The sequence below is a fragment of the Columba livia genome, chromosome 7 (genome assembly GCF_036013475.1).
Source record: "Columba livia isolate bColLiv1 breed racing homer chromosome 7, bColLiv1.pat.W.v2, whole genome shotgun sequence".
Classification (NCBI taxonomy): domain Eukaryota; kingdom Metazoa; phylum Chordata; class Aves; order Columbiformes; family Columbidae; genus Columba; species Columba livia.
In genome coordinates this window covers 33,210,946-33,281,086 of record NC_088608.1, presented here as the reverse complement: position 1 = coordinate 33,281,086, position 70,141 = coordinate 33,210,946, and the positions used below count along the sequence as shown (strand labels likewise).

Sequence of the window (70,141 nt, the reverse complement as noted above, 5' to 3'; positions counted from 1 at the left end):
TCAGTCAAATGTATATTAAAAACTCATATCTCTGGAGTGTCTCAGTACCCAGCCAGAAATCTTGCAATGCATTAACAAGGTAAGTCTTCACAATGAAGTAATCTTACGGCATCTCAATCAAGTATAATAAATAGATTCTCCCACATGGTAGTTTCCTTCCCTGTGTCCCACAACACCTGCACAGACTGGGATAAAGACCCTCAATTTCCCAGGCATGTTAACAGTGGTGGGAAAAACTGAAGTTCTGGCAAAGTTAATAGTGAGGAAAGTGCTATAAATAAAACACTCAAAATAGCTTTAGCACATAACTTGGGAAGTTGACGACTGAGGAGACTTTTGCAAAAGGGAATATGTCTGAGCTCCAGTTTTCCTCCTGCTGCTTAAATTTATGTCTTCAAACTGTATTAACAGAGCAAGCATCCTTCCCACTTCAGTCTCAAGTTTCCTTATCGACAACCTGACTCTAATCTTAGCTTGCATTTGTATGGTATTTTGATGGCTAAAAGTGCTGTGAAAATACTAAACTAAAATTTTATCACTTTAGAAGAAAATGCAAGATAATTAGGACAGGCCACAAAGGATGTGCTTTTGATAGTAGCTCCCTGAATCGGCAGCACTGAAATATTCAGCCGTACTCACCGGCATTTGTCATTTTATGGAATGCAAAACACAAAACAGGCTCTTTATTAATTCCCTGAAGAATGGGACTCCAGAATAATCACACTAGCTCCAAACTACCTGTCCTGGTTTTGTTAAAAACAAGTATCTCTTTCAGTGAATTTGCCTGTCAGCTAAAGCCTTCACATTAACTGTATTTTCCTGGAGAACCAGACACATGTTTTGGTAAACCTAGCAATGGAATGCAAACTTATTGATAAGCACGGATGGACATCTCGCGAGAGGGGCGACGAGAAACAAGAGACCAAGAAACTGACCAACTGTGTATAACATTCCATTCACGTGAATACTTCATGTAAAAGTGGGAGATCACGAGGATCTCGTTTGCTTTTCCCTTTTTGCCTTTTCCCTTCTCCTTATGGCCGACATTAGGAGAGGACCTTGCTAGTCGTCCCTGCAAACTGAGGCCTAGTGAGAGACTGAATCCAGCTCCGGTTGGCTGCAGAGTCTAATCCAGGACTTTGGTTGCCGGCTCTGCAGTTGCTGAGACTTTCAAGATTGGTTTTGTATATTTTGTATTATTTTATCTATTCTTATTAGTAGCATTAGTAAAACATCTTTAATTTTGTCCAACTCTCTTCACTCTGTGCTTCTTTTCCTCCCAATCGCCTCTCCTTGGTGGAAAAGGGGGAAGAGGGAGGGGGAAGCAGCGGGGAGGGGGGGGGAAGAGGGGGTTAACAATACATCTGCCAGGGTTTTATTGTCACCCCGCAATCTTAACCCTCGACACTACCCCAGCTGTCTGGGAGTTGCAGAAAACTGCATAACCTCTACCTATTCCTCTAGTTTGTTTTTTTTTTTTCCAGGTCATTACCATATTTTAGCTTCAGCTTCCAATTTTGTGCTCCAAATATTGGTGCAGCATGCAGGACTCTGCCCATGTTACAACCATCTATCTCCTTATTTTTCCCAGCTTTTGATCCAAGAAGGTACTGGCACAAAAATAAGAACAGAGGCAAGTGATGGCATAAGGGCATTTTTCAATGACAGAACAACTGTTTCAGGTGACAAAAAGAAGCTTCAGATAACAGAGAAAGCCAGCAGCATCTGCCTTGGGAACACAGAGTTTGTCCACTGTGACAGTAAAATCTAAGTCTTATCCAATTTCTAGCATATGCTATTATATGTTCACTCATGGTGTACTGAAGAAAGCTATAACATAAAGGAATCAGAATTTGCGAGGACAAGTCACTTTTTATGTGAAAGCAGTTACCCTCTTAAAGATTTTCTACAATTTCATCTTAATTTAAAACTCACTGTCATCAGGATAATTTTGTGACACTAAAAACTTGTTAAGAAAGGTTATAGTGAGAAGTGGAGAGCAAAGGTGTGGCAATTGCACATCCCCCTGAAATCTGGAGCCCTCAATAGGGCAGCTGATGGGGCCTCTTGTGCTCCACTATGCCTGACCCACATACACACCTAGAGTGGCACCAAGGTGTTGACAGTCACATCCTCCCCTACCCCAGGGCAGGGGGACTTCACCTCCACCCAGCTCAGGGGGCAGGAAGGATGGGACCCTCAGTCAACTGACAGGGTCTTCAACAAGGGAGGTGCCCATAGAAGCTTCTGGACTATGTTTAATGCCCACAGCCAGATCTGACCAGGATATAAAATGAGGTCCCCACCGAAGACCCCCTTGGGGTGGTCTTCTTAGAGCAGCAGGTCTGTGAACTGGAGCCCTCCCCTTAGACTGGGACGCTGTCTAAGGAGACTTCTTGGGATTGAGAGCGCCTCGTCTCCTCCTGTGGTGCTGGGCTATTTACTGGATATATCCTTTCATGAGTCCTCACCTAACCCAGGAGAGTGATTATTTCTTGTGGGTACCCTTCAGTGAGAGACCACTGGTTCTGTTTCTCATGAGTGAATGCATAACCATAACCATAGTCCATTTATTGGCTACACTTTTCCAGCTAAAATAAAGTCTATTTTGGAACTTGCTGTCCACCAAAAATTGACTTTTGGGGTGCCTCCATGACAAAGGGAGCTGAAAGTATCTCTGTTTGACAGTAAAGTTTATTTTCATATTCAAATCAACTTTTTAGAGAGAACCTGAAGAAGCTTCTTTCACTGTCCTTCCAAGACCCGCCACACCTGAAATGACTGCATAAAACAAAGCATCCAAGAGCAAGCTTTGTCAGTAACATAAGGCTCGAATGTTAACTGCAAAAGGTCTTGCTAGTGTTAAAAACACAGTCAGTATCTTCATAGTACCCTGACAACCAGCTACTTTCTCACCAAGTAAACACGACTACATCTTTTGGTGTAAGATTCCTTTTAAATGTGGTTAAATAATTCAAGCTCTAATGTTAATCAGAATATAAAAGAACTTAAACATGAGTATAAAATAATTAGCACTTCTTACCAGATCTGTGATGAAGGATGCAATATCTAACTGCAAATTAGCAAACTGAGAACCTTAAGAAATGAGCCAGCAAGAACCTCTTTGCTGTGCAGACTACCAGCCATGGCTTACGCACACTTACTATGAAAGTCCAAACAGCGAGGAACTGCAAGGCAGCATTAGACATTCCCTGGCACCCGCAGCTGCGCTGAGCCCAGCTCTTGTTCCACAATTGGAAAGCCGCACAGATATTTGCAAAGCCTTCCATTAAGAGCCAGATGTATAAACAGAATTTCTAGAAGTTAACTCAGCTCCCCAATGCGAGAGGCAGTTCCAGGCAGGAGGAAGAAAACTGCCTCTTTCTCCTGACTCTCAAGATTCATGCAATGTTGTTTAGACACTACAAAAATAGTTGCCACAAGCAAATATTTTGGCCCATTTGAGCCAGAAAAGTCCTGTGAATCACTCAGTTGCCTCTTGGTTATCCCAGAAAAAAACTAAGACGTAGCATACTCTAAAGAAAAGCTACCAAGATTTCCTCAGTATGTGTTACATTCTGCCTTTAGAGAGCTGTACTAAGCTATAGCTGATCACAAGATTCTGTACCTGAATTATGCACAGCTGAAAATAGATGTTTACTTCGGTCAGACTGCAACTGCAGAGGCTTCAGCTGTGCAGCTATATTTAGAGTAACATAATGTTAATTAAGATCATCTCATTCCTAAGATCATTTCAGGAATGAAGCTAGCAAAAAAAACCAACAACAACAACAAAACATGCTCTGCACACAGCAACTGTCTCTGACTGCAACATCTTGCTGCACAGCAGTTAACAGACAAAAAAATGACTATGTATTTAGATGCAGAATTAGCATGAAGAAGCTATCATCGCTTCACATTCAAGATATCACTAACTTGCAGGGTGATGATCTTGTAAAATCAATTCATTTCTAAAATATAATAAAGCAGCATCATGTAAACTGCAGGACATTTGGTGCAAGCAGACTAATTCTCACCAAGTAAACGCAAATACATCTCCTACACAGAATGAGAAGTTCTATAATAGCATTTGCACTTATTTTTGATTACACTGATTGGGGCAGTCTTACTCATCTTTCCATCACAAAAAGGAGGCAAATGAATGGACATGTTAACAAAGACCACACAAGATTTCTACTGCTGAGGAAGAGCTAGTTGATTTCGGCTAATAAGCAGCAACAGTGACATCTAGAGCCCGTTCGACTACTAGATACTGGATTATCAGAAACTTTCCTATCACCCTGTTAAGGGTAAACCACTATTTCTACAGATAAGACATCAGGATGACCACCATACTGCATCGGAATTCTGCTGTCAATAAGCATCTACAGAAAATGTGCATCTACAAGGATTAGTTGGCAGGGAGACACTGATCCCAGCATATCTAACTCCAACAATTCAGTGTATTGCACATCAATGTTCTCACTTAAGTAGCTGCACAGTCTCAAAGGTAACACACAGCAAAAATAAGAAGTGCATGTGAGGTTTAAATCTTCCATGCAAATTAATCCATAAAACACAAATAACTTTTTCTTCTAAAATGGACGGCTACGTGAGCAAACTCTGTAATTTCACATGGCTATTAAAAAAGTTATGTGGAAATGATACATTCTGAAAATGTTTTCATTGAACAGCACACCAGAAGCAGCTTCACAGAACACTTAAGTTGTATTAATTTCCACATACTTGAATATTCAAAGACCAAGAGACTCCTACTTGGCTAAGTATCTTCAGACAGAGAGAGATGTGAAGTTTTCCAGTAGTGTTTTATGTGTCATCTCTCTCTTTACCTCTGCAGAATCAAGCAATAAGTAGAAGAGAATAAATCTGCAACATAGCAGGGCTGTAATGCAATATTTTCTCTAGATGTAGTCCAAAATTTTTTCTCGCCAAATAAAATAAAGTAGTTTGAAATTGGCTGAGAGAAAAAAAAGATGCTTTCAGAGTAAGCAAACAAAACCAGAATGCTTCCTAAACCTGCTCAATTTTGATGGTCTTCTTATTGGAACCTAGTTCTCAAAATCCAGCCCAGTCCCTCCATTGCCTCTATGAAATAAATCACTGTGAAAGTCAGTTTTTCTCTGACTAGAAAGGTTATTCTATTCTTGAGTAAACTCTTGGAATTATGTTTCCTAAACATTAACCCACCTAGAAACAAAAGTAACACGCTTAAAAAAATTACCTGGGATTACAGTTAGCTGAAAGTAATGAAGCTTGTTTGGGTCGGGAAAATTCACTTTACACGTACCTGTAAAGCAAAAGAATAATTTACATCAGACAATTGGTTTTCCACTGTTGGGAAAGCAAGTATATCATCTTTCATACTCCCCCAAATCACTCCCTGATTAATCCCTGCCACCACAGCCCTATGCTAACAAAGGATTATTTATACCTGTAAAGTATCATGAGATACAAGCTTTACTGAAAGCCTCATCCAAAAGTCTGTGAAGTCTCTGTTCAGCTGTCATGTCAAATAAGTTTCTTCTGTGCAAACAATTACATGCATTAACAACAAAGGTTGTGGAGTATCATTACAAACCCAACACCAGGTTTTTATTCTCAGACTAGATGAATTTAAGGAGAAGAGTGAGAAAAAAGAACGTGTGGAAAAAAAAAAAAAAAAGATAAAATATAAAACTGATGAAACTAGTCAGTGGTTTCAGTTCAACAGATGCAAGTCAACAGCATAAAAGCCCTTTGTTTGCATTTGATGACACAAACTAAGTTGCCTTCCCATGCACAAAACTGGCCTTTCTTGACTATGGCCGAGACAAGCTGTCAGGCTGGCACTAGATGATGTGCATATCCATGGACACATTATTATCCATATTATGCAGCTTTTAGCTTCTTAACCTACCAAGCTGGCTGTTTGCTTTCTGTTGTCAAGGACTTAAATAGCATCAGAGATGTAGACCCTGTTTGCCTGAAAAAGATAAATACAACTGTACACAAACCCTAGTATGCATTCACATTGTGGTAACTACAAACCCTGGTACACTTCCCAGGTGTTTGTTCTCCTGTAGAAGAGTCTACACAAAAAAGTTTTAAAAAAAGAGTTACAATTACTCTGCAAAATCTCCATAATTGCCTTTAAGAAGAGCATACAGAAAGTGCTCTCCCTTTTTGCTGCTTCTGGTCTGTATTTTGCCCCCTTGTGACATCTCCCATCAGGCAGTCTGCATACTGAAAAGTCTGATTTAAGATTGAGCACCGATATGGATATAGAATCATTAGCAAGTAGAAGATGCTCATCAGAAGCAACATCCAGAAGTTTAAGCCAGAGAGAAAAAAAATATGCTCAAAGCTTCCCTTAGATGGGGAAAGACTAGAAACACCATGAGCTACCTGCCAGCATAATCAGAGAGAACATTCCCTGATTTTCTTTACAAGAAAAGCATATGGACATGACAGTGTGAATGCACAGCATGGTAATAGCCTGCATGTACACTCTCAGTCTGCTGCAAGCAGCTCAGGCCTCTTTCCCTGCAGGGAAAACATCTTTGATTACTCTGAAATAGGAACATGCACCACAGGAAGGTATGCAGAGCGAGCAATGGGCTCTGAATGTACCTATGAGCTTACTGAGCAATAACTTGTTGTGCTGGCCTGTATTCCAAGAACTCATGGCAGAATGATGCTGCTCTGGTCAACACTTGAAGGGAAGGAGAGCCCAGCAAGAACTCACCTTCACTGTTAACATCCACCTTCCTTTGCAACACATACAGAGCAGTAGGAACTTTACTCCCATTTATAAAAGAGCTTTGTGTTTTGCTGTCCGTTATAGAACTAGGCTTTCTAAAGCCAAGGAACAGAAAACATACTTTATTTCTAACTAGCTATCCTCAGCGTTAGAAGCAATGAGCCATTTACCCTGTGCTCTTAAAACTCCATTTTGAAGTGGCCATTAATAATTTCAGCTTTTAGTACAATATACATTACAACTAAAATTCCAGGGCAAAAAACACACTATCTTGCTTTTTTTTAAGCAATATGGATCACTTTAAAAAAAATTATTAATTAGTATTTTCACTATTAACAAACACATTCATTTACAGCTTGTATGCAAAGTGAAAAAGCACTAGGTTGACTTAATGTTTCCCAAGAACTGAGCTATTTGTCCTGCTCCTAAATCAGAATCTCCTGCTTTGAAAATGAGAGAATGGAGGAAAAACAGGAGTGAAGCAATAAATGCAACTCTTCAGTTCCAGGTACCTTTTGAGGGTTTTATAAAAGCAAAGCTCCCATTCCATCAGCAATTAAATTAGAGAGTCAAATGATCAATACCACTTCCAAAGGACACTAATAAGTGGTCCATCTCTCTACAATCCCTTAAGAAGGAGCAACAAAGAAAATCTGTTCAAGCCTGAATGGCACAGTTTTGCAGAGCTTTCCCAAGATTTTAAAAATATCATTAGCATTCATACTTCAGACAAAACATTCAGTCCAATGGCCCTTTACCCCTTAAAATGCATGCCATTAAATGCTATACTTACAAGGTAAATTAGCTTCAAGTTCTGCAACCTCTGTTGAAAGAAAAAAAAATAAAAACATACTGTTACTTATGCAAGCATAAAGCCACCCTTGAAGTCCAAACTGGCAGATCTACTTTAAATCATGCTGGAAAGCAAATTTTACTTAAAAATATAATTAAGCTGCACTGGAGGTTTACCTTGAAAATTCTCTTTAAGCCACACTATTCATTACGAAAAATGCTCATCTGACCAACAGATAACACAAATGTATCTTACTGTGATTTGGAAGTTGAGCTCTGCCAAAACTGAAGCACCAGGGCTTCTGATACACAGAGCGCTTGCACTTCAAAAGGGGGCATTAACCAAACCTCCAAACTTGTCTACGTAAGACACTAAAATAAAGCGGGCCAGAACTCCACAGCCTGCAAACCAAAACACAAGAGCAGAAAAACCGCCAGAATCAAGGTGCCAGTCCAATGACAAAAACAAGCAGGGAAGGTTCACAGTCTGCATAAGTATCACCACCCTCCAGCTTTTAACTACGGATGCTCTTCCGCCATCAGCCACACGCTGCCTCGGGTAGGGGAGCCTCCCAGCATGGCACAATGTACTGCACCCTTGAAAACAGCTACTGAAACACTAATTCAAAAGCCCTGTCATACTAGATGTGGTCCTGCCCACAGAAACCAGCATTAAGAGCACTGAAAGAACAAGAGAAAGACACCTTCATTTCAAGCACCTGGTACAGCAACATGCACTCATCAGTGATAAAAACTGCATCCATTGCACAACTCCCCCCAAACCTCCACACTGTTGGACAAACTCAGGAGTGTTGAGTTCTTTTTTTTGCTCCTGTGTCTGTTGGATATTTCTCCCGAGAGCAGAGTTTGCTATAGATATGCACTTCTGTTAAAATGTCTTTTTATTCATTATATTTTCCATGCATAAAACTTGCAAGTTTTATTAATAAAAGAGATGAAGCAACCTGATGCAGTTCCATAGCTCCTAGGAAGAGAAGTTTACTCTTAAGCCCTTTTTCTGCTATGCTACTTTCTCTGGAAGACTCCCTCTTTTATATTTTTTTAGTGAAGTCTTACTTTCAACTACTTGTATTTCACACCAGTATGAATGAGATGCATCAAGATGCCTCCCCCTTTTGCTTCTAAAGTTCTAGGAAACATAATCAAATATATTTTTGCATTTCCTGTAGTATTTTTTTCCACTCGATTTCTAACTTTGCTTTCTGGTCTGCCATTTATTTGGGCTAACAATACGTAAGAGATTTCAACATCAACTATCAAAAAATACATCTAAAGAAAACTGTAATTCAGTTTAAGATATGGGGAGAGATTTCTTGGTACAAAATCTAAACCACTCTCATAACAATTAAGAGCTCATTAATTCCCCAGAGCTTATCTTGCATCCATGCTCACCAAACATGGCCAGTCTCTGCAGTGAGCACGATGCTTATTTGACTCTTGACTCTCACCTCCCACGTGCCTGGCAGAGTGCTGGTATCCCTGCACCTGCAGCCTACTACACCAAGAGAGAAAAGCCCACAAAAGCTGAAGGACTGTGTTTCACACTTACCTAAAAAGTTCATAACTGCACTCTTTAAAATCCCTCACTCTGCAGCACGTGAGCAGCCATAGCTGATTTAATCAAAGTTGTGCATGGAAAGACACACAACACTGATGGCATACTTCTGCCGAAAGTTTTCGAGAAGTACTGCTTTTATAACATACCAAAAATGTCATTTCAGCTATAATAAAGGACTGTTTTTTTTTTTTTTTAACTAGAAAGGGAAAGTAAAAATAGACAAGACACTACAACTACTGAAGGCTGCAGCTATACAGAATCCATCATAAGATTATTCCCCCACGCCTTTCTCTTTAAACACACCAGCCTTTCACAGTGGGAGGCACTGTCAACCTTCTCTAGAGGGCAGAGTTCAGGACCTGGCTCTTATTTTAAGGTGCTGACTACTTTCCTTATTGCTTTCTGTACTTATGTGCCATTCAGCTTAATTAATCCTGTCTGCCCTTTGTTTTGATTCTGAGAAAAGGACAGCAAGGAAAATGGAGAAGCCAAAGCACAGAGCATGTTCAAGCCCAGCAAAGGCTGGGCTGCAGCAGCTCTGCTGAGCTGGGCCCTCACTTCTGCCTCCTGCAAGGTGCAGCACAGTTTACTGATCACCACAGCTCCTTTGAAGTGTGAAAAATTTCCTGTAATGCATTCACACTTCTGAGCTTCCCTTTGTCTTGGCAAAAGAACAAGCAGGTTTTCTTGTGAAAACATGAAAATAAAGATGCTCACGCCCGTAGTACTGAACAGTGTGCTCTTTGACGGTGTGCAAGCACATGGGAAGACTATAATAACTAATCCACACAAAAGCTTTAGGAACAAAGACAAGTTCCCCAAAATTGAGGTTTCTAATTAACTCTGTAACATGCCACTGAAACTAAGAACAGAATAACTTTATCAAGATTAAAAAGGAAGACCTGCTTCAATAATCTAAACTTTTAAAGTAACATCAAGTAAGGAAACGTTACTTATTAGCTGTGACATATAAACATTGGTGACTAATAATAATTAGCACATTTAATGGGCCAAAGCTAGAGTGTGAGTTTTCTGAGTTCTTTTGGTAGTGACAGTCTTGACATTGAAATAACTTTTGTCTTTTGCTGCTCAGACAGCAAACATTTTGACCGCATCATTCAAGCTATCCCTTAATATTCTGATGGTTTAAGTTATGTATTTTCTACATAAAGCAATAGCACTGACAAGAATATTCTCCAAAAGAAAATGCCCCCCTGTGACTTATTTGCATGGTTTAACAGATCTATAAATAAGCAAAATGTAGAAGCAACAATTAAAACTCCAATGCACTGAACTTGCAAAAGCTCCAAAAGCCTCACTAAACTAAAAACCTAATCTCACAATTTTTGGAAGACAAGGTCAGAAAGAATGACTGTAACTACAGCTGAACAGTAAAGAAACAGGTACCTGCGTCTCAATCCACAGCGAGGCACCTTACTGTTCCTTAAGATTCCGAGACAAACAACTGCATAACTCAAGTCTCAGGAAATATTGTGTGAAAGTGCTCTATAACTTCCAAAGGAAAACAGGGCTCGTCAGTGCCCACTTAAGTTCTGTCTTAGCAGAGGTGCAAAAACACTGCGGAGCATCCAAACTTCTCTCACAGTCAAGAGGGCTTATTGCCAAGAAGCGGCAAACCCGGGAGTACTGCAAGGCCCCGCACCCGCCCTGATAAGCCATCCTGGGGAGATCTGAAAGGCCACAAGTGCAGACACACATCAGAACTTCTGCAGGGAATAAACTGAGGTACAATCAACCCAGACCAGCTCCCAACCAGCCAGTCTGGTGTTCCTGAAACCGTACATGCAAGGGGCAGGTACACTGGCAGTCCTTCTCTTGACCTAGTACACACTTGCTTGAACAGTTCCAAATGATATTTTGAACCATAAAGGGAATAAAAAGGCAAGGGTTAAACTTAAACTTACCACAGACTTTGGAAGAGTCAAATACAAACTGATTATGTCTCAGAAACAGCTTAGTAACTTCATGAAACAGAGGAAAGATAAGCCTACACAAGCACCCAGAGCTATTTATAAATGATTTCACGAACAATAACTCTCCCTGCCCATAACAATTCCCAGGACAGAAATAGGAACACACACTCCTGACATGTGTACAGGCATATGGTTTATGAGACCCACGTGAATGTTATATTCAGTAACGCACAGACTACAATCACGTTGTTCTGCTCCCTCCCCTTCCCCCACCCCAACTCAACAGTCAGAATATAGAAGTGCTTTGTTTACTAGCCTTGCCACAGTCAGGCCATATCCTTCCCACTGAAGTTTTGCATAAGTACACAAAATGAAAGCATCCTTTCCTCAACTGAAATTAACCTCATCCACAGTAATAGTTACTTCTCTCTGGTTTTCTTCAAAAAGCCCTCTCTCCTGTTTAGGTCCCTGTTTAATGTACATCTTTAAGACTGATACATATGAAGAGTTTTGTAATACCTTGACAATCTGATAAAACCTCAATTTTCTAAGTATTAATTCTAGCAGTATGCTTTTTGCCTCCTAATTTGTATCCATTTACCCTTATAGCTTACCCTACTTAGCTCCTATGAACAGTACCATGTCCCATATTGCTATTAGAAGTCAAACAAGCTGCGTAATACAGCCAGTTTTTCAATAGATTAAGAGATGTATATTTTACTTCCACTTCCAAATGTTTATTTTAATCAAGATACCATCAAATCACATGCTTCAGCTTCTATACACTCTTGCAAAACTTATTATCCTGACATCAATATCTAGTAAAGTCACCATGGTTGGAAATCTCTAACATAATATATAACTTCGTACTTCAGGTATACTGAAAATCAGGGGCGTAAGAAGTGAAGCAATACATGAAACTAGAGCTCCCTTTGTTCTAGAAAAAGTCTTAGTAATAATTTTTCAAATTAGCTTCAATTCTTGTGTATTTTTAGCTTTACAATATCTATCACAGTTACAGTGCAAACATCTCAGTGTAAACTACTAGTTCAGTCTTTGGTAAATATAAATCACTCATTTATAAAGAAGCTTTCCACCGTTTTTTCCAAAATAAGGAATTCCATTTTGGTGAGATGAAAAGCATAAATGAAAAGACTTAACAATAAGTTGTGCAACGTGCAGAAGTTAATGCAGCATTTTTAAAGCTACGCCTCACCTAATTTCAACGGTGTAAATGAAGAAAGGTGGGTTTTTTTAATTCTCAAAAGTATCTTCTACCCTCTCAACTTTCCTCACCTGTTATTGTAAAGGAATACTTCTGTATCTGAAGGCTTGAAGAAAGCAAACACATGGCTTCTCCTCATTTTTATTCGTAGCGCACATTTATCTCATTTTTACAATCAGTTTCCTACTTACTTCTGCAAATGCACACCTGAAACACTTTCTGGTTAATCAGGTTGTAAAACCCACAAATGTTTAAGACAACTGACGAATAAACCATCCTAACTCCTTTTCTTAGAGATTAAGTGTTTTTCAAGCTGTCACAATCAAACCAAACAGCACTAGTAACACAAAACTGGGTGATGTTTAGGTTTGCTATAAAAAAAAGCATTTCAAGGGATAACTTCTGTGATCAGTAAGCATGTACATTGCTGCTACTATTGACATCCTGGCATGTTCTTTATATCAATTTAGTAGTCGCATTCATTATAAAATATTAAACAGGACTTTAGCTTGTCCTGAGCCCCTTTCAAATTTTCAGAAAGGATCTGCCTTTTCAACTTCAGCACTGCATGGCTTAGAGCATCCTGCAGGACCTGTTATGTGGTCTCTATTCCTAACCTCATTATGTTCCCCCTCAGAGATGAATTTTAAGCTGGTTTGACATCAAAAATTGCCTCTGCAGCACAGAACAAATTGAAAGTTGCTAAAGTGTACTTCTTGCTCTATTTTAACTGGTGTACTAGGCCAATAGAACTAGGGCCCTACCTTCCAACTGAGCCTATATTGAAAAGCCAGTGAAATCACAGATGCAAGAATGAGTCATACCGAACTTTTTAACAAAGTTGTGCTTTATTAGAGCCCCTCTCCCTGCCAGAGGCAGCAGAGCCCCTTGAAGCATCATTTCTGTCTGCTCCTCCTCTCCACATCAGTATTTGCTTTTTACCTTCTCCAGGTATTCACATTTCCTTAGTTCTATTTCTCTTAATATGTGTTAGGCCCCACTTGATCTCTCCCCCATCAACTCCTCCTTGGCCAGAAAGCCTCTCTCCAAGAACTGTCAGCCCAAATTACTAGTCCTCACCCTTCCACACCCTCAGACACATTAGCCCTCAGTGATTTCCAAGTGGCAGATGTTTTCCTGTGACTTCCCAGGGTTTCAGATCAGAACTATCACCACGTTCCTCACCCCAGACACAAGTGCCCTGCTAACCTCCCAAGTGTGCTCCATTAGTTGCTGAGATAATCAGCAGGGGGACAAGCTGCTACCAAATCCTGTTTCGCTGCTATGACTAATACCCCAGAGGACAAACAGCTGGAAGAACAATTCCAGCTGTCTCAGATTTATTTTCCTACATAAAACTTCAGGGAAATAAATTTTTCCTTTCCAAATATGTCCATGAAATAACCCAACAAAAAAGTGCCCTGAGCCATGAGTAATATTTGAATATATAACAATACTGGACATGTAAGCAAAGGTACAGCTTAGAAAAACTAACAAAGGGCATCATTATTTTAAGAGTAACTTTATCACAAAGGTAGGAAAAAAAGACTGTTTAACATGTACCCATCACAGAAGTCAAGGACAGGACCTGACAACACTCAGCTGATAGCTCACATACTTCCAGATTTAGTAAAAGTAATTCAAATGACTTTGAATTTTCTTCTCATCCATATGCTGCATATAGCTAACATCATACCTAAATTATGACTTATTTGTCCTATTTTAAGGCAATATCAGTTAGCAGACATATGTAGTTGCTCTATGCCAAATTTTTAAAAGCTTGTAGGCATCATCTACACTTATCAGTGGCTGCAGTCACTGTCATCAACCCCATAATCAAAATGTCATTGATCTATTTACCAGTCAGTGTACAAAATACATTGGAAGACTGCAGGGTTATCAGCGTAACAACATGTCCTTTAAAGAGGTCCTGTAATGCCTCCTCGGACTGAACTCTATCAACACAAACAAGTCTGTCTTTAATTTACCTCCAGATAAAAACCAGACACTGTCTGTGTCTCAGTGATACCTCTAGCAAAACTCACAGTCTGCAGAATTTATTAGACTATCACCAATGTACTGTGATCAGGAACAGGATAATATCTCTCAAGCACATCATCACCACTTAATCAGGCGAACAGCTACCTGACCTTGGTTCACACACTATCACCAGGTCCCAAGGCCAGGCAGGATTTAGGATTCTGTGCCAAAACCCACCCTCAGCTAAGCTTCCAGGACAGTCTCCCATGCGTGTAAGATGCTGTGAAGGATGCTGCACAGACCAGTTGCCTCCTGTTCTACTGACTCGGAAGCTATAGACCTATTTGAGGCCCAAAAGGATCCAGGTGTGCTATGGAAAGAGCACAGCTATCACTGAGCTTTCGGTAGCCTGTGACCACAGTCCCTTGTTTTTTCAATTCAGAGGCTTTACACAGTAGAATAAAACCACCACCACCACTAACACCATCAAGAGGTACAACTCAACCAGCACTAACCTCAGCACAACTGCTGAGGCAAACAAGGACAGAACACGCCAGGCCTTTTCTCATCTCCTCCTCCTTCCATACTCATCACCAGCATTTTTTTGTTTGTTTGGTTGGTTGGTTTTTTGTAGAATAGATTATTTTTTCATTCACAGTTGCCAGGACATTGACCTGATTGAGCCTTTCACTCATTCTGCAACTGTCATCTTTTGTTTGTTTGATAACTCCAGCCTAAACAAACATCAAAAACAACTTGTACTTACAACAACTCTTACAGGCTCCCACCAGCTTTGTTTCAAGTCTAATACAACAGTTCCATACAATCAAGCAGTAAAAGGCATCCTCACTGTACACATACCTTCAGCAGGCAGCTCTTCACTCCCTGCTAAACCCATTCCTGCAGATCTAGACAATGTGACCTAAAAAAACCGTCAACATCAGAAGTCCATCTTCACTCAGGTTCTCAACACTGAAGGTGCTGCTTTGGCTGGCCTAACTTTAAGAACTGGAGCAAGTTCTAGAAACTTTTGTAATTGAATGGTCTTTATTTCAAGTAGCTTAAAAGAGAACATCCCCAACAAGCCTTTTTTAGACTGCTAGATTTTCCCCTCACTTCCAGTACAGTTATACTGAAGTGATCTACTTCTGCTGTCAGTTCCCATTTTGGTCCAGAAACCATTCTAACCAAACTGACAGCCGTTCCTACAACTCTTTTTGGAGGGCCACGTGATACGACTTTCATGCACCATCAGATCATGATCTAACAATCACACTTGTCAGAATGATGCAGTGACCTGCTTTTAACATTTGTCAGTCTGGGACTCAACTCATCCAATACTTAGTCTGCGCTGGTTTGCTAATGGTAGCCATAGCAATTACAATCACTGATTTTTGTATAGGTTACAGTCCTTCTTCCCCTGTAGAGATCGGTTTTAGTCATAAAAGTGAAAAACATGATTACTCTAAGGGCACAGTAGAATTTCTCATGGCACTTCACACTATACCTGGCATTGTAGCAGAACTGTATTTATATTACTTTGCTATTTTCCCCTCAAGTCTACACTTGTAGGTTAATGAAAATCTCAGATTATATATATTTAGTAATTTGGCTTTGTAGCTAAGCCTGATTAAAGAGCTTATTTCTCCTGCCTGATATCTTTCCCCCTCAGAACTGGAGCTGAGAATTTCCAAACTGTAAGTCTATAACAAGCTCTTTGCAAGAGTTATCATATCAGAATCTAAAGTGAATGAAAACTCTCTGTCCTTAGAAAAATACAGAGAGAAAACTGTGACCAAAACATTCCTACAGTCTAGTTGAGGCACTTCCCAGTGCACCAAGGCAGCAGCATTCACAGGGGAACCTTATTCTGGTATACAGCTATATGGCAGAATCTACCCTAATTCGAAAAAGCCAAATGTAACAGCACGATTAGTTAATACCATCCAGGGAAACATACCACTGTCAGTCTCAAGCCATTCTGAAATAAGACCAGGAAATGAGCACGTTTCACTTGACTGGCATGAATCCTAACCACGACAGCTTCCACAGCAACAGCGGTGTATTTGCTATTGATTTTTTTTAGCACAAATGTCAACCTAAACAATGTATTTTTTGCCACTAGATCAAGCTGCACAACTGAAGCATTAAATGCTTAACAATTATTAGAGGGAAGAAACCTGAGTTTAAGCTCAAAGCAACTACAAAGTGTCAGCACCTATGGAGTTTTAAATACAAGATTATCTACGCTACAGAAAAACTGAAAATCAAGTAAGAGGTGTCCCTGCTTTTACTAAAAGAGAGCTTAATTACCAGCTCACAAACTAATTCATTTATCTAGAATTGCCACAAAGTAAAATGCTTTTTTCTCACCAATGGAGAGTCAGCTAGTAACAACCTACAGTAGCCTTCCTTGAACAGATCATAGAGCACTACTGAAAAATAGGATGCTGGTTTTTATTCACTACTTCATACTCAACTTCCAGTGCCTCCAGGCCTAAGAAAAATATCACTTTGCTTTACTTTTTTAAGCATTTTAAAGTTTACTGCCTTTGATCTGTACCATTAAAGGCCACCAGGACACTGATGTTACTTTTAGGACTTTCCAGTTATGTTTTTGCTCAAAAAATACCTTTCTACCAAGTCAAAGCTGATGTTCTACTCCTACGTATTTAGCGATACTTGTGACAATTTTTATCATAACGTTTTAATTGATGACAGTTTCCAACAACAGATTCATGTGTCAGAGTAAGGAAGAAGCTTTTTATGTTTTGCATTATTCCATGAAAATAAGTGTCCTACAGGCAAAGAGCTCTTGGAGGTGTGATGTAGGCCAACATATAACCTACAGTATAAATCATGAGGTAAGTCACAAGAAATCTAAAAAATACTTCTGGAAATTATTTTATAGGCAATTTAATATTATGAGCTGTCAACACACCTGCAAAGTCTAAATCCCCAAATACTCAAATATAAGTTCCTTTCACCTTTAACAAGTAATTTATCTCGTACAGACACCCTCCGAGTTGAATCAGAAGGTGGATTGGATGCACGGGGTCCTCTGACACCATCATCCCGCTTCAGCTTGCTTGCCAGAGTTAACATTACTGCTGTCTTCAATCTAGAACACAAATATTAGAACAAAGTCAATTACCAAAATTAAAGCACTACAGGGAAAAAAATACAAAACCAAATTACAGTTAGTTCCTTATTTGACAACTATCATCATATTCTTAGCAGTCATGACATGACTTAACAGTTGATATGACTGCAACTAAAGACGAGGATGGCCTAGAGTACTTGAAAAATGAGAGTTTGTTTCAGATACAAATATTGAGAGTTACAGTACGTTAGGCCAAGAGGAAGTTCAATTTTGCTGGAGAAAGGTCAGACTTTCATCATTGTTTACAATCCAATTTTACTGCACCATATACTGCAGTATACCACCGCTTGACATCACTCCTTCGACAGAATTGCTGTGAAAACACCTCTGCCAGATCCCTGACCAGACAACCTGCTACAACCGTTCGCATCCATGCTTCACATGACAGTATTCAGAGCTACTTTTTGGCTGGCCAAAAAACAATACAAAAAAAAAAAAAAAAAAGAGAGAGAAAGGGGAAGGGAGGAGTTATTGGAATAAGTGTCTAACACTAGAAAGAGAGCTTTGAGTCAGCTACCAGGACACAGGGAAGGAAACAGATCTCAGCTGCAAATAGTGCAATTATCTCTGCAGCTGCACAACCGTAACTCTTCACACTGCAGAGCAATGGTGGAGAAAGTTACATATGGAGATTCGGTAACTAAAATGAAGATATCTTCTGTTGTGTCAGTCCTCCACTATAGAAGATACCTGCACTGATAATGTCAAAGTCATAAAACAAAAACATTCAGTCTGTCATAGCTTAATACATTTTGACAGTACTCCTAGATGAAGGCAACTCATTCTTAAAAGTTTGGCCAAAACCAACATAATGCTGACAAGATCCATGCCCTTTAGGCCCCAGCATCACTAAAATGATAGGAGAAATGTTTATCCTTTAGTCATGACAGTTAATCCAACAAAATAAAAGCAAAAAAACTTGTAAAATCAGTATATAGTCTATACATGAACTAGTTTGCATAGAAGACCAGATAGGTATGATGCAGCAGTTACCAAGACATAAAACAGATGCCCAGGTAACATCAGCTCTCATAGTATAAAACAGAGAATCAGAGGAGATATACATAAGACAAATGATAAAGTCCAGCAAACGACTGAGATGACGAGGATTACACTATAAAATGACAAGACTCAAAATTTATCTCTGTCAGCTTGAGCCCTACATATCTCCATGTTTCCTCCCTTCCTGTAGGGAAGTCCTGAAATTAAGTTTCACAGGTTCATTGCAACAGCAATCACTTTGCTTGTTAATTTTGTCTTGCCCCGGTGAAAACAGGAGATAAAGCCTCCAGCCTGCCAACCTAGTCACTATAGCACTGAAAGCCCTACTGCCTTCCCAGAGTCATGAGAAAGCTGACAGGTTTATACCAAACATCAACACCAAAATAGTGGTGAAGGGGCAAGGAGAAGTGAAACAACTGATGTGACACTTAGATGTGGAGAAAAACAGATACGTGAGTAACAAGGTTTAAAAAAAAAGAGGAAAACACATATTTCACAACAGTACGTAACAGCTGAGACTCTGGTAAGATCTACAAGAGGGTCAAGTTCTCTGAAGTTGACAAGAATGTTTGTTAGCTTCAAGATCCAGATTAAAAACAAAGCAAAAATTCAGGGAGCATGTAAATCCCGCTCGCTCAACTGAAATATTAAGTAGGTTGTTTTTCTGCCACTACCCCAGTGGAAGAAAGAACAAGCAGACAAAACAGCCTTTTTTTTTTAATTGGAGAAGAGAAAGGCAACAGCTGGCTTTAAAAAATTAAAAGAAAAAAAAAAGAGGAGGGAGTAGGTAAGTCTGGAAAGTACTGACAGAGGATCCTAAAAGAAGAAAAATAGAAAAGAAAAGCTGTAGACTGCAAAAACCCCCAAAAACCAAAACCCCACAATTTTTAGGTACCAAGCCTAAATTAAATTAACTAATCAACTTCAATGGGAAGTAAACGCCTAAATACTTTTATAAATCGATTTCCTCACTGCTTGTCCTAGAAAACTAGGAAACCAAAGAGAAACGTGACCAGTGTGGAAAAGAGATGATTCGTTCCAGCTCTACCTCAAATTTCATCAATGAAGCATTGCGAGGAAGCCCCCAGAACTTGCTAAGGGCACGGGGAAAGTACCGCTCTACCTCTGCACGGCACCGGGGTGCCGTTCTTATCGCGAAGGGCGAGCCGGCCCCGGCATTCCTGCAGCTCCCTGGGGAGCGGGGGCAGCGGGGAAGCCCCTCCGGACGGATGGAAGAGGATCGCTGGCCCCTTGCAGTGGGGCTACAACCCTGCTGGGCCGGGGGTGGAGCGGGGTGAGGTACCGGGGGTACCCCCCCGGCGACACGGGGGCCCCGAGGCCTGTCGGGCCGCGGCTGCCCCAGGAGATGTGGGGGCACCGGGTGGTGGAGGGAAAAGGCCGAGCCTAAGCTGAGTGGCCCAGCTCAGAACCGAGGGGGAAGGGGAGCGGCCCGCACTCACCTGAGCGCGGCGTCAGGGCCCGTCTCCCGCGGCCAACACCATCCCGGGGCTGGCCCGGGGCGGGGGGGACGCGGCGGCTCCTCCTCCCTCAGCGCCGGCGCCGGAAGTGGGCAGGGCGAGGGGCGGGGCTACAGCCGCCCGTCAACAACAACTGTATCGCACGGCACAGGGATCTCGCGAGAGTTGGGGGGGAATTGGGTAGTGCCCATGGAGGTCTCGCGAGAGTTGTAGGCGGACGGTGTGGCGCCGCCTTGTGGCTCCGCGGGTGTGGGGCCGCGGCGGTGGCGCTGTCGCTGTCGCCGGGTGGCTGGGTCCTCGGCAGAAGTGCTTACAGCCCGATGATAATTCCGGTTCTTGTCGTCCGTGACCCACCCTGATCGGTCTCTGCATCCTCATCCCGGGGTGGGTCGTTCACCAACAGGAAAGCCGCACACACGCTATGCTCAGACCTCTTGCTGAGCACCAAATTCGGGGTAGGACAAGTATCTTGTATCCCAAAGGACAACTTCGCTTAAACACAATTGTTCTGGCAAACAGTTTGCCTGTTTTGCTCAAAGCATTTTTTATGAAAGCATATTTTCTAAACAAATATTTTCATATGGAATACTTAATTCAGTAGCTTTTAAAGCAGGAAGCTGAAAAAATTATATTTAAGTGCTTATTGGATCCCAAATTTTGCTCAGCATGACATCATTTATTCCACGTTCTGTAGATTACAAACACTATGTTCACCTGGTTCTACTCATCTCCATGGAACATTTGTCCACACCTGCTCCACGAATAGCTTTGTTTCTGCAGCTGATGTGGCAAAGCCAATGAGTGCACTGTCTACACAAATACAGAAATAAAGTATGTAAACAGCTCTACCAAAACTGGTACAGTTTGAGTTCATTAAAATACCGTAAAAAATTTGCTAATTGTATTCACAGAAGAGCAGTTTTATACCCAAGCGCCCTCCAACTTTGTGTAAATACAACGTGGATCTGCCAAGCCACACGTCCCTCACCAATACCCTTCAGCACATTTTCCAGTCTAACCACAACCAACAAGTGCAGCCAACCAAGTTAAGCAATTGTTTATCGTGCTCCTCTGACTGACAGAAAAGCGCGCTTTTGTTATCAGGTGTGTCTAGATAATATGTATCACATACGGCAACTTCCGGTGGATCAAACAGACCAGTAGGTCTGGTCAGTTTATCTGTGCAAGTTTTTACTTTGCTTTGCAGGTTCACATGAAAAGTAACTAAAACACACAAAATCAATGACCACAGAATGCTGTTTGGGTAGATACAGCAGTTCACCACTTACAAGGAAACATTTTGTCATAGGCAAGACTTTAAATATATTTAAATATTTAAAGCTAAGAAGGTCTCAGAGTGCTGCATTGCAGTGGGGCAAGAATTCACATTGGCATGGCTAGTGACAATGTAGTGTGTCCTCGTCTGAGGAATCATCATCTCCCCTTTACTACACCTAGCTACAACAAAAGCAAACTAGACTTTCTCCCAGCTTTGTGAAGTTAACGCCTCGCTCAGGACAACCTGGTTCTTAAGAAACCTCCTCCTGTAACACATTTGACTGCATTTAAAAAGGTATCAGTTGTTCAGTTATCGTCTTCATATGGAAAACATCTGACCTCAGTTAATTCATTACAAATTACTTTTGTTGGACTTTAAAACAATATATAAAGCTAATGAAAGACATTTAAAGATTGGGCATGGGGGAAAAATATCATATGACAGGAAAAAAAAACTATGAAAAATACATTTCCTAATCTAGTAAAACCTAAGGGAGATGATCCACTGAGATCAAAAGATAAATTTCTATATTTAAAGTTTAGTCTGTATTTCACAAAGAGTAATTTATCATATTACATTTCCTTCACATAAATGAAAATAAGTCTGTATTGAGGATACTATTTAATGTGAAACAAAAAGAAAATCTCAATCCTGAATTATGTATTTTTACCAACGGGAATATTTCCACAGTGAGAAGTACACACAAAATCTTTTCAGGGTAGGCATTATTGGATAATGCTGATCTCACCAGTTTTCCATTACCAGATGGAGGTCTGGAAGAGCTGAGGGAACAGGCTGACAAAGACACTCTCTCCATTACAGCAGCAGCCTGGTAGCACACGTTAACGTAGTGTCTATTGTACATCAAGGTGCAAAATTATTCTGAGATCCAAAAGTCCCCGGCTGATGGCCCAGTAAGTACAGATTTTTCAAACTAGATGGAAGGGACAGTCTCATTTACTATCAGTTTTCATGCTGGTTAAGACACACAAGAGCTGTCTTCACCACTTATTTCTGAGTTTTCAAGCCCTTTTTGGCCACCTCTGTCCATAAGCTAGAGGAGCCACTTAACACAACAGTAATCTCTGACCCTTCTGTGATACGTGGCTCCGAGTCAACTGCAAAGATGAGAGAAGCGAACCGCCATCACCACCTTCTGCCACATGCCTAAAGCTGCATCTTCACTCAAAATCATTATTTCCAAGACTTGAGTAGGAACAAAGCATGGGAAGCTTGGCCTTTAAGCAGCCTGAGCTACAAAAAGACCATCAGAAGCCTTTTTTATTCTGACATTGTACAGAAAAAAACACAAACACTTTGCTGCCATCTCTTCCTTGTCCTCAGTCCAGTCTTACTTATTTCAGAACTTCTGTGTTTGACCTGGAGCCTCTAAGCCTCATCAGTCTAGCTCCAGGATTTCTGTGTTTTGGCTTTTAAACCGTAGGACGCAAGACACATTCACGAAAGTTTCTAAAGAGGAAAAAGTCCTTACAGATCACAGAACTGAACATACATCCTTTAGTCATGTTGTCACCTGCATGTTTAATTTCCTGCTACACACTTCGTATTCACTATAGTACGACGGGAATACAGACAATGCGATTTCATGGAGTGAAAGAAAAACAGCTTTCATACAAGGTTTGTATCAAAACACTGTGTTTTGTTTACTCCTGAAGATCCTTTATTTGTACTGTAAATTTCTTTAACATTCCCTAAGTCATTAAAGTAAAATTTAAAAAAATATAGGATATATAGGATAGTTCCACGTTCAAAAAGAAGTCAGAAGATTCGATTTCAAAGGTAATAAAGCCCCCAAATGGGGAGATATCCATGACTCTTCTCCTAATTCTTCTTTTGTTTAGTATACAGCACATAACTTGGGTCTAGAAGGCTGCATGCTGTTACTAAGAGGAAAGTTAAGCAGCTTGTAGCAACAGAAGGTTCCCACCAGCAGAGGATAATAAAGATTACAAAAGAAGAATTGTATTGCTCCCTGATCATTGCAATGACAACGCTGAGGCAGAGCAATTGTCCCCTGCCTTTTTTTTTCCTTCTAAGGAAGTTTTTAATATGAAGAGGACCTATATGCTTCACCCTTTATGACTTACTTTAGACAAAGAGAAAACACAGTCAAGGGAAAAATCATGAGATAAGCTGTTCCTCAGTGGCACAGCTATGCCAGCGGTACTTAACAAAGTGTGCAGACAGTGTAAACCAACTAAAAGTCCCTAGGTAATCAACATAAGTCTATCAAGATCAGGGAAAGTGTATTCTCACATACATGCTCCAGCTCTGGCCCCAAGCCCCTTGAAGTGTGTTTGTGTTTGAATTTTGTCAAGTGCACATGTAATCGATGGTAGCAGCTTATCGTCTTCAATGGGAGCAAATGTAGGTCATCCCAGGGACTTCCAGGAAAACTATTCCTGGAAATAGAGCAGCCACAAAGAGATTTTTAACATAAGCCATAGTAACACGATTATGTTCTTATTCAAGTCATGGTTATTTGGCGCTTAATGAAAACAGCATGCTCGTTTTGTGTCTGTCGCAGAAGTGGTTGGGACTCAGGACAAGGTGGTTATTTCCACACCACAAGTCTGCCAGCCCCTGTGAAACTTGCCTATTCCGCATCTTCAGAGGCAGCGAGATGTGGCACACCTGGTGGCAGGGCAGGGGGACAGAAGTGCAGCGCACGCTGGAGAGCAGCAGAGGGCACCTATGGCCACACACACACACAATGAGCAAAATGGTTACAGAGAATTCGAAACTAGCGGGGATATTTTCCAAATGAGAAAGGGAGAAGTGGGGGGAGAAGAGAAAAAGAGAAAAAGGAAAGACAAAAAGGAAAAGAGACAAAAGTAAAAAGAAAAGAGAAAAAGGAAATGAGACAAAAGAGCAAAAGGAAAAAGCCTTTTTGTGGGAACAAAATCTGCCTCGCTGAAAATTAAAAAAAATAATAAAAAAAAATAAAAGGGGGAAAAAAATTGGACTTCTCGGTATTTTTCATGGTAATATGAATGGCATGTGAAGGTTTATTTTTCAGCCATAGCTCTGGTAAGCAAATGGCAGATATGCAAGTTTGTTTTGAATTCACACATTTAAGGGAAAATATAGTGTGAATTTTAACTTCTTCATGGGAAAGAGGCATTGCAAGATTACATGTAAGTCCAAAACACCCTTCTGCTTGTTTTTGAAAGTGGTCAGAAAAACAAACAGAGATCCACAAGATAAAGCTGTTACAAAGAAGCCACACCATCCAATTAACTAATTGTTTCCGTAACAAAATCAACCACCACTGGTTAAGCCTTACTGAGCTGGCACACCACCAGCTGTGTGAACACGGAGAGACATCACCCACCAGCCTGGCGGAGCAGAGCCCCCACAGGATTTGTCTGCACCGGTACAGCCCTGGGAGAACAGCAAACCCATGGCACACCAGCCCTGCTCCTGAAACACCAGGAGGTATTAGGAGCGGTTGGGGGAACTGGGGCTGTTTATCCTGGAGAAAAGGAGGCTGAGGGGAGACCTTATCACTGTCTGCAACTACCTGAAAGGAGGTTGTAGCATGGAGGGTGTTGGTCTCTCCTCCCAAGTAACAAGTGATAGGACAAGAGGAGATGGCCTCAAGCTGCGCCAGAGGGGGTTTAGATTGGATATTAGGGTTGTGAAGCATTGGAACAGGCTGTCCAGGGAAGCGCTGGAGTCACCATCTCTGGAGGTGTTTAAAAGGCGTTTAGACAAGGTTCTTAGGGACATGGGTTAGTGCTAGAGTTGTTATGGTTGGACTCAATGATCCTGAGGGTCTCTTCCAAATGAAATGATTCTATATGAGGCATGTGCAGAAAGATCTTGCTGACTCCACAACTTACTGAGCAGTAGTAGGAACCTTACAACCCAGTTTTAAAAAAGGTTTCTAGGCATATGCATATTTCCAACATCACTTTACACCAGCAGTTTGCTAAATGCAACCAGCACACCATCCAGAGAGCACATTATTGCTCAAACGATCTCCTTCCTTCACACACCAGCAGCCACTTTTCGTGCAACAGTCTGCTACTTTGAACTTCCACACCTGTTTGCCCAGCTCGCCCCATGCAACACAAACTTGGTACATCTACCTCTTATTTAGTGCATTTGCTTCCAAAGATGAACAGGACTTGCATATTCTGAAACTTCATAACACATAAGCCATGAATATTTAAAGAAAGTCATTCATAAAACAAACCCGCAGGCAGAAGAGCTGAGGGAGACCCAGCGTGTTCCAGATGTTCCAGCACCTTCTCCACCTCCCCTTCCTGCCTGCGAAAAGCCTGGAAGAAAACGCACCAGTTTCAGACAGAACTGGAACATACCACATCAAAGATGAAAAAAAAGTGGGAAAGTGGAGTTCCAGTTGCTCTTTACAGTGCACATTCCACAGCGTAACTTGCATTTAAAGATGGATTTAGCAACTGCTAAACAATCAACAACCCTCTTCACACCCAGGAGCAAACTTGTTCTGGTCTTTACAAACCTGCTGAACTCTGACCTGGCTGCCTTCCAAAGTCTTGCAAATCTTCCACTTCACAGACCAGCAAAACCCTCCCTTGCCCTGTTTTTTGCCTCAATTCTCTTCTTTTTCCAGCTAGAGATCAAAGATCCGTGCCGAAAGCCCTTGTCCCGCCATGCGGCTGTTGGTGGTGGCACTGAAAATGGCGCCAGGCAGCGAGCGGGAGCTGCCCCGGGTCACCTCAGCTGTGGTAAATCACCTCCCTGCCCCAGCAACTCTGCACCCAAACCCCTTCTACTCATCTCCCAACATATTCAGCTTGCTGAGCACATTGGGGATGGTTTGGGTTTGTTGCTGTGGAAATCCTCACCAAAAGCCGCCCTCAGGGCCACCATCCCTCAACTGCCCACTAACAAACCATGGCCATTGTTGTGCCTTCACCAGCTGCCACAGGGACAGCACCTACTACCCACCCCACTCCCTCCCTAGTGACCGTACAGCCTCCCCCTGCCTCACAGGGTTGGGATTCGCTGAAGCCGTCAAAATTGGTTAAAATAAATGTTGTCTACCCCTACAGAAGGGGGGAGAGGTGACTTCCTTTCCTGCAGTAGTGTAATGCTAATAAAACAGTGGAGAAACACATGAAATCGATTAAAAATCAAAACCTGAATAAATTTATGCTGATTTCTTCTTCCAGGCCAGGTAATGAGTAAATTCTATTTTGCAAAGGTAAAGCCTGAACTGTCCTTACTTTCAACACTTCAGTTCTGGAGAGACCCTCGCGCCTCTCAGCTGCATCCAAACCCCAAACAAACAGGGCAAATACAGTCTGGTCAGCAGCCACCAAAAATAGATATTAAAAGATTTCCCTTTAGTCACAGAAAACAATACTATTAACTGTCATCAGTTACTCTGTTTGCAAATAATGCTGTAGATCACCAAGGAATACGAACTTTGTTTTGATGGTACATGAGGATTTGGGAGAGTAGCTGACAGTGTCTGTGTAACTGAAATCAACCAGAACTTTTCATAACATCCTTGTATTGGTTCACACACAAACAGAAACGAGGAAGGAAATTGATTGTAGGTGTCTTTAAGTCACTAAAGAACACAAGTAAAGGCCCAGAGAAAAAGATGATAAGACAAAGTGTGAGAAAATAAACACGGGCTTATATTTTTTTTCATCGGAAAGGAACATACCGAGTCACACTGACACCCTCTGTATAAGTCCAGGCTTTCTGGTAAAACTCCTCCATTAAGAGGCTTCTCCCAAGACAGTTAAATACATCTAATAAGCTGTGCAGACATTGTATTTGATAATGCTAATCAGCTGGAAGTCGGAATATAAATGAAACTGTCCTGTGCCAGGGTTTTTGACTGATTCCGGAACACCATGCATCAGCAGGAATAAAACTTCAAAGCTCAAAGTGGAAGTCAAAATTCTCAGAAACTGAGGAAAGCAAGTGAAGAAGGTTAGCTGGAATTACAGGATTCTCATTGCAAAATACAATACTTGGAAGGGACTTAAATTCAGAAACTAACACACTGCCAAGCATTTGCTGTGCCATTGTTGTGGCACAGACTAGAGTTAATCCGTTCATCAGTTAATCAGGCAAAGCAACTTACCCGTGAGGAGTACTGAAAGGTACAGGAGTGTGCTGTGTTTCGTGTAGAATGATACAGGCCATACAGGTTTGCTCTTACCATTTTTCAAAGGAAAAAAACGATTCAGCAGAACCAACTAGATATGTGCAGCAGCTAAAGATGAACACAGATGAAAATTCTATTCTGGAGAGATAATGTAGCTAGAAAAAAGCGAAATACAACAGTGAAGATATTGATCCTTTTGTTCCAATAGACAAGGAATGAGTAACCACAATCCTTCAAAATAGTGAAGGATGTCGGCAAATATTTAGCTAAACTACTTTCCTAAACTTGACATAATTATATACGTTATAACTACAGAGTAAGTTCATACTTTAAAAAGAAGAATTTAATCTGAAGTACATTTCTGAAATATGTTCTCTTACAGAGGAAACAAGCTCTGAAACTTGTCAGACTAAACTGAGAAAGCCCTGCTTTCAACGCAACACAATCTATCTAGGCAGCCGCAGTGAGAGCACTGTGGAGGTCCTTTTATGCCCAAGTCGGGACCCAAAAGTTTTCTGTAAAAATTGAACTCAGTTGAATAGGAGAAATAGCTTTGACGTTCATACATGGAGATTAAAATTATCACGTTGCTATTATAAACGGCCGGTGTTATAGGACCAAAAATTTCCCAAAATTAGGGGTGAGTCTACGCAGACTTTCTTCTTTTGGAGAATTGCTTTTTTCTCCTCTCAGACAGGTGAGAAGATTTTTAAACTAGGAAGAGCTGTCTTTGAATAAAAAGGCCATTGTATTCAACATTTTAAGTCTGGAAAATCAACTGTACAAGACCAATTAGAAATAAGGCTCCATAAACAACTCTACCTCTTCACTATGTTTTTCATTTCCACTGAATTTCTGAGAGAAAGTAAATTCTGCCCAGTCCTCTCCAACCCCTGGGAGACCACAATTCATCTGCTCTGACACCACTCCTTACTGCAGAGTCCTACTTTGCTACCTTCTCTGCCAGTAAATCACTTTTCCGAAGGGATGATATTATAGCAAAGCGTAGTAAAAACACATGATGGCAGTTTGTCCAGTTAAGTTATCTGTTTTATTTTTCACATTAAATAGCATGTAAAAAAATAATTTATATAGGCAAATATACATAATATAGTCTGTAATAAATAGAAGGTACAAAAATATATTTTCTTAAAAACAGTAAATATTTTGAAAACTAGCAAAACAAGTACATCTAATAAATACATTAATCCCTGATGATGAGTATCTTTCAGGAACAGCATTTCTTTATCTCTTCCTGAACCATTTATAAATACACAATAATTTAAAAGACTGTGAAAAAAAAAAGCTCTCTGAGCTCACATAACTAAGAAAAATGCTTAAATAGAAAATACAGTCCAATGATGCAACGCAAATAATTTTTCCAGGTCCTCGGGGCATCCTTTGGGGCAATTGAGCACCATGCCGGCTGCAGTGCTGATGGGGCTAAGTGCATTGCTCCCGGCGGGCTGTGCACCGCAGGTCCTCCAGCACTTGGAAGATGTTGAGGATGGCAGAGGCCTCCAGGCAGCCCGTGGTCTCCTGTGGTGAGAAGAAGGGGCAGGTTATCACCAGAAATGGGGTGCAGGAGGACCCACGTAGCCATGAGGTCACGAACACCCCAAAGCCCCCTCGCCTTGCTGGCCTGACTTACTGTATTCTTGGCTGTCTGCAGATTCTGCAGCCAGTGCCTCAGTCTCCCCGAGGGCTGATGTGAAGTGGCCTCCATGGCCATCTGCAAAGGAAAATGGCTGCGTAAGGACTGGCGATGCCCTGTGGCACTGCTGCCTGCAATGACAGTGGGCTGGCATGGGGCTGGCAGGTTTTGGTGGGAACACTCACGCAGCCTCGCAGATCCTCCCGGACTTGGGTGAGGAAGGCCAGGGGCCGCTGGCGTGCCTCATCAAAACTGGGGACGGTGGGGAGCTCCAGCATGGCAATGGTGAGGTTCAGCTCAGCTTCCACCAGGATCACTCTGTCAGGCACCTGCAGGCAAGAGCATCCTGGTTAGAGACCTAAAGTGCCAGGGCTGTCTGGGGGCTGGAGGGCAGGGGTCTCAAAGACCTGCCCAGGGGTGTGGATGGAGCTGGAACCAGCTCACAGGAGGTCCCGGCTGGAGCAGGGGGTGTACCCCCTTTTCACAGTGTTGCCTTGCTCTTACCGACAGATCCGCTATTTTCCATTTCCGATGGAAGAGCCGAGTGTTGCATTTGCGGTCCGACTGCAGCTTGATGTTCTCCTATCAGCATAAAACAAAGGAGAGACTGAAAAACTGTCATCTTGATTTTTGACGATGTTGTGCAACCCCAGTCAACCTTGAAGGGTTTGAAACCAGGACAAAATTTGGCCCAGCATCCTTCTTGTCCCCAAACTCCCTTGGAAAACATCCTCCTCATCCCCAAACTGCCCTGGAAAACATCCACCTTGTCACCCAGGGTCTCAAACTCAGCATCTTCTCTTCACTGCCCCCACCAGCCCACAGTCCCCTGTTGCCGATGGTACTCACAAAATGCTCCGTCATCTTCCGTGCAGCCTTCATCTCATGGCGCATGATGAACTTGTACTTGGACAAGCTGCAGCTCTTCTTCAGGGCGCCCTGGGGGAAGGCAGCCCCAAGGCTGACCCCCAGCACCAGCACAAGCAGTGAGGTGAAGCTGAGGCACAACATTTTGCCAATGAGAGTCTGACGGTGAGTGGGTTACGATGGGATGAATGGGCTGCAGTGCAAGAATCTGGAGAGGATAAACCAGAGTACTCTGGGCTGAATTGCTGATGGAGAGACGTCTGACGGCGTTGCTGCGGGTGGCTCTCTTGGCAGAGGGGCTGCTGTACTCGTGGCTGGTTCCAGGGATCTGTTTTATCTCGTTTGCTGTGGCTGCCTGGCTGCCCCATCTCCCCGGCTTTTTATGCTGCCTGCCCAGCATGATTCTGCTTTCAGGTTGGCAGGAAAATCCGTGGCTTGATGGCTCTGGAAACAGGAAAGCGAAAGCAGCGGCGGAGGGAATCCCGCTGCCACAGGTGCGGCAGGTATGAGCAGCGCCGCCTCCTGCTGCCTGCTCTGCCTCCCACCTTGACAGGGCGAGTGCACTCAGCACCCCGGAGATACCAGGGGGTGCTGGCACTGCCTTTGGCGTGAGCCCCTCCAATGGGGGCACACACTGCTGCCACGTCGAGTGGCACAGAGGTGCTGGCGAGTGTGGGGAAGTCCAGGCATAACTCAGCCCCGCACCACATCGGAAGCTGCAGGAAATTGCCAGGCACACAGCCCCATGGGGACCGCGGGCTTGGGGTGGCCAGGAGGGTTTTGGTGCCTCCTGAGTGGCAGCAGTTCGTGCCTCAGTTTCCCTGCAGCAAACACAGTGCTCCAGCTGTGGCAGGGAGGGGGTGAAGGCAGCAGCTGGGCACAGACACTGCTCGGTGCAGACTGTGGGCATGATGTACTATCCTCAGACACCAGACTCTCTACAAAAGCAGGAAAACGGGTGAAAGCAGAAGCACTTCCACCTGGCATTTTCCAGTTGTGCACAGAAGCTGTCAGAGGCAAACAGGGCTGCCACGCTGACCAGCCACTGAAACTGGCTAGGATTTCCTCCCTGTTTAGCCTGAAAATGCAAATATTGCCTGCTGTCCTGTCAGGAGGCACCACCGAGAGCCTCTGAGCCTCCTCCAGGCTGAACAGCCCCACCTCCCTCTACCTTTCCTCATAGGAGAGATGCTTCAGTCATTTCATTCTCTTCATAGCCCTTTGCAGGACTCTCTCCAGTTTGTCCATGTCTTTCTCGCACTGTGGAGCCCAGAGCTGGACCTGGCACTTCTAGGGTGTCCTCAGCTTGCTGAGGGCCCTCTGGATGGCAGCAGGATCCTCTGGCATCTCACCCAATCCAGTGCTATCAGTGAACTTGGTACACTGCTGGTACACTTTGGTTCATCATCCAGATCGTCAGTGAAGAGGTTAAGCATGACTGGTTGTCAATCTGCAGGATCTGCCCAGCCTTTCTCGAGCCATTCCCCTGCCCCAGCAGCATCTCTGAGAGATCAGGTCTTTCCTGGATGGCCACAGCGGAGATGAAGAGCAGAGACAGCGGGCAGGAAGCGGTGTGGGTTGGGCAGTAGCTATCTCAGCTTTGACCAAACCAGAGGGAGATAGATACACTTGGAGAAGAGCCACAACAGCAAAATGTGGTGCTGAAGCCCAATAGCACAGTAGGCACAGGGTTCCCCTTCATGGCAAGTCACAGATGTCACTGCCAGACCAGCCTCCCCCACCACAACAAGTTCAATAATTAGAAGCCTGAACCCCAGCCAGGGCTCAGGCCCTTCATCTGCCCTCTCAGTGAAAACAGGACAACAGCACTGTTGCTCCTTTCTCTCCTGTTAAAGAAATGCACAGATTTAGAGAAATATTTTTTTATTCAATGCAACTTGTTCATATTCAATACAACTACAAAATAAAACCCCAGACCTCCATAAATAACTTCACATATGTCACCCAAGCAAGGCACAGCTCAGCCAGAATAGACAGCACCTTAGCAAAAAAGCCTGACAGATGTAAATATGAACATGGACCCCAGGGAGAGAGGGGAGGGAGTGGAGGTCCAGGCACTGCCTAGAGCTCTTCAGGTTGCAGTGCAGCAGCTGGATGGCAATGGTGGCTCAAGGTCTCACGTGGTGGAGGCCAACCAGCACATAGGAGATGACTGTGAAATGTTCCTGCTCCAGACAGAGGTACGAGCCAGGCTGGGATCTCCAGAGGCCACCGCTGGAGCAGGATCCGCAGCAGATTAGATCACCCAGACTCTGATGTCCAGCACCTACTGTGCTTGGACAGCTTCATTTGCAGCCCCACAGATGCAGAGCAGGGCTAGATCCCCCTGATCTTCCGCATGACGTTCTTTCATCATGCAGATCCACGATGAACTGCTGCCCCATGCCATAGGCCCTGGCCAAGGGTGACACTCTGGGGTCACCCCTCAGGTCCCAGAGCAGTGTCACATCCCTGTGGGACCCAACTCCTTTGGCTCCACTTTCCTCTTGCTGTGGCTTTCATCTCCCAGCTGTCATTTCTGGTTGAAAAAGTAAAGCAAAACCTTGTTACTTTGCAGATGAAAGGAGATCCGGAGGCACCAAAGGAAAAGTGAAAGCTGCTGGTGAAGCAATAGCTGAGCCCATCCGTGCCTGGCTGAGCAGCAGCAAGGGTTTTCCCTGGTGGGACGTGGTCTTGCCATCCTGGACATAAGCCAGCAACCTCTCACACGGTGATGCCACGCTCCACCTTCCCCTGGTCCTCAGCCTGGCCAGCAAAGCCTTGCTGTATTTGGCACAGCCCCTTCAAACCACACTAGTACTGGCTCCTACCATGACAGCGAAGGGTCCCCCAAACCCAGCACAGGCTGGGCACGCTCTGGCATGCCCAGTGGGGTCTGCACAGTGCTGAGGACCCACCACAGCCATCGCTTCAATGTATCCCAGCACCAATTGCAAATGGCACCATGCTGGGAGTGCGGTGTGGATGATGGTGGTGAAGCCCTCTTTTCCGTTCCACGTAGCCACTCGAGCTTGCCCAGAGCAAGAAATCCCGTGGTGTGGAAGGTCCCGGCTGTGAGAAGGAAAGCGAAAACAGGCAAGGCTGTGGGCAGGGTTGGCACAGGATGAGGTAATCATCTCATGACTCATCAGCCACTGTATGGCATGAGTGCAGAAAATCTTGGCCACAAGCCATGCTGCTGGAGTGAGGTAGCAAGGATGAGCCCAGATCGCTCCTTCCTGACCTCTTTTGGAGCTGGTCTGGTCATTCGGAAGGAACAGCCTCATTCTTAAGTTGATGGTCTTAAAAAAGAAACAAAAGAAGGAAAAGTGCCCCAAAAAAGCCAGGTGTAAAAACAAAACCCCGGTGATATGCAGGAGCCCTTCCCCATGGTGCTGGGCCAGGGCACATCAGATGGCTTCCAGTCTACAGTTGTCACCGGCCCTGTCCCTTGAAGCACTGCCAGCCATGCTCTGCACCTCATAACCCTTCACCGCCTCTCGGCACGTGCGATCTGCAGCAGCTGCCACGGTGCTGGGATGGTTTGCGCTACGTGCTGCCAACACCATGCCCGAGCAGTTTGGTGATGCAATCCCTGGTGTTACATCACAGCTGGTCACCCGCTGCATCATCCTGGAGGATGTGCTGAGCATCCCATCGATGCCAGGGAGGGAAAGTTGCAAAATTTATTAGCGAGCAGGTTTAAACAAATTGTTTTAAATTTAAAAGTGAGGGAAAAACCCAAACAAGCACTTTTTTTCCCCAGAGCCTTTCTGTAGGGGCATGGCACAGCTTCCAGGGATGCATCTCACCTGGACAAACCCTGTCAGGCAAGCTGGGGCTTCCCCAGACTGAAACAGCTACACAGGATACTTGCACACCAGTATCTGTGTCCTCCAGTGCAGTTCCAGGCAGGGAGAGACCTCTAGTGCTCCTTCAGGACGTGACAAACCACCAGCCCCATCCTCACCCAGCAAAGCAGGATTTACGGCTGCTGCTCACCCAAACACAACCGGCACCCGGTGCGGCCTCTTCACCAGTGACTGGCAGTGGGGCTTCATCTGTCATCGCTGCTCAATGAGGTCTTCTCCAACACATGCCCATGGACACAGAGACCAGCTTCACCTTGATGATGGGCTTTCCTCCCCCTTGCTGTCCTCCTGGGACCGCACCACCCTCCTGGTAGCCACCACGCAGAATAAAAGCCTTTGCTCTGCACCCTGGGCAAGCTGAGCCAGCATTTTGTGACCTCAATGGAGATATGCCCAGGGTCAAGCAAATTCATCAGATTAAGGAGGCTTAGTCTCTACACCTGTGGCAAGACCACACCTAAAGGACCACAGCTGAAACACCTCCAGCCCCTACAAGGCTCCCTCCAGGTGAAGTAGAGGCATCACTTCTGTCTTCCTTAATAACACACTGAGGAGTAACAGAGTGAGGCCACAGCCTTCTCCGCGGCATAGGGGCAGCTTTCTTGCCAGGGCAGGAATTACAGGAAAGGGAAAAGTCCCTGCAGAGGCTGTGCCTGACCTTAGAGTCTCCAGAAAGCAAACAGGAGGGGACCTGTGCTGGGCTGTACCTGGCTTTGAACTCCTTTGCCTCCACCTGCCCTTCCCCAAAACACAGACTCTAATCTTTTCTTTGCAGCGTGGGTGAGCAATAGCAGGCAGGGAATGAGGGGAGCACAAACCCACTCCCCTCTGGCAGCCACCTCAGAAAGGCTCCTGAGCTGTGCCAGAGCAAGTGGCCTCATTGGGGCGGAAGCAGCGGTGCTGGCCCATCACTCAGTAAACCTGGGGCAGATACGCTGCTGCTGCTGCACCTGTGCCAGTCAGCAAAGCACCAGGGACGGGGTCAGGTAGCAGGTGACAACAGCCTCTTCCTGGCCCAGCCTTCAAAGCCAGCACACAGCTTAGCCTGGGCAGGGAAAGGGGAAAATGGCCCTTTCTACTTAAAACCATCTACCCCATGAAACAGGCAGCCCCTCAGGGCTTAGGTAAGCAACATCCACAGAGTGCAGTTATTGCCATCCCAGCAGGTGCTCTACAGCCTCTCTTAAAAAGATGAACCACAAGCAACATTTTATCAGCATTTTTATTATTAATTGTGTAAGAAATACAACAAGTTCCTCAGCTGTTCCTCCTCCTTATCTTCATGTATACAACCACCACAGTCTTGTAACTGGACCCTTCCAGGGCTGACAGCACAGCACTGGGCAGACTGGGGGACCAACACAGACAGGAACCTGAGAGCAGGTATAAACCCACATCTGCTTTCCATAGAAGATCAAAATTTTAATCACCAAAAATCAGCACTGATCTTTCCAAGGAATAAAGGTGGTTAGCAGTGGGGTATTAAGAGACAATCTACTTTTTTCTTCCCTTCCAGCACCAGATCAGGAGAAGGGTTTTCCTCTCACTGTCCCTTGCACGCCAGCACACAGACGTGTCTCACCCAGAACTCCACTGGGGTTTCACGAGAAGAAACTCCCATTGTCTCCAGCATCCTGAAACAAGAAACAGAGGAAGGGTCTTGCTCTGCCAAGCCAGCACCTGCCCGACATGTGGCAACATCAGCAACCAGATATAGGTCTCATTGACCCAAGGTGCCAAGATCTGAATGGTAGATGCTTCCAACACATGCACAAGGGTTGTTCTGGTCAGTGAATAAATTAGAAGGAACAGGGATGTCTCCCCCCTTCCCAACTCTGCAGCAGTCCCTCATTGTGGACCAAAATAGCTTCTTATAATCTTCAATATGTTTTTCTTGCCCTCTGCTAATCAAGAGCAAGGCAAAGATACTAATCTTGAGTATCTCTAACATGAGACTTGGATGGATACATCAGTGCAAGAACATGATACAGCTACATGTACTTTAAGTCAGACTTAAACTGAGATCAACCGTGCTGTGAGCAGCCGAGGATCTGCTATTTAACCTCTGACAAGTATCCAGCCACACCTGGGGAGATGGAGGGAACATATCACTGCACAGCTCACTTCTAGCTTTGAAGTGGTCCCACAACCTCACTGTGTATTGTGTAAGAGGGATCTTCCATGTCCTGCTTGTTTTCCCAAGTGTTTTTCTCACCTCTTTTCAGTCTCTGGAAGGAAGGATTTTGCAGCTTCGGGGTCACTCTTCATAAAGGCTTGATACGGAGAGACAGACTCCAAATAACCAATCACACCAGCAACTGTCATGGGGATTTTATCAAAGATATTGGTGATTCTAGAAGGGAAATGGGGAAGGAACATTGACAAGTTAAATCCCAAAGGCAGTGAAACAGGGACAACAGACAGAGCTGGCAGGGGGGAATAAAATACCTAATGTTATCAAAGGTCCAAAAATGGAAGTACCATCAGACTGTAGCATTTGGTGGGTCAGGAGCTCTAATTGATGCACTACTGGAGAAGTAGAGGTGGTACCAGGGACCATCTAACCTAGTTGTGACTTGAACAGCCCTTTCAGCACAGACCTACTGGCAGAGCCTGCTCCCTTCCAGCAGCCAGGACACCAACACCTCTGCCAACACATCCTTTTTGCCTGCAGAGTTAGCCCCTGCACCATGCCTTGGTGGGGAGACAGGTGCCAGCTCCCCGGAGGACTGGGGCGGGTTCTTGCTCTCCCTCCAGTGTTTCCCTTCATCTCTTAAGTGATCTCAGAAGCCTCAAATTATCATAAACGACCAACTAAAAAAATCTAACCCAATTCTGCCTTGAGCAGGAAGGTTCCTTGCAGCCTTAGACCATGCCTGCTGGCCCAACATAGAGCCACATTAAATCCAATGAAACTGGAAATGGAGCCACGTGGCTCTGCCGCGATGCAAAGGCATTTGCTGAAACCCAGCAGCTACCTGCTCTGGCAACCCCAGCTCCCTTGTGTCCTCGCTGGGCAGCCCTATGGAGGAGTGGGGACACCACCTCTATCTGTTCCTGGTGCTGCACTGAGCGGTCTCAGCTCACCTCTTCTTGTCTGGAAATGGTATGGCCTCAAAGATCTCTTTGTAGTCTTCCAAGACATGGTTCACTCTATTATGCGTGTATTTTAAAAGCAGGTCCCAGACCTGTAAAGACAGCAGCATAAAAAACAAACACTAAACCACTTGAAGCCCTCGTTTTCCGCTTAACTTGGGTTTGCTTGGCCCTAGGTCTGATGCATTCATATATGTAGGCTTTTAAAATAGTCCTTGCATTAAAATTCTTCAAAATCTTGCTCAGTGTCAAGAGTCCAAGGATCCTATTTTATTATAGAGATAAGGGGGGGTCCTGTCCTCTACGCTGCTGTTACTCATCATGGAAAGTCTCCTTTTAGTGAGTTGTTAAAACACTATTTGTCAAGAAAGATCACCAAAAAACCCTCTTTCCAAACAGCTTTTATTTCTCCTGTCACCTTGATCACAATGAAAAGAATGTGTAGTTTTCTGACAACATCAGCCTCCCAAATCTGCTCTGCAGCCCTTCTTGCCACACCAAAGTCTGCCCTATGAGTCCTAACATCCCTCTTCTCATCCCACCAGCCCCAGCACTACGTGGGAAACACCAACACCCTAACTCAGCCTTGTCCTTGTATTTAACCATCTCTCTGCCCCATCCTGTAATAGGAGTCCTCTAGTTGTACCCCCAATCCCATTGCATTCTCCGCTGCATCTAATTAGTACACATTTCCCCCTGCCCAAATCAGAATGAGAAGCCCCAAGGTTCAGGTTTCATCACCTCACCTCCCTGAAGACTTCAGTCAGCTTTTCAGAGCAGTTTCCATAGCGCAGGCTCATGTCCCTGGTGTAGGTGCTGATGACCACACAACCACCTGGCTTAACCACCCGGTTTGCTTCTCTCATGAACTTCTCAATATCAAACCAGTGTGCAGCTGTAAATGAAGCCAGGAGGTCCACTGAGGCATCCTTGAATGGCAGCTCCTCTGCAGGGCACACACTGGAAGGGGGGAAAGGGAAAAAAGGCAGAATTTAATACAGGAATCAGAGAGCAGGACAGGAAGTCAGTGGGCATTTTCTGGAGGCAATGATGACTGTTGGGATGCAAGACCATGGCTGCTGTAAATTTAGGATAATACTCGTTCGCACCAGGAATCCCATCAAATGGGATTTTCCTTGGTGCCAGCTGGCTCTTACAACAATCATACTCACAAAGCACCACCTCCACATGAGGACCTGAATTTTGCTGAGCTTGCTGCCCGGACACTCACAGGTAGGAGATGTTGGGTGGGGAGGGGGCATCCCTGGCCTCCTGGATCTGTGCTTCGCTGATGTCCGTTCCCACCACCTTCTTGAAGTGCTCAGCAAGGAAGCGGGTACCTTGTCCTGACCCACAGCCAACATCCACCACCAGCTCAGCAGGGTTTGCCCTCTGTGGAGAGGAGCAGACGCGTCTCAGTGGGCAGCCACCCAATTTCTGTGCTTTTACCCCCCCCATTCCATCCCTCATCATCCACACAGGAACAGCCTCAGCATGGCACAGCCCTGGAGAGGCTCTTCTGTGCCCATATCTTGTCTTGAACCCTCTTGATTTATTCTTCCCCATGGCACCAACCAAGGTAACACTCCCAGCAGGGTAAATACTTCTGCCCACAAAAACTCCTGCTCACAAACACTCTTACCTTTTTTTCCCCCTACAGCCTGACCATACTCCACGCACCTTTTCCCGCAGGTAGGTGAGAATGGTTTGCTTCAGCTCTTCACCTGGAGCAAACCTGTATTTCTGGTAGACAGCCGCATGCTCTCTCCCCTCGAACAACTGGGTGGCCATGCTTGTGTGACCTGGCACCTGGGAGGAGGCAGCAAGCCAGGGATTGTCACCATGGGATCAAACTCCTCCTACCTCCTTAGCTTGTGACCACAGGCACTAAGTCCCAGGTTCCTGGCAGAGCCCTGGGGAGGACTTTGACCATGAGGCTCCAGTGAGGGAGAGTGAACCTGCTCTCCAAGCATCTCTCTCCCAGGTGTAAGCCAATTGCAGAAACAAACCAGCAGTGCTCAAAAAGGAAAAGCTTTCTAGGTTTTTAAACCCTTCTTCTCCTTAGTCCTTTGCTTTCCCCACCCACACAGGCGTGTTCTGAAATAAATCACCACTATATCTGGAATATTTACAAGTTTGGGAGGAGTAAGCAGAGTGTCAGAAAGACTAGCAGCAGAAAAGTTAGGGTTTTTTTTAAGGAAATGCACGCTTTAGTATTAGCAACACAATCACAGCAACTCTGTGATTGCACTTTCTGAGCCATCCGATATGTTTTTTGTCCCTTTCCACACCAGAAACGCTCCAAGTCTCTTTTAAATACAGATCCACATTAAACCCGTCACCCAGAACCACATGCAGAGGCAAGCTCCAGGCCTCCTGCCAGCTCAGCCCTGTGTCCACAGTGTTGCCAGCAAAGCTGCTTTCACAGACACAGCACCCATCGTTCCCCTGCTGCCTCATCTATTTAACCCCCGGCTGCTATAAACCACATGGTCCATGCACCCACCGGGCAGGGTCCCGCGAGCAGAAGCCCAGCGGCTGCTGGCACATTGCTCTTCACCCATCGAGCCGCACCGGAAGGCTCTGGGCCATATCCTGTTTATCGCGGTGCTTGAACAGACACTGTCCAAGACGGTAACGGCTTTCCCGGTCCAAAAACAGACCCCAAGAGCCTGCCAGAAGGACTCACTGCCTCTTTGGATGGGTAACGGCACCCTGTCGCATGCTCACAGTGAGCAAGGTGGGCAGAAGGATACAACAACAGCGAGTTTTGCAAGTGACACACAGATATCCAGCGTCAGGCAATAAAGAGTTATCGTATGTCATGATGCAAGCGATGATGCTGAGCTCGTAGCAGCTCAGGAGCCACTCCCACCAGGAACAGCAGCCCTGTTTGGAGGGGAGACCTGCGGGTGCTTTCCGTGCGCTCGGAGAAGCCTTGCCCCGGCAGCGAGCCCCCCGCCCCGGGCAGCCTCACCCCTCTTACCGCTGCAGCCCCCGCCACCAGCAGCTCCCAGCGCCTCCCAGTTCGGAGCTCCGGGGCCGGGACAAAGGGGAAGGAGGCGTCGCCTCCGGTACCGCCCGCCCCGGCAGCGGGGGGAGCGCGGGGCCACCCCGGACCCGCCGGAGCCTGCGGGAGGACGGGGAAGACAAAAACCGTATGGTAGCTTCCACAGTCTCCATCCCACCGTGGTCCTGGAGCCCAGGAGTCGAGCCTTCACATGGCTTCTATGGGTATTAATTAAGGCAGCCTTCAAAACACCCACCAACTGGGGATGCTCAGCAGCCCTGCACATCTTGGGAAGCAGACCTGAAGGCCAGCAGAAGCTTCAAGGGAGCAGGAGAACAGGATTCAAACACTACAGGCACCCAAAGCCATACTTACAAAGATCTGGCTGCCCTGAAATCCCCTCCTCTTGTACAGTAGAAAAAGAAAAGACATAAATCCCCAGCACTAACCATGAGAGCACAGAGCACATTGGAATTTAAGTACCAGGCAAAGCCCCTCCCCAGATTTGGAGGATTTTACCCCTTCACACACCAGAATAATGCTTATAACATACATCTGAAGTGAGAAGAGCCATGATTTGCTTGAAGCAATTTCACTCAGTTTGTATTTTGCACAGGGCTTATGAATCTACGCTAATTAACACAGCTTTTAAGCCTCTCCTAATTTTAAGTGAAATAAATGGAACTTACCCAGGGGCTGAAGATGGGGGCCACCTCAAAACAGTTTGCTAAATCAAAGCATGTGTTGAAGTTGCTGAGCTTGTGTCTAGAATATTTCATTTTGGGTCACCTGCTGCTTAATTGGACTGCAGGTGCATCTCTGTACCAAGAGAAAATACAACACAAGCATCAAAGGCCCCAGTGTTTTCCTAACCTTGCAGTGTTCTTCAGCATCTGGCAAGAGTCTGGCCTATTTGGGGTTCAGATCCCCCAGTTTTTCCTGTACTTTGCTGAGAGCCTGAATGCAGACAGGAACGGATGATGTCCTAAACTGTGGTCACCTGCCCTCTTCTTAACTCTGAGGTCCCCATGGCACAGGCTGCTCTCATGGGCAATATACAGAAGATGAAGTTTGTCTGATTATCCTCTCACTACAACTGAGGCCAAATGTCTACAGTAAAAGAAAATGTGAGCCAGGCATGGGCTGCAAATGGCACCAGGTCTTTTCGAAGCTCTTCCAGCCTTTGGCACCCTAGATTCAGCTGCCTTTGGCTCCCTACCCCGTCTCTAGAGCTATTTATATTCTTCAGTGACAGCTAATCTCTGATGGCCCTGCACCATGCAGCAATAAATTGTTCTCTTCGACCTTTGGGCTTAGTCTTAGCCCAAATGTGAGTTATACCTGAGACACAGAGAATCAGCCACTGTTCACCATCTCTACCAGCCCACTTATTCAGGCCATAGACTTTAAGGAACACCAAAGTGCCTTGGGGTCTTCTCAGTTTGTTCTCCAAACCTGCAGGCCCTACAGATTGAAATTATATAGTGGAGTCCTGAGTCAACAGACCTCCAAACCCTAACCTTAAAGCAGAAAAGGAGAACTAAGACACCGGCATCCCTCCACACCTACTCTCTTAAAGGCTTGCCTCCTCCCCACCTTTGTGCCTCTGCAGAATGCAGTGGCAAACGGTGTCCCTGAGCTTTGCTTTTCCAAACAGCATTGGCAAGCCAAGCCCTAACCTCACCTATGGCCAGGAGATGAATTCTTGTCCCTGGGAAATAGAGAGGTACTCGCCTGAGTGCTTCTGACACCTCCCCGTGCCCGTTGGCCGCTGGCAGTCCCAGCGTGTCCTCACCTTCCCTCCCGTAGCGGTGTGGATACACAAGCTGTCCTCCCACTTGGCCACTGGTGTTTCACTGCAGCCACTCGGACAGATTTTTTACATATTTTTTTAATTGGGAATGCATCTCACCCTGAAATTTTTTAAAAAAATAATAAAAATCTATCTATTTGGGGGGAAAAGCGCAAATGAGGCTCCTGTCAATTTTTCTGTGTCACTTGTTCATGTTTTTAACCAACAGCGCTGTCATTTCTACAGCACTGAACTGTCTCATGTTGGTATTGAAAAAGCCATTTTGTTTCTGTTATTGTGGTTCATTTCACTGCACATCAGTAAACTGAATTCTTTTTCTCAGTGAAATGACCTGACATCCAAGGGAAACAGTGCAGCACTGTGAAAATAAAAACACCCAAAGTCACCTTAACCAGATGCTTTAATTTTTCAGAAGATTTCCTTTCCCCTCCTCCCTTGTTTTGGTGCTGGTGGGGAAGAGCTGTTCTGTTTTACCCAGAATACAAATGTTGCTCTCAGAGCAAGCCTGGCTCTGTAATTATGTTCACATCATCCCCAGCAATCCTCTGGCAGAAAAATCTTCCCTAATTTCTCTCAGAGAGCTCTTAACTGGCTTCTTTTCCTGCAGCTATAGAACGGTTGTTAGAAAACTCATAAACACCTTCTAATTAATTACAGCTATTTCTCAAATGAAAAATGAATTATTGTTTGCTTTCTCCATTACTGTATTTTAAGCCCAGGTACTGCAGCTCTTTGCCATTCAGTATTCTACTCGGGACACTTAAAAATGTATAATGAGTTTTCTCTTTTCCCTAATGATGTACCATTTAACCCTCCTCCCACCCTCCTCCTCTGCAGTGTCCCACTCACCTCCAGGCCACACCACTCCTACACCAGCCTCTGCCCGCAGGATCCTGTCCACGGAGCTCAAACGCTGCCAGATACATCAAGCTACATCTTTTGGAGGATCTCCATCTACTAAAATAATTACAAAAATGTCTTGCTCAGAGGGTTCAATTCTCCACCTTTTCCATGGATAATGGAAAAACAAGGTTTCCCTACCTGGAAAACACTCCACTCCACACCTGCCTAGAGGAATCTGAAAGAAAACCCCAGCTCTGGCCAGCTGCATCCTCATGAAGGAATTTTGCTGTGGTTGCTACCAGGTGCAGATGGAGAGGGACAACACTTAACCACATCTCACTAAACTCCAGGTGCTGAGAAGATGCGTGGCACTTGAAGGAGCTTGGGATACTTATAGGTATCTTGTTCTCCTCCTTTCCTCGGGCTGGATGTCTCTGTCCGCTGCTGCTGGAATCTGTGTAGAAGTGACACTGCAGGACTCACGCTCTCATAGATGGAGCAGGTCCTGAACCCTCTTTCCCTGGTAGCAGAGGTGCCACTCTGGCTGGGTCTTTAGACATAGCCCTTAAAATCATAGTAATTCTGTATCTCGCAGCTAAGTTGCAGGCTTGCTGCTTGTAATTCAGCACCACCACTGCATCCTGCCCCTGCCTGTGGGAGGAAGATGAAGGAAGGGATACACCAATGTTCGGATCTGGGCAAAACTGTGGTGTGAAATAAGCAGCCTTGTTTTTAGAGAGTTCGGACACTGGTCAATTCCCCAAGAGCCACTGGGGCAACTATGGTCACAACATGTGGGCTGGCACCACCGTTACTGCTTGTAATGAGCTTCCAAGACATTATCCTGGGAAAAGAAATCCAGACATGATGTGTGTATCAAGGAATGAACTGTGCCCACTCCAATGAGGGCCCTGGCAATGTCCAGGGCCATATTTCACCCAACGTCACTCTGACTCCTCAGTTCAACCTGTGGGAGATGCGCAGCAGAGTAGAGGATGGGGATGACTCTGTTCTCCTTCCTACCTGATAGCCTCGGAGCTTGGGGAACAGGTATTTAGGTGATAACTATGCCGAGGAATGAAAAGAGTCTGTAACCAGCAGGCTCTTGCTCACTAGGAACAAATGAAGACAGTGCCAATGTCTCCACCCTAGTAGTGCCTCCCCACCAAGAAGGCACTGGTGATATGAAAATGTCCTGGGGCCACAGAGCCCATGGGGGAATGGGCGAAACACTCAGGGCAGGCTGCTCCCCAGAGCATCGCTTCTGGATCTTTCATCTGTGTTATTTGTAGCAACATGCGAAGAGGCTGACGATATTTCTCTTACCTTGTGAAGAAAATTATTGGCTTTTAAGACCCCAGTAAGGCTTCAGTTCTTGGGAGACCTTCCCTTCTTTGTTCTCTGATGGAAAAGGAACAAGATTTATTATCACAACAGGGAATAAAGGGATTGGAAAATATTTGGTATTTCTACAAGGCTCTTTAAGCCTAGAGGGCTCAGACTTCAAATTAATGAAGAACATAATTCTCTTGGATTACAAGCAGCAGGGCATGGAATAAAATCTCCTTGTAGGGAAGGGAGTTAGCCACAAATGAAGGATATCTCAGCTGATGGCACGGCTGTGTGTGTTACAGCTGTGCCGATTGGGGCTGTCCCTGTGCGCTCCTGGCATCTGCAATCCAGAAAAAAAATGGTGATCATGTGAAAAGAGAGCCCAGATGAAAGAGAGACCTGATGGATCAACCACCGAGGGAGAGGGGAGGGAGAAGGGAGTCTCTGCAGGGGTGACTGTTTTGGGGAGCACGTGTCCGCACTCGTGCAAGTAACTGTCATGGCCAATTGCCAGATCCTTTTAATGGCAGCTGGCATATTGGCTGGTTGTTTTTGTGATCAAGCACACAAAAGGTTGGAGAAGAAATAAAGGCAGGCAAGGGCGAGCTCAAGGGCAGAGGAGGAAGTCTGCAGAGGAAAGCGCCCTTGACTTTGAAATCCTGCCTTCCTGCTTAGCTCACCCTGCCATAAATCTTTCTCTATGAATTGCTGATGTACGGGGTGGGAGGCGGAGCTGAAAGCCGTGGCTGGGAGAAAAGCCCCAGCGCTGGGATCTTCCAGAAACAATAAGAAAAAAGTCCTTCTCCCATAATTCCACCTTTTAATTAGGAAGATGGGAAGACTGATTGATGGGCCAATAAATTAAATTAAATTAAGAAGTCAGGTGAGAATCTGTGACAGAGCACGCCAAGATCTCCTCTTCCCTGTGCATGGACCAGAGGCTCCTCCATGCTTCCTGGCTCATCTTACATCTTTATTTGCTGACGACAGCGGCACCAACAGCTTATCGTTGTCTCCAGTTCATTTGTAAGTTGAGAGCCATTGACCTCTCATTACCCAATAGTCTTAACCAGACTCAAATGTCCCAACTCACCTTGGTGGCACCACAATCCAGCACTGCAGCCCTCTTGGCTGAGCAGGTTCCCAAAGTGGCCGATGAGAAAGTACCAGGTGGTGATTTTGGGGTCTGCTCGTTTCCAATGGGATCCCGGCAGTCCTCTCAGCTTTGCAGCACTGCCGGCTTTTGCTGCTGAAATTTGTTGCTGTTTGCAGTTCCCAATGCAGCAACTTGGAGAGAGGGTTGGACCTGGGCAGCAGAAGTAGTACACCCATATTTTGGCAGTGGGGTTTCTCTTCTTCTTACCAGAGATGTTTATTTCTAGATATTTTGGGGGAAACAATATCTCAGATGGACACAGAGGACTCTTGGGCTCCAGTGCTCTCTGGAGAGCATCAGATGTGAAGGCTAAGGTTAGACACCTTAGACAGTCTTTCTGTGATAGCTGAGAAGCACCACATACCTCTAGCTCCAGCTTCAGCCGCCATGTTTCAGGTGCCCAGAGGTTTCCGTCCTCCTGTCTCCTCTGGTGAGTACAGAATTGGAGAGAGGAGGTGAGTCTGTAGGAGAAGACACCACTGCTGCCGCCTGGGTTTGTGTGTGATGGTTTCCATGTCCATGCAGTTTCTCTGACTCCTTCTACGTGTGCTCCAGCTGAATTCCTCCTCCTGCCTCCAGCTACTTCCACCTCCCAGAGGGGTCTGCGAGCCTCTGCACTTGATCTCCCCATGTGAAATAACCATAAGGGGAACCTCACTAGGGCTGGATTCAGGTGCTACAAAGTCCCTGAGTTGAGTACGTTCCTTTATGGCACTTTGCAGTGCTGTGACAAAATGGTTCTGCCTCATCTAGCGGGGAGCTTCACTATTCAGGGGTCCTGGGTGTCCAAGGGACATAATTCACTGGTGAGCAATTAAAGAGCCCTGGAATTAAAAAGAAGGAGAGAAACATGAGTGTGAATTGATTTTATTTCACCTTTCCTTGTGTGCGTGTGTTGGGCATGAGGATATAGTAGATTGTTTTACTATGTCAGCTGGGATAAGGAAAAAATTCAGTGGAGTCAGGAAGCTGCTGTACTAAAATTAAATGACTCTTTGGGACATGTGGCCAACCACACTCAGAGCAATTGCTTTGGGAACTGGCTGATGCTTGATGGTCTGTTCTGAAATGCATGTGGTGATTAAACGAGATCCAGGACCATCTTAATTCAGTGTTTAAACTTTGTCTTCTTCCTTGGGGTCTGAGCTAGGCATGTGATAGGAACATTGATTGTAAAAAAGGGAGAAATAAAGGGGAAAGGAAGAATCTTTTAGGCTTTTCTCTCCTGCCTTCAAAAACCCCTGCGCTGGGAGATGGCAGAGTCCATCAGCCCCTGCCCATTTCCCATTGCATTTCCCGGGATCACAGCCCTGTGTCCACAAATCCAAGCGGCAACAAGCCTGGAACCTTAGTTGTGCAGAGGATTGCAGGGGAGATTTCTGCCCATGATGTGACAGCCAGTGGGGTGGCCCATTTTGGCCAGGTCGTGAGGCCCAGAGGCTGCGAATGTAACACACCTCTGGCCCTTGCGCCCCAGCCAAATGGGCATCAAGGAGGGTGCGTGAGGGTGCAGGGAGATGCGGGAGGATGCAGGGGGGCGCAGAAGGGCATGGGAGAATGCAGGGGATGTAGGAGGTTGTGGGAAGATGCAGGTGGGTAAAAGGAAGATGCGGGAGGGCACAGGAGGGTGCAGCAGGAAGCAGGAGGGAGCAAGGGGTTGAAGGGGAGTGTGTGAGGGTGTGTGCCCTGCAGCAGAGAGCAGGAGGGTACAGAAGGGTGCAGGAGGATGCATGAGAGTGCAGAGGGATGCAGGTTTGTGCAGGTGCATGCAGCAGAAAGCAGGAGGGAGAAGGATGGTACAGAACGATGCAAGAGGGAGCAGGAGGTTGCGGGTTGGTGCAGGTGGATGCAGGGGGGAAGAGAAGAGTGCAGAAGGTTGCAGGAGTGTTCAGAAGGGTGCAGAGGGATGCAGGAGGGTGCAGGTGGATGCAGCAGAGAGCAGGAGAGTGCGGGAGGATGCGGAAGGCTGGCTAAGGGGGCCCGACCGTGAGTGCACCGGCCCAGAGCCACCGTGGGAGCGGCTACGGCAGGCGGGGCAGTGCCGGGGGCGCGGTGCCCGACTCTGTTCCGCTCCCTCGGCGGCGGCGCTGAGGGGCGTGTCGGGGGCGTGTCCGGGGCGTGGGGCGTGTCCCGCCCCGCCCAGCGCGGCTGGCGGCGGCGCCGATGGGGCTGCGGGCCTGGCTGCGCTCCTGCTGTGGCTGCTGCGGCGGGGAGGCGGCGGCGCCCGAGAAGGAGCCTCTGATCAGGTGAGACCCCCCCCGGCCCATTCCCAACCCCACGGCCCCTCGGAGGGTCGGGGCTGAGCCCCCTCCGCCCTGCGCAGGAGGAGGGATGCTCCTACCAGAGATGGGTCGCTCGCTCCGCAGCCACGCGTGAGCCCCTTTTCGTCCGGACCCCAGAGCCTTTTCCGTTGCCCTGGCGCGTCAAGCCGAGCCCCATTTCCCCCCTAAAACAGTTTCCAGGGATGTTAGAGCCGCTGCTCTCCGTGGGCAGCTGGCCATCCCTTGCGAGAGCCGGACGAGGGATTTTCTCCCGCGATAAGAAGCTGCTTTCACTTCTCTTTCCACCCGCGTTGTCACGGCGGTCGGTTCTTTCTGACACCTCGCCGTGTGATGCACGCCGGACTCTGCGTGCTGTGGGGTTTTTTTATGGTTAAGTTTTAGCAAACGAACCAAGAGCAGCATCTCATCGGTGTTTCCCGTGTGCCATTCACCATAGGGACCGTTTGGCTTTTGTCTGTCCAGGGTGGGATTTCAATAGAGAAGGCCGAGGCACTGAACAAAAAGGGGGTCCTGCCTGCAAGCAGGGGTGCGTCCATCACCACATCACTATGCAGGGGGTCGGGTCCCGCCGTTGGGCAGCTCTTTGCTGTGCAGGGATCTGTTCCCGGGCTGGGGATGCTGGAATGGAGACACACGGCACTGCCAGAGAGCTTTATATGAAAGCAGAACGCATGCTGATATCTAGAGAGCAGAATTTTCTCTCCTCCTGTCAGTCGTGTCTGTCTTGCACACAGAGACGTGAGGTTGGGAGGGATTTTTGTACAAAAAGATGAAGCTCTGAGTCGTGGCGAAGATGTGAGCTGTGCAGGCACGTAAGCAGGTTTTGTGTGTTGTGAAACATCCGGGCTTGGGGTTTGCGGCACCTCTCCCTCCTTGCCCAGCTGCCAGACGGGGTCCTGGCCACTGGCAGAGCCCGCGGTGGGCGCCCCAGCCCCGGCAGGGGACAGGGACTGAGCCCTCCCCACAGCATCGGTGAGACAGAGGCTTTTCAAGGAGGAGGCTGGGATGCACCCAGGTTGGCCTACATAGATATTGAGCTATAGCAGAGCTGGCAACAGGGCTTGAAGTGTCCTGATTTCGTGCTATTAAAGCAGTTACCTAAATAAAAACCAGATAATCCTGAGCATGGGGCCTCCAGCCCAGGAAACTGGCATTAACCTGATGAGAGCTGAGCACACGTGTGGAGAGGCTCCTTCCCGCCACCAAGGTTGTTCCTCACTGGGCACCTTTCTTTAGCAACATGCCTTCCATTGGCGATCCAGTTAATGCTGGCTATAAGTAGGAAAGTCTGTATAAATGCTGGGCATTCGAAAAGCACCTGCTCTTGCACAAGCATGCCAGCATAATTAATCCAACAGCCTAATCGCTGGCCTGTCCCTCTTTGGGAGGATTTTGGGATTTTATTTCATAGCCAGGATCTTGCAGGAGCATGCTTGTTGTATTTTTATTTTTATTGCAGTGTTGTTTAAAATGAATAACTTCCTTAAGATTTCAGATCTTTTAGCTGAATTTTAGTTTTCCTGAGCTGACATTGCTATCAAAATGTTTATGACTTTTCACCATATTTTCCCCAAACGTAGTGGTTGCGGCCTCACAAATCCAATATATCAAAGAATGAAGCAGTGAGGGGGCGGTGATACATGTATAATTGGGAGCATATATTACCCGAGTTTATACAAGGCTGGCTGTAACCCGTGACAAAGCCAGTGAGAACAGCCAGTCCTGCGCATGGAGGTGGAAATGGAGCATGGACAAAGACACAGCACTAATGCAGCACTGGGAAAAGAAACGGCGGCCAAAATGCAGCAAAGCGCCCGGGCTGCATGGCTGTCTCAGTGCGGGAAGGTGGGATCTGGCTCAGATGGTGTCCTCAGGATACAAATAAATTGGACTTTGGGCTCTGAATCCTGAAACAGGTTTAATCTGGACTGGAAGACCCTTGGAGCTGAAAGTTGTTGATGAAGCATTAGCGCTCACCATCTTTTGGATAGTGTCCAGAGTGTGAAATGGTCCAAGTCCCCTCTGGTCCCACAGAGACTCCAGTAACCTGCAGAACAGGCTGCTGTTCATATGCTCCTTTTTTTTTCACCCCATTTCTTCATTGTAAATATTGCTTGGAAGTCCAGCATGCTCCGGAGGTGCTCGCTGTTGGCAGAGCTCCCCACGCTTGGGTGGATTTGCTGACTCCTGGGCACTGCCCACGTCCTTTACAGGCTGCTGGATGCTCTCCGCTGTGGTTTGGAAATAGAGACGTGCTGGGAAGCACCTTGCAAGCTGTGGAGGAGCGGCTTGTAAAAGCTAAGGTGTGTTAGTGTTATTGCCAAATACTGGGTTTTAACGTAAATCAGATGTTGAGGGTACTGTAAGTCACTGGATGGGAAGAAGCCTGTCGAAAGCAGGATGGGATGAAACTTGTGCTGGTAGCATAACTAGCTCCTGAGTGGTCCCCTCCAGGCTGGGACCCTGCCTGATCCACCTTTGAAAAATGGTTTGAGCAATCCCATGCTGGCTCTGGTGTAGGAACAGCTGAGTTATGCCATCCACACCCTCCAAGATACGTTTATTTGCTTATCTTTAATAAGAGATTATAAGATATTATCTTCTCCCTTATTACTCGTTGCTCAGGTTTTTGGTGTGTTGAAAGTCTAATTAACCTTCCTGCAGGAACACTGATGTGAATTATTTTTTCTATTTCATCCATGTGCCAGAGCTCCTCTTAGCATCTTTTTTATGACTTGACGTCACGGGTAGAGCACCCACAGCGTCATCTGATGTTTCACTGGATGGATTCCTTGGGAAAAGAGTGAGGTTTGGGTAGCAAATAGGATAAACAGTGGGTTGTTGTAATAAGAAGTGATCAGGGATTGCCACAGGATGGCTGATGAGACTATTGGGTAAGGCCAAAAATATTTCTGTTTGCATTGTTTTCCTCAAGCGTCTGGACTTCTTGATTAGAAATGTTATGGAAATACTCCATTAAAAGTTCTCCCAGCAAAACTAAATAATCCTATATAAAAAACTGCATGCCACAGTAGCAATATAAAGCTATAAAACACAGAACTGCCACCAATGCAGAGAAAAGCTCCTTGTCTTGGTGGGGACAGCCTTCCCAGATGATGATGCTCTGCTTTGCTGACTGCTAAGCAAATAAAGCCAGGTGTTCACAAGCAGACATAGGATGTTTCCATCCCCCAAATTAGGATGGGGCTAAATGTCCTTTCTGTGCCTTGGCACAGGCCCATGCATGGCTCAGTGCAGTGCTGTACCTCTCAGGTAGGAGCTGCTGGGGTGGGGGGCACCTGCGGGGATTGCCTGCTTGATTCGGTAGCGTTTGGGCTGCTGCGGGGAAAATAGAGCTGCAGGGTCACACAGAAACATGGTCACAGAGGTGGAAACTCTGGTGAACATCCAGTCCAACCCCTGCTCAAGCAGGGTCAGCTGGAGCAGGTTGCCCAGGACTGTGTCTAGTTGGGTTTTGAATGTTTCCAAGGATGGAGACTCCACAACCTCTCTGGGTAACCAGCGCTGTGTTCACCCACAGAATTTAAACAGAATTTCATATATTTCAACATGTGTCCTGTCATGGACCAGAACTGAGAAGAGTCTGGCTCTGTCTCCTTCACTCCCTCAGGTATTTGTATATAAGATCCCCCTGAGCCACCTCTTCTCTGGGCTAACCAGTCCCAGCTCCCTCAACTGAGGTGACACGTTTTGTGCAAAATAAAACCATGCCCAGCAGCAGTGCCTTCGAGGAGAAGATGGATAGAAGTTGCTTCTTTGGCCAAGACGCAATGGCACTGCACGTAGCCATCCTCTTGCCCGCTGCACAAAGTCTCCGTGGGGATGGGTCATGCTGTTGGGGTCTTGGCATGGCTGCAGGGTTAGCGGGGCAGACAGAAAATACCCTTTGAAACCACTGGGATTTTTGAGCCTCAGTTAATTAGAACTGTTCCCACGTTAAGCTTGGAGAGGCTGGGAGGCTTTCACAGGGTTTGGGGTGGGAAGGCATGATGGGGAGCAGGGCAGGGGGCTGTGGGGAGTGACAGGGAGATGCTGCCTTTCATCCTCGCAGATGCATGCTTGCAGTTCCTCCATCCTGGTGTCAACATCTTGGTGTTGTTAGCAAATTGTGTGTCTAATGTCTTTCATGGCAGCAATGCCTGGTTTGAACTATGGCTTGTGCAGCCAGGATATTTGCTAAGGTAAAGAACTTTTGCTGTCTTCCTGTTCCCTCCTTCTCCTCTTCCTCCCCTCTCCCAGGCAGGACACTGGGTGCGGGAGAGGATGCCGCAGCCATGGGCACTTGACCCTGGGAAGGCAAAAGGAGGCAGCATGATGCTGCAGTGGCTAATGCTGCCTCTGCTCTCCCCATCTCTGCAGCAACAACAACCCCTACGCCTCCTTTGGAGCCACGCTGGCGCGGGACGAGGAGCAGAACCTGTGGAGCACCCCACACGACGTGACCCACACGGAGGCGGACGATGACCGGGTGCTGTACAACATGATCGTGGTCAGGAACCAGCTGGACAAGGACTCGGAGGTGAGGCGGTGCCGTTCCTCCTGCTCAGGTTCACTGCGGACCAAGGCTCGGTGCCTTCATCGGGTGCTTTGGCGGTGCCTTTATTTAAGTACTTGTTAAGCTGCTATAAAGACCCCAGTGTCCCCCACTGTGGCTCATGTAAGCATCAGGTCCTTCCATCCGCTCCATTGCCCTCCAGATTTTATCCTGTGCCTGGTGTGGGTGCATCTGTAGCCAACCCATCCCTGGGAAGCTCAGGGTTGTCTCTGGCAGCTGAGCCAGGAGAGCTGGCCTGAGCTGGGATGTACAGTGCCCTGCAAAGCACCTCTACCACCACCACCCTCAAACATGCACTGCTATCACTGGGATCCCCAGCTCAATTTCCTCGCTTCACAGGCTGCTTTTTTTTGTCTGATATTTTCCTATTTCGGCCTTTCTGTGATCAGACTGGCATTAGCCTGGCCTGCCTGGTAATGGCAGCGCCTGGAGCTGAGCTACTGCTCCATTGACACGTCAAGTTAAATACTCCTCTAATGGATTATACACAATTAATGAGAAGCGGACAACTGGCACAGCGCTTAGCATGGAAGGGAAAAATCATCGCTGTTACATAAAGGCTGTTTTGCAGCCCTGATTTCCTTCACTAAAGCACTTCGGTGCAAAGGAGATTTCAGTGGCCTGATTAGGAGCAGGCTGTAGCAAATAGTGACATGTTTTCCCCTCTCTGATTGCTTTTAAGACATCACAATCTTTGCAGGAAAGCCTGGAGGCTTCACATTTAATTTCAATGTGTTCCCACTTTATCCAGGAGACCACAAGACTGTAACTCTTCCTCCTCTGATAGTGCCCTCAAACCAAAAGCTAGCTCAGCTTTCATGAGAAGCCTTAAACTCCAGACATACAGCTGAGATCAAACTTACAATTTTTAAAACTTAAAACGAGATAATGCAGTCCTTGTATACGGTTGGCCAGAATCCCCATTTATTGTTTGTGGGGCTTTTTGTTTGTTTGTTTGTTTGTTTTCTGGGGACTGCATTTATCATGGCTTTGACAAGACATGGTTTTGTAACAGCATTTTAATAGCTGCATGTAACCTTCGCAGCCATCGCAACTATACTGAAGATGTACTCTTCCCTCCCCACTACTGCTTTCTATACCTTGAATTTGCTTGTCTTGGAGAAGACAGGGAGCTTCATCCAGCCCAAACTGGTGAAAGGAAACAAGCACAACTCCGTTTAGGAGGCTGTGCTGATCCCAAGTTTTTGCAGAGTGGTGTGTACCTCAGAGCAGTGCTGGAGCTCCTCATTTCAGCCTGTGCCTATTTGAGCAGCCTTTGGACTTGATTTAGGGCTCATTATGAGGCAGGCCTCCTAAAAGCTATTATTATTTATAAAATGGTATCATAAGTGGACAGGCTGCTAAAAAGACGGCTCCTTGGGCGAGGGAGTGTTGTGTGTCAGCCTTGCTCAGGTTGCAGAGGAGAGCATCAGTTATGGGTGAGCAGGAGAGCACTCCTGCACCTGCCTGTCCTAAACCCAGCACGTCTGCCTGTCCTCAACGCCATGTACCTGGCTGTTCTAAATCCAGTGCTTTCTCCCTTGCCTTCAGTGTATCCGTAGGGTTTTTAGCAGGTTTGAGCAGTTGCCGTGCCCTGTCAGTGAGAAAAGAAAGTAGAAAGAGCACGGGGCTTCCTCTCCACGACAAATGTAAGATCATATACCCTGTTTTTTTATGCAGTGCAATTAATAAAAAAGCCTGAGCCTACAACATCAGGCTGACTCTGAAGAAAGCCAATGTGCAATATGCTTGATTTGAATTATGGCACAGTGCCCTTTGCAGCTATTGATTACCAGCCTCTCTGCTGCCTCTGGTTTACATCTGGGGAAACTGAGGCACAACATATAAGCCTGGCAAGCTGCTGTGGTTTCCAGCTGCAGCTCTTTCTGAGGGGCAGAACAGGGACAGACTTGGCTGGCAAAGCAAACATTCCTGTGTTCAGCCCCGGGTGCCAAAATCTCTTCTTACTCCAGTGAGCATTTTAAAACCAGGCCAGACTGCATTGCCCTCCCCTCCTAATGAGACTTCAGCCTTGAGAGAGAGGGGAAAAAAGTCTAATTGCAAAACAGCACTGGGCTGCAAAAGCCATAATCTGCTTTGGGAGCTGCTCTGCTGCTGAAGTCCCTGGGGGCAGTATGCAGATGTGGCAGGACAGGGGACAGAACGGTTTCTTGTGCACTAGCGTTACGAAACCATAGGTCCTTTTTTTCTCTTGGTTAAAATCGGACTGAAATGATAACTAGTCCCTGTGTTTCTGCTCCTTCATGTAACAAAGAAATTTCGGTGTGCTGTGTGCTTGTACGCTTTGCCATTCCCCACCTTTATCTTTGTGATTTCCTAGCACAGAACTTTGGAAAGATCCCAAAGAGCAAGTTGCTCTACATCATGTGTGTTTCCATGAAACCAGTATTGTGGGTTTTTTAATCTAGCTAATCCACTTCTGCTTTCTTGGGTATTTCTTTTTTTTTTCAGTGGTTTTTCACTTAGAGACAAGGTGCTGTGAGCTAGGACAGGAGAAGCGATGGGCCAGGTGCAGTCATGACATTGGTGCAGTGCTGGAGGTCAGCAAGTGTGGTCCATGGTGGCTCGTTCCTGGCCTGGGCATCTCTGCACTGTGGATCGCTGTAAATAGATAAACCAAATCATGTATGCAAAGGGCCAGGCGCTCTGACACAGAGTGCACCCTGTAGCTCTGTGCGTTAGATCATTCATGGTGGGGCTGCCAGCAACTCACAGCATTGGTGTCCTCGCTAGGGGTCAGTTCCTTGCCCCCATCATGGGACTGGACCCACACGTGATCCACGTGGAGCCATTTCTCCTCTCTGCCTCCTCCCAACAGCCCCACTCTGGGAAATTTGGCAGCTCCAGCCCGAACTCAGTGTGACCTTAGCTGGTGTAAGGATGGCAGGGCTGCTCCACCCTGCTCCTCGCCGAACCAGGGCAGCAAGCTCTTCAAAGCAAGCACCGTGACATCCCAGGTGCGCCCTGTTTCACTCCCATTTGCTCATCCTGCTCGGTGCTGTGTGCTGGGGTGACGGCTCACGGGTCTCTTGGCTGTGGTAGAGCCTGCTGAAGCACCCAGCGTTTGCCAAACCCACTGTGCAATAGGTACATGAGGCAAGATTTGCTGGAGCTTCCTAAAATCATAAGGGCAACTTGCAGGTTCTCATTTCTCTCTGCCTGAGGCCGATGTGTGTGATGTGCCTGGATGCACCATCAGAAGCAAAGCGTGGGCAGGGGAGGGCGTACGCAGAGAAAACCAGAAAAACCATAGCTGAAGGGCTGGCTTAAAGGGGCTGGTAAAGCTGATGCAGCCTTTGCAGATCAAAGCTGTCATCAGAGCTTCTGAAGGCTGGGGTCAATGTTTCAAATATAGAAAAAAATGTTGTGGTTTTCTTTTTTCCTCCTCCTGCCTTGCAGCATCATTGAACCTGCTGTGGTATAAAGTAAAGCCCCAAATATGCAGGTGAACTGAGGATCTCTAGGAAGACAGGATGTTATTTAAGATGTTGCATAGATATACAGGCCAAACGACTGTTCCAGCACGTACCCAGCTAGCGAGGATAAAAGCATTTTATGGGGAAGGGGACTCCTGTGGCTCTGGCAATCCTCCAATGTCAGCAGCAAGAGCTGGGTTTATTTGGTTTATGTGCATGATGTGGCAGATGCCCCCTTCCACAAGGACTGGTTTGTGGTGGCCCTGGTGGGGTGTGGAATTACCCAGCCAGGGGCAGAGAGCCTGAGCTCTCGCAGCAACACCAGCTTTGGAGAAGGAGCCAGGTTTAGAGCAGCTGCGCCGCGGGCCTGTGAACAGAAACTAAATGTGGGTTTTTGCATTATGACTGAGGTAAAAACCGCTGTTCTCATGGCTTGTTGTAAATGCAGTGCTTCTTTCTCCTTTTGGCTTGTTCCCTTGGGGAAGGTGGGGTCATAAACCCCACTAGCAAAGGCAATTCCTCTACCTGCATCTCTGCTGGGGGCCTGGCTAGTGGAGCTGCGCTGGCACAATCCTCCTGGCAAGCCCATTAACGCCCTGACAAGGCCTATTTTTCTCACCTACAGGATTATTCTTTTTAGAAGATGTTACAGAGAAGGTCAGTATCACAACACACTGTTGCTGGGGCATCAAGAGGCGATGGGATTTGCTGGAGATTGGGGATGCAGGTCAGGGTGCCCAGAACTGACCCACTTAATACACATGAAAAAATATTTATGAAATCCTGCATGACCCTCTTAAAACAATGTTCAATTTAAGCTTATTGTAAGCTGAGATGTCAGTCAATGCTTCTATATATGAGTGTGGATCTAAAGTTTGTATTTGCTCTACTCCTTCCAGTGGACCCAGTTGCAGAGCCAGAGTGGGAGAATCCCTGGATGTGGTGTGGTACCTGCCTGGTACCACAGTCTTTCCCTAATAACTCTGTTTTGACCTCATTTCCAAAATAACTCTTGAACAGAGCGGTGACACCAATTGCATTCAAGAGAATAAAGGAGAAGGCTTCAGTAAAGGATTATTTTGGCAACATGAGGAATGCTACCTACTAATTAGGAAATTTCCATACAAGTGGGGATGAAAAGTTGGACAGTACTTGCCTGTTTTCTTGGCACATTTTTTCCCAGAGCTCTTGGTTATGTATCAACCTGGCTTATATTTCATGCCCAGCATCTCCTCACTTCAATTTGGCATTTGCAGATTTGATATATCACACAAGAGAGTCCAGGGTAGTTTTCCAGGTAACTATTTGAAGGGCTGAGTGCTCAGAGGAGAGAGTTGGTGGAGTTTCCCCTGCTACTCCTGGGATACTCTTGCTTTACACACAAAGGGTTTTCTCAAGCCTTGACTGGTAGATGTTGTGTTTTAAACCTATGTAGGTTTAAAAGGGCAAAACTGGTTGCAAAAAACAAAGCCAGGAACTGCAACCTGCTTTGTTTTCCTGTGGTTAATTCAGGTTTTGGCAAAAGGGTATTTTTTTTTTAAAGGACTGATTTTGAGAGCATCGCTGAGATGTCCCAGACCCATAGAAACACCAAGGAGTTTGGTGAAGACCAGTCTCTTGCTGTACTTTCCCAGTACTGTGTGCGAGAAACCTCCTCAGCACTGCAGAAGTTACAGCTCACATCTTGGTGACTCACAAGAAGTGTGTGTGGAGACTCAGGCAGGACAAACTTTGCGCTTCTTCTGATGTATAGTTAGAGGGAGATGCTTTTTAGAATAATCTTGAGGATGGAAAGATGCTCTTGACTTTATTTCCTTGTTAAAGCAACACAAAGGACAATCCCCTGCCCACAGCCTTTAGGATGTCTCTACTACAAAGAATCCCCTGGGAAAACTCAGTGTTTTCTGAGGCTGATGGAGAACAGGGCATGAGTCCCTTTGAGAGCTCGGCCCATATCTGCCCAACCTCATCCTGATCTCTAGTTGCTTTTCAATGACTGGCACCACATGCAGCATCCTTCTCCCAGCTCTCTCTACGGAAATATAAATACATCAAGCTCCACACTCAGGCAAAAGAAATGCTACCGAAACAAGAGGTGTGTCCTCCTGGCATCACTGTGAAGCATCGTTTTCTGTACCAAAGCCACTCCTTCGCACACTTCCCAAATTTTTCATCAGCAGAACACAGTTAGAGGTCCTCTGAGACTAAACATGTGCCATGTATATGCATTAAGTGTGCTACCGTAATGCAACTCAGTAACTACAGCATGCAAGAAAGCCATAACCTAGATTCCGTTAAAACAAAAATAGACAAGGGAAAACCAAGCTGCTGTTAATCCAGAGAAAATCAGGAGCAGCTTCCTGCATGCTAAGCACTGCTTGCTGTTTAGCTTAGCCAGGAGCCTGGCTCGCTACCACAGGGTAAATCCCCACAGCCCCAAAAGCTGCGGCCCAGTGCCAACAAGCCACATTCTGGGGAGACGAGCATCTTTCCCACCCCCCATGTTGCTAATTCAGCAGCCTGAAGCACTCCTGGAGTCACAGTGGCTGTGTTGATCAACCGAGTGTATTAAAACACTTGTTTTTCTCTGCGGGAGGGCAGAGACACACAGCTGATGTCCCCACCAGCATGCTCAGGCTGGTTTGCTCTCCCCTTTCTGCTCATGCCATGGGCTCACGAGCAGGCTGGGCTGTTCCCGAGGGTCCCCACCAGCAGGCAGTGAGGCATCATAGAGCCTTAATTCTCTCTTTAGAAACTTCCAGGTTTGCAATAAACTTCCCACAAAGATCTAATGCTTTTGGATGCCTTGTGCTGGCAGCCAGCTGCCCTCCTGTGCTGCTGCAGTCAAGGGAGAAACGGAGCTCCCATCTGCAACGCAGCAGCTCGTTGTGAGCAGCAACACAAAGCTAAAAATGAAGGGGATTTTGCTCTGCGGGGGTGTGAGCGGTACAGAGTAAGTGGCTGCAGACAGAGCCGCATTTCCTCTGCTCTCCTGACCTGAATTCACCAGTGTCTTAACCTTAGCGGCTGCTTCTTCCAAAGCGTAATCTCCAAGGGGTTCCTGCAACTATTGCTGAACAACGGGAAAACAGGCTTGTCTTTTGATTCTCTGCAGTCGTGGTGTGTCAGCTGGGTTCAGGAAAAAAAAAAACACACTAAAAAAAATCTCAAACTCTCTATCCAATGAAATTAACTCTTTAAAGCAACAGGTGTCAGAAAACCAGGGGGATTTCTAAAGCCTAGCCTACCTTTATGGGTATTATTTAATCCCGTTGAACCCAGCACGTCATGTAGGAAAATCCCAGGGAGACAGCACAGATTAACACCCGTTTATTGTGCACAAATCCATCTATGTAATCTGTTGCTGAGAAATGAGATTAATTAAGGTTATTAGAGCATGTAAATTATTTGAGCGATGTTATGACCTGCTGTGTGGATGCTTCTGTAAATGCATCCTTTTCAGTGCGTGCATTGATTAAAATCAACTAGGAAAAGTACTCCTGGCTTTCTTGCAGAATACATGCGTTTCTCGGGAATGCATACTTGTACAGATGTGTTTAATTGTGCTGGTATAACTCTAATAGATAACCTCAAAACCTTCCCCTCTAGACACTGTCCCATTATCCAGTTACAAAACTTGAGGTCAAGTGCAAGGATTTAAGCTGTATAGTTAAATGAGGCATTAACTGCAGCAACTGGCTGTCACTAATAGTTATTATGTCAAATGACTCCAGCTCAACCCTCAACCATCCACGTGGATCCCTTTTCTCTGCTATTTAAAAAAGGGTACCCCAGCCTTTTAAAAAAGTATATTTTTCTTGTTTTCCAGTACTTTTAAAAACCTGCCTGCTTCAGTTAAATGCCAAACAGAGGGTTTAGTTTGGAGAAGCCGCTGTACGTGTGACTGTACTGAGAGCAATAACTTTTTATCAAACTTTTATTTTCCTAAGGGCTATCATCAGCTGTAAGAAAATGTACCATGCCAGTTTTACTGTGAGGGTATGAAAATAAGGTGTTGCAATAGTTTAGAGAAGGTAATAATTAATACGTGTTCGTGCTTTCCCAAGCTGGTAAGGCTGAATAAGGTGTTCTGACAACCTCAGGTTTTGATACTAGCAGGGGTGTCAAGGTTTGGGGTAAAGAGCTTTGGACCAAAGAGGCTGAAGCCTGTCAAATGAACTACATTTGTAAGTTCATGTTGTTCTCCAGCATAGGACAGTGTTACAATTTCTAGCACAGAGCAGAGCAGCAGTTTTATAGTCTCCCCATCTGACTGATGAGATCACTTTGGCCACCAGCAATATCTAAGCTGAATTCTGTAATCCGATTTCAAGGTACCTAGAAGCCTGTTTTGCACATGCAGAGTAGATACAGAGATGTTGTAACAAATGTCAGGCTAAAATATTCTATGCTGAAAAGTGTAATTTCTTCCAGGGGCAACAGCAGCCTGGCCATTGACCCCTCAGTGCCAACATCAACAGTTCAGCTCTGTTTCTGAAAGCTGTAATTCCTAGAAAAACAGCAGAGACCTCCCCACATACAAATGATTGAATGTCTCTTACCCTTTTGCTTTGCAGGAATGGCAAAAGCTCAACTATGATATTTATACCTTACGGCAGACCCGAAAAGAAGTGAGAAGCAGGTGGAAACACATCTTGGAGGATTTAGGTAAGTTAGAGGACAACAGGATGTCATTTCTGTGGTACTGAATGATAAGTCCTGTAGTGGTTGAGGATGGGAACGGCTCCACAAAATCAGGCAGGTGGAGGAAAAAGGGAGGAAAACAAAACAAGATTGCTGAGAAATGCTGTCAGGAAGCCCACACAGCAGCTGAGAGGCTGCCCAGACTCAGGCACGGCTGGGGGAGACCCTGCCACCGTGTCTGCAGTCATGTCAAAAAGCCCACGGACCACAACCAGAGGGAGAGCCTTTCCAGCCCATAATAGCATGCACACTCATCCATTGCAAGCTTCCTTGGGGAAACTTAGCAGTGATACCTGAGAGTTCACCCTGTTTCTTTTCTAAACAAGATAAACAGGGAAAAATGAATATTCCTTTCAGATTTGAAACACATGTTTTTCTTCCTTAGCCCACGCCAGCTGATCCAAGCTGAACCACCAACTTTGTTTACTCTGAGGTGGATTTGAAATATTCTTTCACCAAACAAAACTGCTGAGCAGCAGCCCTCCTACTCCTGCTGTTTGCTAGCCTGCAAACAGGGAGCTGCACCCACTGGTCCTGTGGCAGGTGTGACAGTTTTCCCAATTGCGTTGCACACAGCGTGTGACACTTGGGTGAAGGAGACACATCATGCCAGCACATCAGTGCGGTGATTCGCATCATGCACTGGAGGTGGTTGGCAGCTAATAAGAGGAGGATGCACGAGTCAAGCACACTTGTTGGGCTGTTCAAGGATATTATCACTAGGAGCAAAAGAGATGGGTATCTCAGCTACTCCTGCCCCATGTGCCATCCCAGCATCTGGATGGGAGGAACATTATGAATTCATAACTAGGTATCAGTGTTCATCTTCACCCAGGTGCTTGTGCAGCCTGTACAGGCCAAACATGGGACGGATCGCTTGACATCCTTATATCTGTTACTGCACCTTGACAAAGGCTCTCCCACATCTCCCTCATGTCCACAATGGCTCCAAAGCCATTTTGCAAAGGGTGGGGAAGCTCAAAGACAGAGATCATTTGGCCTTAGCAAAGCCAGGTGTGCAACCAGATGTGAAAACTGCCATATTTTGTTACCTAAATATGTGCTTTAGTCAGAAGACCACCACTCTTTCCCAGTAAGTATTTTCAGGTGAGATACATCACCACCAGCTCCCAACTGAACAAGTTAACAGTAGCCATTACACTTAAATATCTCTGCATTCATTCTCCTCCCTGTTTCCTTCCATTGATACCCTTCTTATAAGGGATGCTGACTGCTACAGGAACAATTACCCATGCATTTGTTACTGCTGCAGGCTTTTTACAACTGTTACCTCCCAACATCTAGACATAGTTGCTGGGGTCCTCTGGAAGTCCCAGCAGCCCCAAAAGCTCCAGCAGCATCAGGAACATGCAAGAGCACACTCTGGGTGTGGATGTTCATACACCTTCTCTGGAAAACTAGCAACAAACTTGCTCTGATTTTTTTTTCCAGCCATCTCATACCTGCCCCAAGAAAATGCTAGGTTTGTTTTAGCAGGTAGGGAATGCAGCAGCCCAAGGTAGAGGGGGGAATAAGGAACCTTGCAAGAGCCTGGAGGGCTCAGGGATGACCCTGCTCACATGTTTGACTCATTTCTGTAACACATCTCTTTCCTAGGTTTCCAGAAGGAAGCAGACTCCCTCTTATCAGTGACCAAACTCAGCATCATCAGTGACTCTCAGAACATGGGCAAAGCCCGAGACATCTTGTTAAAGCTCTCCGAAGAGACAAACATCTTCCCGACCAGCTGGGAGCTTTCTGAGCGCTACCTTTTCGTGGTGGTGAGTATCTCTGAGCCTGCCTGCAGCCCTTGTCTCTGCAAGTAAGCTCAAATGGAGGAGAGCAGATAGGTGGATAGCACCAGAGGATACTCAAATACATGGATGCATCTGCGGCATCTCCATCAGATGTTGCACCTGTAGCTTGGCTGTTCAGCTTCCTTGGAAATGTCAGTGCTGTATCATCATGAATTTGCATCCCCAAGTTCCTTTAACCCCACACAGCCTGTTAAAGTGGGAAAATATTAGACCTAATTCCTGGCTTAACCTGAGAGCAGCTGTGGAGGGAGGACCCTGGCCATGGAAACACCTGAAACAGCCTGTAGTAACCATAAAACCCTCTTGCTTTGGCAGGATCGGCTCATAGCTCTGGATGCTGCAGATGAGTTCTTCAAGATGGCCAGTGTGGTGTATCCGAAGAGACCCAGTGGGGACAGAGTGGACAATAGCCAGAAGGCCCCACAGCACATCTCTGCTGTGATGCCCTGAGGAGCACACCTTTCTGGTACAAGACGGACAGCAAGTTTCTTTCCCTCCAGGACCCAGCTCCTCTGCTGAGGAGTCAGCACAAGTAGTGCTGCTCCTTGTTTTCCTGCAGGGAAGCAACTGGGCAGCCAGAGCAGGGAGGCCAGCAAGCTGTGCCCATCAGGAAGGCACAGGAAGGCAGATTCTGGCCCTGAGTTGCTCCCAAACAGAAGGGAGCAAGAACTGCTGTAGCATAGCCCCGGTGGGAGACCACTAGCTGAGTAGTATGTGCAATAGGCACGAGGAGAACCTGCCACACAAGGCTTTGCTACCAATAGCTGCAGAAGTCTAGATGCCTCTTGTTACAAGTGCTGCAAGGAGATCCGCGTTTCCACCTTCCACTGGTACCTGCTACTGTCCCTACCCTTGCCCCTGCTAGCCAGGAGGGCCAGTGAGGGAGGAAAAATACCTCAGCTGTCTACAACTCCATGACATTTCTCTGTGCACTGGTCCTCTTCCTTGTCCCCATCCCCTGGCAGCACCGCTGGGCAGGTCCCAGGGCATTCAGCAAAGATGCAGGAGCAGCATGTAGCCATGAGAGGAGTGAGTGCCGGGTGGCAAAGCTCTGGAGCAGCGCTGCAGCTGGGTGCTGTGTCCCCTACCATTAGGGGTTTGGAGTGCTAAGCATGATATCTTAGAAGGAGGTAGATTTTTAGAAAGGTGCTGAGGTCAGACCTATTGAGAATTTGGCTCCTGTACTGTCCTCTGATTGCTTGCCCAGCATCTTAAGTCATTTCAGAAAGTTTTGGTCTTAATTGCATAAAAACCCCCCCCACTATAAAGCTGCATGTAGCGTCAATATATACTGTCCCTGCTGTTAATGAGGATTTTTTAATGAACATACTTTATATTTTGGATTTTTGTCTGATAATGAGCAATAATTTTAAAACAAGATTTCATCTTTTAAAAACAAGTGAAAGTTTTTCACTAGTTAACACATGTGCTGCTAATTTACCAGTCAAAGATGCTGGTTACACAGGACCTCCCAGAATAGCAAAACAGAGCTTTTATTTGTTTATACTTACAGTGTTTTAAATGTATATATATTTATGAATTGTTTCTGTTTGTCAGTCTTCCTGGGAAACATTTGCCTCAACGCAGGCCATCAGTGAAAACTGAGTTTAATAAACAAAACACATTACAAAACTAAAGTTTCTTACTCTCTCTGTAACCTTGTTCAGGCAACAACATTTATCTTGATTGCCATTAGCAAAAGGGTTGAGGTATTTGAAGAGCATATGCATCCAGGACCTGTTCTCCACACATTTAAAATTGCCTGTTGACTTGCAAGATTAGGGTCATTTGCCAGCCTAAGACCAACATCTTCATAGGAAACAGTGGGGATTTAATTTAATTTCAGTGGGTTTGGGAGTTAGATGCCCAGTTTCCACTGATTATTATTATTTATTTTTTTTTTAAGCAGAAGTTCAGCTGCACTTTGGAAAACATCCAATATTTTATAGAAAAACTTCAGCGCATGGTATCTCTAGGGTTTGATTTGAACAAACCTGTTGCACAACAGAGGTTTGCTGGTTTGAGGAACACCGTGCCAAAGTACACGACACCACCCAAAAGCCAGCCCTTGGAACATGTTCACTTTATAGTACTACATGTTACATAAAGCCATCTGATGAATTTCTAGATCTTGTAGGTAAGAAAAAGAGATCTCTTGTTAACTGGGATGCTGCTTGTTTTTGCAACAGGTCACTGTTAAGCGGGTGATACCCCCCCCTTGCCATCACTTGGAGCTGTGAAACCGACTCTGATGTCAAGACAATGCAATTTGTTGTAACTTAATACAACAGAAACTGCCTAAAAGGGACAACAGTTAGGATCTCTGAATGAGTTTAGCTACTGTGCAGGAGAAGCACTGAGTTTCTGAGCACAGCCACAGGGAGGAGCAGGAATGAACAGCAGCATCGGAGCGGAGCGGAGCCGCTCGCTTCTGCACAGCAGGGAGGAGGAACCAGGCGCGGGGCTTGTGTGTCAGATAATGTACCAGTCACAACGTGGACAGAAAGGTCTGTCAGTCCCAGCCCTCAGATAAAAGTGGTCATGGGGTAACCTTCAAATATTACAAAAGAACCTTCGGCTAAGTAAAAGGATGCAGAAATTCTAAAAATCTACAACTTGAAAAGTTACAGAAACCAGCAGAAATTGTTGCCATAGAGGCCCAAGCTCAAGTATGGCATTCTGTTCATCTCAGTAGGAAATGCCCTGTCTTTCAGGCATTCGAGATAAAAGACTGAAAAACTGTATTTCAGTTATCAAAGTGCAGAGAGTAATTTGCCTTTTCTAATGTGCATAGAAATTACCAGGGAGATGCACATCCTAAACTTTTGTTTTGCTCAGATTTGGGCTTCTTTCCTGACAGGAGAAGGAAACACAGCTTAGCATGTCTCCAAGCAAGCCTTTGGCTGTGTCTTAGGGACCAGCAGTAGAGGACCTTCCACCTGCAGCCCAGAGACAGCACACACTCACCACAGGGTTCAGATACTCCCCAGTTGCCTATTGATTCTTGTGTAGCAGAGGTGTTTAAAAGCTATATTTAGGCTGTAACAGCAGAAAAGTTACCAGTGTCTATTCAGCAGGTATGGTGGGGCTGTTTAATGGCAAGAACAAAGGTAGAGAAATAGGCACAAGCGAATGTCTCCCAGTGCAACTCATTCCAGATTTTGGGCAAGTTAAAATCATTGGAAAGGAAAGGCTCCTGGACAGTACTTGCAGTTTGGGTCTCATACTGAGAGCATGAGATCAAACTGAGGAAATGTTCAGAAGGTAAAAACAAGTCAGACATACACAATCAAGCATCACACCCTGGAGCTGTTGCAGCAGACTGAGTGTCACAGGCCTCAGGGTGGCCATGCTGCCTCACCAAATGGACCAGGGCACCTCATTAGGCAGAAATTCCTCTCTACTGAGAAAGATGGAATAAAGATTTCATAAAATACATAAGTCCCAAACAGCATCCAAGCCAGAGGCTCCCTGGTGATGCTGCATCACCACTCTCATCCTGGGTGGGGGGACTCATCCCTCAACAAGAGCTGTTACCTTCTTCACTAGAAGAAAATCTGCAATTCTCCTGTTTGATGCACCACCCAGACCTCCAGCTGCTGTTCAGATGGCCTTAAGTCTCCTCTATGGCCTGTGTCACACCTGGACACGTGCACCGATGTCTTTGTCAGCCTACAGGTCTCAGGTGCCACTAGATGCCTGTATGCGGGGAGCCAAATCCTGCCTATGCCTCACCAGCACCCACCTGGGAAGTGGTGCCTGTAAGAGAGCTCAGCGAACACCAGATGCCACTGTTCCCTTAGCCATGTTGAGGGAAATCATGTTTACAATGCAGAGCAAATTTTTCCAACCTTTTCTTGCATGCACCAAGTCTCTCAAGGCTGCAAGAACTGGCTTTCTGTGAAAGGCTGGGGTTTAGATATTGAATTATTGCTCTGGTGCTTTCTGGGAGACAGCAGTGAGCCCATCTCTCTTTCAAAGGTTCGCAGGGCTGGGACCAGGGACTCTGTTCCTGCATAAAAGTGCCACTTGGTGTGGGGCTGGCTGCTGCAGGAATTAGCATGTTCACAAAGAACATTTATTTTCCTGAACAGAGGGTGACACCAGCACTCCTCCCTTAGCCAGGAAAGGAAAAATACCAAGAATGCTTTTAAATGAGTAACATGAGAGGGTTTAAAGTACATCTGGGTTCACTTAGCTTTCAGATACAAAGTCAGTCTGAAAAAAAAAAAAGTATTTAACCATTATTTCAACTGGAAAGAAAGAAAAGAAAAAAGTGGGGGATGTGGAATAATTTTCTTCCATCCATAAGCCATAGACATGCACCGCTTGGGTTTCCTTTTCCTTTGCCACAGCGAAGCAGACACAACTAGCACAGTTCCTGTGATAACCTGAAAAGAGATAACCACTGAATATGAATCAGGGTAGCTTCTCCAAAATCAGGTAAGAAATCCCAATTTATACCAACTGGTGGTCTAAGCTTCTACCAGCACCCATTTGGTTATTTCAGACGTGCCTGTATCAACCATGCTGTTGAGCAAACCTGACAAAATGCCTGTGGTTAATCACCCACCACTACATTGACTTAACAGTGGCTGAACAAAGTATTTTAGTTCAACACTGTAAGGTTCCTTTCCTCTAAATCAAAACTGGGATGATGTACAGGGCAATTGTCATCAGTAATAGAGACCAGCTAGAAACAAAAATCAATTTATTGACCATCTTGACTGTGCATATGCACACATGTTTTTTTGTCTTCCAAGTTTTCCTAGGACAAATATAATGAATTTGGCAGGCTGAGAAAACAAAATAAAGGTGGAAACTCAGCTGTGATCTAAGACAGGCAGAAGGTGGCAGTGCAGGCGTTTGGTAAAGGCTGGAGCAGCAGCAAGCAAAGAAGATAGAAGGCAGTGGCCTGAAAGAAGTCAGGCTTTCCAATTTACTTGCTATGGACGTAAATCACACTGTAAGTTCTGATAAATAATGAGAATGGACATGGGAAAGAAAACTGTCATCTTTTAAATTTCAGCTATAGGAAAAATTACCATTTCAAACCACTCAGTTTCAATGATTTCTAACGTTAGACATTCCAACACTTACATACTCTTCCTTGAGGGAAAGCGTGTACTTTTCTAATCTAATGAGGATCAGTAACGCTGAGTGACTTACCACAAAATAGCTCTCCAAAAGCCTTTCTTTGAAGACAAACAACCATTTTTGCATGGGGAGTCCTTGTTAGGCAAGTTATAGATTATCAGAAACATTTATTTGGCTTACAAATTGCAGACCTCGTGGACACATCCACAGGGGAGCTGCCCTCGCACAAGGGAGGCTGTGGAGAGATCTGTTCGCTGGCTGCTCCTAAATGCCCTAAGAAAAGGCTTGCATAGCCAAAAGCTTGTCTATTTTTTCTATCAGCTGCTCTAATGAAATGTACCACCTTTCCCTATAAGCCTTATCCTTACCCTTTAAGGACATCAGACATTTTTTCAAAGCAGTAATAAATTCAGTTGACTATTTTGTCTTACTTGGAATATGAAAGGAAGATGCTGTGGAGACTGTGGGCACCCTTGACGTGATAAGATCCCAATGGCATTAAAATAAACAGATTTACAGCCGAAGAGGTAGAGCCATATCAAAGCAAAGACAAGAGGGCAGCAAATGGAGGCAAAGAAGCACAGCCCAGCTGCTGCCCAAGAAAAGGAAAGAGTATTTGGCAGGTGGAGAAGGTTGTGTGCAATGGGCACAGTGTCAGTGCCAAAATATGTTGTGATGGTGAGGCAGGGTACGTCATCTGGGTAGCACCAGCAGGATGAAATGTGTTTGTGTATGCCTGAATAACCATCGTTAAAAACCCCGTTTGATGATAGCTCACCAGCAGATCAGAAAGAAGAGATATTTATGAAATGATGTGTTACCAAAAATTTATCCTTTCAAGAGTGGCAGCTTTATATCTGTTAAGCTGCTGGGATTCTTTCCATTGGCCTGAGCAGGGTTTGAGTCAGACTTCAGAGACACAAACACCAGGGCAAGTCCAGACACAGACACCACTGAAGTCAAAAACAAAACTCCTGCCAGCTGCCCATCTATTCCTCTTATGCATCAAAGTCTCAACAACAACAAGTATGGTTTATGAGAAGATTTCCACAACTGATGAGAGGATATACCTGTTCTTGTTTAGAGGAAGAAAGTAAAGCCCAAACCATTTCTAATGGCCAAGGGATCACAGGGAAAATTCAGGTCGGAGGAGACCTCAAGGAGGTCACGTTAGCCAACATCCTTCTTGCTTGAAATAATCTCTCATCTTTTGAAAATGGCATCAGCAATTTATACAGAAAACATTCTTGACATACACAATAATTGCCGTAGCCAAAAGAGTAGTGGTTGATGCAGAGGAAATATATGAATATATATATATTTTTTTCCAATTAAATAAATGAAATAGAAGATTGGTGTAACTCATCTGGAAGGCAGGTTTGGAATAAATTAATCCCTCTATGAAATACTCCTTTGATATCTCAAACAGGGTGATTCACCCCACCTGGGACATGTCCAGTGGGGTGATGTGCTTTGCAGGGAGCCAGCAGTTCCCAGTGAGCTATTTGGGGGTGAAAGGGGAAGGAGGGAAGTGAACAGTGTTGTCTTGGCGATAGGGAGTTGCACTGAGATTTGAAAACTCAATTCCCATTCCCAGGGCTGCCCCATCTCTGTTTGCCTTTTAGGTCATCCAAGCGCAGGATGGGGAGGTTGTACCTACTAGAGCTGATGGCAAAATGTTCTTCCTGCCCTGGAGGGGTTGTTGGGGTCTTGATATTCCTGCATCTGTCTTCAAGCAAAACTTTGTATCTTTAAAACATTCACAAGGCTATTATCCAAAAGACTCTGCTATAATAATTTCAAGATGGTTTGCTTCAATTTTGACTTTTTTTTAATGCTCTCCAGCTTTTTGGTATAAGCTAAATAAAGCATTGTTTCTAGCCAAAAAATAAAACTTCAAATTTAGATCACAGCAGTTCCTTTCAAAGCAGCGCTAAAACTTTTTTCAATTTGGGGGAATACCTATTCCCACAAATAGTTTCAATTCTGATAAATCAGCATTTCCAGACAGAAAATCGGTTTAGTTTTGTTTTAAATCCTAACCCTGCCTAAAACTTAACTCTTTGTTATGAACTACTTTGAAATTTACTAACAAAGCATGCTGCACAGCAGTAAGTAGAGTCGTGATTATTTTTCAAGTGAAAATTACGTTTCAAAACATAAGGGAAGGACATCTTTTAATCATTTTGACTATGTTTAAGTGAGATCACTAGGAGAGACTGTAGCTCTGCAAAGGACACGTGCAGGCATGCCTAGGAATTTGGCTTGCCTGCAGTTTATCTGTCCCAATTGAAGACAGATGCAGCCTTTCTCTTCCATGAACATTCGTGAACTGGCAGATCTGAACAGGGAGACAGTTAATATATAGCAACTGTTCCTGAACTAATCAGACACTGGCTTTAAGAGGGTTGTTTGGCTTTAACTTGCCTAATTGCATGAAGATGATTTTCAGTTTTCCTTCTTAGACAAGATGCAGCCCAGAAAATACTCAAGTTTGGGTAATAGTGTGGTTTACAGTTTGTGTCACTTCTCTGAAGCCTATGACAAAAGAGGGGAATTACAGGATGCGCAAAGTATCAAAGTGGCTTATGCTCCAGTTCTGCTTTGCAGAAGTCAAGGAGCTTCCCCAAAGCACATACAAACATAACGGGAATGGGTGATGGTTTGGAAAGCCCAACAGGTACTCAAACCTGCCTCTTGTTTAAATATCTGAGGATTCACCCTGGACCTGCGCACCACCATTCCCGAGCTGAGGGGCTTAGCAACATCCTACTGATGAGCACACCAGGCACATGGTGAAGCTGCAGCCCCATCTCCACCAGTGCAGCCCTGGTGAAATGAATGTATCTGAGTACCTGGGTTGTCACATGCTAGGAGAAAACGAGACCTGAGTCAACTCTCCTGCAGCCCTGATGTCTCCTGTAGCTCAGTTCAGCCCAGACACAGTTCAGAGGTCAAACATAGTCACAAACACAGCAGTCTGTCACTATTCCTTGCTCCTTGCACAGCAGCGGCACAGGGGAAGCTCCATTTCACAAGGTTGTATGGGCAATCAGACCGGCTGCATGGATCCAGCAACCCCGGTCACAAACAACACAAACCCTGCGAGACAGACAACGGACAAGCAGGATGGTTAAAGGTAAGTTCAGTGCAGTTTTTGCTCCTGTACTCAAAAATAACACTTACTAGAGATGATTTCTCTTTAAATTATATATATATGTGTTATCTAAGCTCTCAAGAAGTTTCACAGCAACACA

General features: G+C 45.6%; 4 protein-coding genes across 13 annotated transcripts in view; 1 reads left to right on the top strand and 3 right to left on the bottom strand.

Annotated features, from left to right (window-relative positions):
* Positions 1-20,055, bottom strand: part of UBE2F (ubiquitin conjugating enzyme E2 F (putative)) — an 84,990-nt gene extending 64,935 nt beyond the window's left edge. For 4 of the 6 annotated variants that reach the window (XM_065069153.1, XM_065069155.1, XM_021286589.2 and 1 more), the window contains exons 1-4: positions 19,896-20,055; positions 17,258-17,391; positions 7,554-7,583; positions 5,243-5,308 (exon numbers count right to left, since the gene is read on the bottom strand). In XM_065069153.1, the coding sequence (XP_064925225.1) occupies positions 5,243-5,308; positions 7,554-7,583; positions 17,258-17,375 (214 nt within the window). In that variant the 5' untranslated portion in view covers positions 17,376-17,391; positions 19,896-20,055. The remainder of the gene's footprint in view (positions 1-5,242; positions 5,309-7,553; positions 7,584-17,257; positions 17,392-19,895) is intronic. The other 2 variants (XM_005501687.4, XM_065069152.1) reach the window with 2 other exon arrangements.
* An 8,336-nt stretch (positions 20,056-28,391) lies between these two features.
* Positions 28,392-31,254, bottom strand: LOC102094032 (interferon lambda-3). Its single transcript, XM_005501688.3, has 5 exons — positions 29,832-31,254; positions 29,487-29,564; positions 29,168-29,311; positions 28,980-29,060; positions 28,392-28,867 (listed from the first exon to the last, which is right to left on the bottom strand). The coding sequence occupies exons 1-5, from the start codon at positions 29,991-29,993 to the stop codon at positions 28,772-28,774; spliced, it is 561 nt and encodes a 186-aa protein (XP_005501745.2). The 5' UTR covers positions 29,994-31,254; the 3' UTR covers positions 28,392-28,771.
* A 3,671-nt stretch (positions 31,255-34,925) lies between these two features.
* Positions 34,926-40,621, bottom strand: LOC102094221 (putative methyltransferase DDB_G0268948). Of its 5 annotated transcripts, none has more exons than XM_021286595.2 (7): positions 40,517-40,621; positions 38,498-38,626; positions 38,049-38,209; positions 37,564-37,777; positions 36,809-36,909; positions 35,937-36,074; positions 34,926-35,355 (listed from the first exon to the last, which is right to left on the bottom strand). In XM_021286595.2, the coding sequence occupies exons 1-7, from the start codon at positions 40,604-40,606 to the stop codon at positions 35,265-35,267; spliced, it is 924 nt and encodes a 307-aa protein (XP_021142270.1). In that variant the 5' UTR covers positions 40,607-40,621; the 3' UTR covers positions 34,926-35,264. The 5 variants fall into 5 exon arrangements, with proteins under 5 accessions (XP_021142270.1, XP_021142271.1, XP_005501747.1 ...); XM_021286596.2 differs by lacking the exon at positions 40,517-40,621 and adding an exon at positions 40,203-40,274; XM_005501690.3 differs by lacking the exon at positions 40,517-40,621 and adding an exon at positions 39,804-39,928.
* A 6,435-nt stretch (positions 40,622-47,056) lies between these two features.
* On the top strand, positions 47,057-63,419 carry MREG (melanoregulin). The gene is made up of 5 exons (XM_065069097.1): positions 47,057-47,217; positions 51,634-51,793; positions 59,844-59,934; positions 61,588-61,751; positions 62,103-63,419. Exons 1-5 carry the CDS (start codon positions 47,135-47,137, stop codon positions 62,235-62,237), a joined length of 633 nt encoding a protein of 210 aa, XP_064925169.1. The 5' UTR covers positions 47,057-47,134; the 3' UTR covers positions 62,238-63,419.
* Positions 63,420-70,141: the final 6,722 nt, after the last annotated feature.

Excerpts from the sequence above, each read along its gene's own strand:
- LOC102094032 (XM_005501688.3), bottom strand. The coding sequence starts at position 29,993 with ATGTTGTGCCTCAGCTTCACCTCACTGCTTGTGCTGGTGCTGGGGGTC. Across the intron at positions 29,312-29,486 it reads GGAAAATAGCGGATCTGTCG|GTGCCTGACAGAGTGATCCT; the intron begins GTAAGAGCAAGG and ends TCTTGCCTGCAG. Across the intron at positions 28,868-28,979 it reads TGCAGACAGCCAAGAATACA|GAGACCACGGGCTGCCTGGA; the intron begins GTAAGTCAGGCC and ends TTCTCACCACAG.
- LOC102094221 (XM_021286595.2), bottom strand. The coding sequence starts at position 40,606 with ATGAAATATTCTAGACACAAGCTCAGCAACTTCAACACATGCTTTGAT. Across the intron at positions 37,778-38,048 it reads CCACCCAACATCTCCTACCT|TGTGTGCCCTGCAGAGGAGC; the intron begins GTGAGTGTCCGG and ends CCCCCCTTCCAG. Across the intron at positions 36,910-37,563 it reads TGACTGAAGTCTTCAGGGAG|GTCTGGGACCTGCTTTTAAA; the intron begins GTGAGGTGATGA and ends CTGTCTTTACAG.
- MREG (XM_065069097.1), top strand. The coding sequence starts at position 47,135 with ATGGGGCTGCGGGCCTGGCTGCGCTCCTGCTGTGGCTGCTGCGGCGGG. Across the intron at positions 51,794-59,843 it reads AGCTGGACAAGGACTCGGAG|GAATGGCAAAAGCTCAACTA; the intron begins GTGAGGCGGTGC and ends TTTGCTTTGCAG. Across the intron at positions 61,752-62,102 it reads AGCGCTACCTTTTCGTGGTG|GATCGGCTCATAGCTCTGGA; the intron begins GTGAGTATCTCT and ends TTGCTTTGGCAG.